This window comes from Lolium rigidum, unplaced genomic scaffold (genome assembly GCF_022539505.1).
Source record: "Lolium rigidum isolate FL_2022 unplaced genomic scaffold, APGP_CSIRO_Lrig_0.1 contig_38842_1, whole genome shotgun sequence".
Classification (NCBI taxonomy): Eukaryota; Viridiplantae; Streptophyta; class Magnoliopsida; order Poales; family Poaceae; genus Lolium; species Lolium rigidum.
In genome coordinates this window covers 61510-133598 of record NW_025900433.1, presented here as the reverse complement: position 1 = coordinate 133598, position 72089 = coordinate 61510, and the positions used below count along the sequence as shown (strand labels likewise).

Sequence of the window (72089 nt, the reverse complement as noted above, 5' to 3'; positions counted from 1 at the left end):
TAGTAACGGAGAGCATGCAAGATCATAAACAACACATAAGCATAACTTTGATAATCAACATAACAAGTATTCTCTATTCATCGGATCCCAACAAACGCAACATATAGAATTACATATAGATGATCTTGATCATGATAGGCAGCTCATAAGATCCGACAATGATAGCACAATGGGGAGAAGACAACCATCTAGCTACTGCTATGGACCCATAGTCCAGGGGTAGACTACTCACTCATCACTCCGGAGGCGACCATGGCGGTGTAGAGTCCTCCGGGAGATGATTCCCCTCTCCGGCAGGGTGCCGGAGGCGATCTCCGGGATCCCCCGAGATGGGATCGGCGGCGACGGCGTCTCGGTAAGGTTTTCCGTATCGTGGCTCTCGGTACCGGAAGTTTCGTCACGGAGGCTTTAAGTAGGCGGAAGGGCAAGTCGAGAGGGGGCACAGGGGCCCCGGATGACGGGCGGCGCGGCCAAGGGGGGGCCGCGCCGCCCTAGGGTTTGGCTCCCCGTGGCCCCACTTCGTTTCGTCTTCGGACTTCGAAAGCTTCGTGAGAAAATAGGCCTCTCGGGCTTTTATTTCGTCCAATTCCGAGAATATTTCTTTACTAGGATTTCGAAACCAAAAACAGCAGAAAACAGAATCGGCACTTCGGCATCTTGTTAATAGGTTAGTTCCAGAAAATGCACGAATATGACATAAAGTGTGCATAAAACATGTAGATAACATCAATAATGTGGCATGGAACACAAGAAATTATCGATACGTTGGAGACGTTTCAGGCACCTGGGAGCACCAGAGGATGACCTGTGGGGCACCACAGGGTGCCACACCATAGGCCGGCGCGACCAGCAAGGGGGGCGCGCCACCCTGTGGTGTGGGCCCCTCCTTGCCCCACTTCTTCATCTCTTCCTCTCAGCATCTTCTCTCTCCCGAAAAAACTCGAACCAACTTTCTGTCACTCGCGTTTTTGCTCAAGAGCTCAGGATTTTTCGATCTCTTTGCTCAGCCCAGATTTCTGTCTGAAATTTGGCACATTTGCTCTCCGGTATGTGACTCCTTCGATTATCCAAATAGAATTTTGTTTGGTTGAGTATATCTTGAATATTTTGCTGTTGTAGGTAACATGTTTAGTGAGCTTGCATGCTTGTTCTAAGTGGTAGAAACTAGTTTTGATGCATGATTAGTACTCTAGCAAGTTCCTATGGTAGTTTCCCTCAATTATATGTCACCAAATCAAGTTTTATATTGTTTGTTGAAAATTTCAGAAAATGAAGAAGTTCAAATTTGGAGAATGGTTCAAGAAAGGAACAACCAGCACCGGGAGGCCTTCTAGGACCGCCACCCAAATTAGGCGGTCGTACAATGAGGACATCATCGCGCCTAGCTTCGCGCCCGAAGAGGACAATGGGGCTCCTAACGCTTCATCCTTCCCATGTTATGATTTTCTGACAAATGCAGGGATATTGGATGATTTCTTCACCCTTGTCAACAGGGCGGGGTTAGCCACCTACGTTGGAGATGAAAGGGAGCAATACTACATGCTCACCAAAATTTTCGTCGAGAGCTTCAAGTTCCAAAACACGCAATATAATCCGACAGTTGCATTCAAGATCTATGGTACTCCTGTTACTATGGAATTGGAAGAATTTTGTCGTGCATTGGATATTGCCCCTGTAGGTACAGCGAGGAGAATTGATGACAACCCTCGGGACTTGTTGGAGCTCTATCGAGGGATCACCAATGATGACTGTCGCACCATTCAGCGGGGCAAGATAAGGAACATTCAACTCCCCGCCATTAAATATTTTGCATATTACATTGCTACTAGCATACTTGGTAGGGAGAACACTAGCAATATTTCTAGTTACCATCTTGCTTTCTTGAATATTGCACTTACTGGACGGACATCTTATCATCTTGGTTCTCTTATTGCTCGCCGCCTGTCTACCAGGGGGCCTATATTTGGAGGGACTATTGCTTCACGCATTTTAGCATATTTAGAGCTTCCTATTGATCCTAATGATGTGCCATTAACCCCTAGGAGGCTTGATATCATTACTATGAAAAGCCATCATTTTGTTACCACCGAGTCCACTTCAGATAATATGGTCTATAGAATGTTGTTTGCTGACGGGGATGAGAAAGAAATCCCTCTTCCCCAGCCAGGTTTGTTCGGTATTGACAGGCAACCATGGTCGCGCACTAAGGAGGAGGTGGATGAACATATGAAGATACAAGATTTCCACCAGCAGCATGACTCCGAGGACGCCGAGCCCTCCTACGACTACACCATCACGTATCCGGGTGCTTCTTCTAGCACATACCCGGAATATGATCCATCTTCGTCGTACCACGGAGATACTACCTCATGGCCTCGATGGGATTGAACTCCACTTAGGACAAAAGCCTAAGCTTGGGGGGAGGTATACCGGCATCACTCATTCTTTGCATATCATGGTTGCTGGATACTTGTATATACTTGTTTAGTTTGTTTGAGTGGTTTTCTAATGAGAGGAAGATGATATTTGGGGAAGTGCTGCCTGAAAACAGATTCTGGACTGTTACCGTAAAAATTCGTGCGCACAGCCAGAACGTTATTTTGCGAAGCCAATTTTTGTGCATGTTCCCCAGGTTGTTATCTAACTTTAATTAGTTGAACACTTTTCGAGCTGAGCAACGTAAGATTTTTGTAAAAATCGATTTCTGTACTGCTGTCAAGTTTTGGCAGATTTCTGCCATCTCGCTTTTCTGTGTTTCTTTTAGTTTGCTATTTCTTGTTTCCACTTTGTTTCTTTCCCAAAACACAAAAAGACCAAAAATATTTCTGTTGTTTCTCTTCACCTTTTGTTTATCTTGGTTTCTTGCATTTGTTTCGCTTTATTTGCTATTGCTAGTTCGCTATAAGAAAACCCAAAAAGATTTTGCTTTGTTTGCTTGTTTCCTTTTGTTCTTGTTCTCAAATTCGAAAACACCAAAAAATATTTTCTGTTCTTCTTTGGTTTGTAAAGTTCATTATGAGTTCAATGGTCTTCGGTGGCTGGAGCGTGGTTTTCATTTCATATTATCCAAGCTACACAAGTGAAAAGGCAATAATGACGATCTACGACAATCCGATTGTGGTGAGAGGCTGGTATGAACTCTATTTGTTTTCATTTTTGTACATATACTCATCCATGTGAGCATGCTTAGTTGGTTCATGTGAGGTATATGTTATTTAAGAAAGTCTAGTAGTTCATGATCTCTCATGATTAGCTCCAATTTATTAATATGAGTAGCATGTCATGGATGTTTGCTTGCATTGTTTTATTCATAAGTAAGTATGGCATTGTGGTATTCTCCTCTCGAATAATTCATTTATATCGACTTGGCACATGCTCACGCATGCATATGACTGAACAAAAGTCAATTAAGCCTCAATGATTTACATTGCTTCGTAGTTCTTGTATCACTTTTATGCCTCGGTTAATTTATTTTGCCGCAAGCATGATTATGACAAGTATCGCTCTCTTGATTTGTCGCTCCCTAGTCTTTTGCTAGCCTTCACTTGTACTGAGCGGGAACGCTGCTCATGCCTCCAAACACATGAAAACCAAGTTATTCCAGAGTGTCCACCATAAATACCTATGCATGGAATTTCAAACCATTCCAAGTAAATTCTCATGCGCTACCTTTAAAACCTTCAAAATGCTTCTTAATTTGTGTTAATGTCTCATAGCTCATGAGGAAGTATGTGGTGTTTAGCTTTCAACCTTGTCATTTACTTTTGACGGACTCTCATATGGACTAGTGGCACATCCGCTTATCCAATAATTTTGCAAAAAGAGCCGGCAATGGGATTCCCGATCCCGAATTAATTAACTTAAATAGACACTCCTCCATGGTTTGTGATTGTTGGACGGCACCCGAAGGATTCGGTTAGCCACGGCTTGTGTAAGCAAAGGTTGGGGGGAGTGTCATCATCATAATAAAACTAAACTAAAAAGGCACTCCTTCATGGTATGGGATTGTTGGACGGCACCCGAAGGATTCGGTTAGCCATGGTTTGTGTAAGAAAGGTTGGAAGGAGTGCCACATAAAAATGCAAATAATTCATGGGAGCCGCTCTTGAAAGTCCGGTTGGCGAGGTAGTTGGTGTACCCATTACCATTCGTTGACAACAACAAACACCTCTCAAAATAATTTTACTCCCGCTTTACAAATGAAAAGCTCTAGCGCATGTTAATCCCTGCTTCCCTCCGCGAAGGGTCAATCTTTTACTTTTATGTTGTGTCTCCATTCTTTCTTTGAGCACTTTCTTGAGAGCACAACTGTCATTCTTAGTATAATATGCTTGTCTCAACATATGATTGATTGTGGTATAACTTTGATGCTTTTATCTTTGACAATCACTACTTCTAGTCTTTCTGTGAACTTCAGAGGTGCCCGGGCATTTATGTTTTGCCGATCAAATACAGTGCAAGCGAGATACCACTTTATCATACTCTCTTATGAACATTGCAATCCTGCCTATATACATGATTCATGATGCTTATTATTAATTGTTGGTACATCTTCATGATTGACATAGTCTGTTAGATGATCTTATTTGCATGTATCTTATTATGAACTGCTCAAGTATTAGCCATATCATGAGAATATATACATCATATGAGCAAATGTGTTCGTGAAAGTTCTTTTATCGCTCAGTTGTTAATCGAATTGCTTGAGGACAAGCAATAAGCTAAGCTTGGGGGAGTTGATACGTCCAAAACGTATCTACTTTCCCGAACACTTTTGCTATTGTTTTGCCTCTAATTTGTGTATTTTGGATGCAACTAACACGGACTAACGCTGTTTTCAGCAGAACCGTTCTGGTGTCTCGTTTTTGTGCAGAAATCCAACTTTCAGGAAAAACCTCGGGATTTTGACGAAAGGCCCTATTTTCCCAGAATACTGACGGAGCCAGAAGGACAATTCAAGTGGAGGCTCGAGGGCCCCACACCATAAGGCGGCGCGGCCTAGGGGGCCCGCGCGACCCTATGGTGTGGCCCCTCGGCCGGCCTCCGACGCCCTCCTTCGGACTACTTATTCGCCTCGACCTAAAAACGCACGGGGAGAGGTCGAAGTCGCCGTAAACCCTCCGTAACGCCGCCACATCGCGAAACTCCGTCTCGGGAGCCGAAGTCTCCGTTCGGCACTCCGCCGGGACGGGGAATTGGAGGAGATCATCACCGCCATCACCGCCAACGCCTCTCCATCAACCAGCCATGTTTCCCCCATCCATGTGTGAGTAATTCCCCCGCTGTAGGCCGAAGAGGATGGTAGGGATTGGATGAGATTGGTCATGTAATAGCATAAGATTGTTAGGGCATAGTGCCTAGTGTCCGTAGATGTTACTTTTATGTTATTGTTGCAACTTGTTATGCTTAATGCTTGTCACTAGGGCCCGAGTGCCATGATCTCAGATCTGAACATGTTATTGATTCATGAAGAAATTCGTTGTTTATGATCTTACCTGCAAGTTGTATACACATGTCGCTGTCCGGAACCAATGGCCCTGAAGTGACAGAAATCGGGACAACCGGAGGGAATGGCAGTGACGTGAGGATCACATGTGTTCACGGAGTGTTAATGCTTTGCTCCGGTACTCTATTAAAAGGAGTACCTTAATATCCAAGTAGTTTCCCTTGAGGCCCGGCTGCCACCGGCTGGTAGGACAAAAGATGTTGTGCAAGTTTCTCATTGCGAGCACGTACGACTATAATTGGAACACATGCCTATTGATTGATTAGTACTTGGACACCGTTTTATTATTATCTCGCAAATGCCCCGCTATGATTGTTACATGAGTTTCTCTCATCCATGCAACGCCCGTCATCCGTCCCCGTGCCTACGATATTTTAATCCTGCTCGTTTACTAAAATCACTACCGCTGTCTTTGTTACTCGTCGTCGTTAATTTACTACCGCTATCGCTATAAAACTGTTACTACTGATAAACTCTTGTGAGAAAGTCCGTTTCCAGGTGCAGCTGAATTGACAACTCCGCTGTTAAGGCTTTCAAGTATTCTTTGTCTCCCCTCGTGTCGAATCAATAAATTGGGTTTTACTTCCCTCGAAGACTGTTGCGATCCCCTATACTTGTGGGTCATCACTCTCCGGCGCGAGTGGTCTTATCTGGGAGGTACCTGGCATCGTGGTGAGTGGGTGTGAGAGAGGAGAGGACGAGAGGAGGTCAGCATCGTCGGGGGAAGGTCGTGCTCTGGCACATCCAGGGACGTCACCATGCGCATCCTGGCGCGTTCTGGGTGTCCTGGGCGCGTCGCGTTCTGGCCAATGCCAGTGTCTCCTGTGCCCAGGGGCCAGGGCGTGCATGGTCGTGCTCTGTGGAGTGAGGGCGAGCTGAAGGACATGCTGAGATCGGCCAGAAGTGAGAGGAGAGGAAGTGGGCATGGTGATGGCATGATGCCACGGCATGGTGATCATTTCGTCAAAATTGTACTTGTCACAGTGGTGGAAAGGTCTTGGCTTGGTCCAGGGGGTTGAGGAGAGTATGTGTGCTGACTTAGGCATGATAGTTTAGGCTAAAACCCAACAGATCATAGCATGTCTCAAATTGTCAGATTTGTGCACCAAAGGTGTTCGACACAATGGCCGCATGAAACATATTTTTGAATTTTTGCCAAACTCTTTTGTGGGTGTTGTTCAAATAATGTTGGGCATCTCCTAGTGGCCTTGGTTTGCAAAGTGGTGGTGGTTTGGTGAAAAATCAAAATGGGAGTGATCTATAGTCTGATTCAATGTTGCCACTTGGCATGCTTATAATAAGCAATTGAAAAAGAATTTGCATGGATGGTCAACACCGAAAGTGATCACCTTTATGTGCTCTTGGATGAGGTGCAAAGAGTTGAGAAAGTTTGGTTTAGAAAATTCTTAATACAGAGGCTCAAAGTGGGTAACATGTTAAAATTGTCACATATGACCATTATCATATGTGACTTGCATTTTCCATTTTCCTTTCTTTTGTTTTGATTCTCTTTGAACAAAATGTATTCTTTTGAGTTTAGAAATGTTTTCAAACCATTTACACAAAGTAATCATGGCCTAGGTTAAGATTTGGAAAAGTGGCCATAAGCTCACATATGCTTTTTCTTCTCTTTTATTTTTCTTTTGCTTTGTTTCTTTTTACTCCAAAGAGCAAGGTTTAGGGTTTAGCACATGTTCAAACTTCAAACAAACGAGCATTGCAAAATTCACCACATACATGCATGAGCACTATGCATCTAAGGTAATGCAATTCAAAAAATTTGTTGGCTCCAAATTTTGGAATAAGGGAATTTGAGTTTTTCTTTGTTTTGAAAATTTGGGGTGTTACAAGATCTCCGGCAGGGCTTCGCCTAAGCGCTGTGGGAGAAGATGGAGGAGGAGAGAGGCTAGGGTTTGGGAGAGAGGGGCTTTGGGGCGCCGACCAGGGGGCCCCTTTGGTGGTGCGGCCAAGAGTGGCTGCCCCCTCCCTCTCCTCCTCTTTATATAGGTGGAATCCCTAGGGTTTGCCCAAAGTGTTCGAATAAGACCCCAATTCAAAAACTTCCATATGGACGAAATCTAGAGGGACAGGGACTCTCCCTTTCCCCCTTGCTTGGTCGGCCAAGGAGGTGGAGTCCACCATGGACTTCACCCTCCCACTTGGTTGACTGCTTAGGGTTGGTGGAGTCCAACCGGGACTCCACCTTCCATGGTGATTTCTTCTAGAAAGTTCTAGAACATTCTAGCGCCTTCCATAAATGCACCAGATCATTTCCAAACTTGGAAAGTGATTTCCTATATATGAATCTTATTCTCCGGACCATTCCGGACCTCCTCGTGATGTCCTGGATCCCATCCGAGACTTCGAACAAACATTCGAACTCCATTCCATATTCCATATCTACTTAAAATGACATCAAACCTTAAGTGTGTCACCCTACGGTTCGTGAACTATGCAGACATGGTCGAGACTCCTCTCCGACCAATAACCAATAGCGGGATCTGGAGATCCATAATGGCTCGCACACATTCAATGATAACTTAGTGATCGATTGAACCATTTACATACGATACCGATTCCCTTTGTCACGCGATACTTTACTTGTCCGAGGTTCGATCATCGGTATCTCCATACCTTGTTCAACCTCGTTACTGACAAGTACTCTTTACTCGTACCGTGATATGATATCCCTTATGAACCAGTCACATGCTTGCAAGCTAATTAGATATCATTCCACCGAGAGGGCCCAGAGTATATCTATCCGTCATCGGGATGGACAAATCCCGCTCTTGATCCGTACGAGCCTGCGCTTGAGGCGAAGCCGGCGGCGAGCAGCGGCCATGACAAAGACCTAGCACCGTGTGCCTCTCTCCGGAATTCTCGACCAGGCCCACTCCACAACGCCCTACCCATCTCAGGTGCGGGATGTCGTCTAGGTGCATCCGCTACAAATTGAGGTGCTCCTCCTGTTGGAGATATGCCCAAGAGGCAATAATAAAGTGGTTATTATAATATATCTTTGTGTTTATGATAAATGTTTACATACCATGCTATAATTGTATTAACCGAAACATTGATACATGTGTGTTATGTAAACAACAAGGAATCCCTAGTAAGCCTCTTGTATAACTAGCTTGTTGATTAATAGATGATCATGGTTTCATGATCATGAACATTGGATGTTATTAATAACAAGGTTATGTCATTAGATGAATGATATAATGGACACACACCCAAATAAGCGTAGCATAAGATCAAGTCATTTAAGTTCAACTTGCTATAAGCTTTCGATATATAGTTACCTAGTCCTTCGACCATGAGATCATGTAAATCACTTATACCGGAAGGGTACTTTGATTACATCAAACGCCACTGCATAAATAAGTGGTTATAAAGATGGGATTAAGTATTCGGAAAGTATGAGTTGAGGCATATGCTTTCCAGGTGCGGTCCTGGAGGGGCTTCATGTGTGGCACGGAACGGAAATCCACGTAAACGTTGGAGGCGGCGGAGCAGCCATTGCGGGGGTGCGCTCGGCCGGCGGGGGGTGGACATCCCATGCAGGCCGTGGCGGCGCGAAGGTGAGCGAGGGTCACACGAGGGTACCGGGTTTATTTGGGCACCGAAACGGTACGATGGCATGTTATGTATTATGTGGATTAGTGGGAGGGTAAAATCGTCTAAAAATTGTTGGACGAAAATATTGGCAGAAACCTTATTTTATTTATTATTAAAAGTATATATAGATATAGATTAAATAACTGTTAAAAAATAAATCGGTGTCTATTAATCCTCAACCGGTCACGAGAGCCATACATCCATACACGCGCTCAGGGCATCTCCAGCGGCGCGACACATTTTAGCGTCCGCGCGCGTCCGTTTGCGTCGGCCCTTTTGGTCGAAAACGACCGCGCGTCCGTTTGCGTCGGGGGTGGCTCCAGCGGCACGACGCATTTTTTGTTAGGACGAATCATTTTTTTGAACTGAAACATAATTTACAAAAACTGAAACATAACTTACATACTTGAAAACATAAAAAAAAACCTAAAACGCCTACTGCTGCGCATCGTCGCCGTGCTGCTCCTCGTCGCTGTCGAGCAAGATGATCTCCGGTACGTCCCACGGCCGGTAGCCATCCGGGGGAGCGTACGCCGGGCGCGCTGGCGGTGCTCGAGGTTGAGGAGGCTGCGGCTGTGGCGGCGGATGAGGAGCCCAGCCATAAGGCCGTGGCGGCGGTGGGGAGGCGCCCAGACATAAGGCTGTGGCGGCGGTGGGGGAGGCGCCCAAGGCTGTGGCGGCGGTGGAGGAGGCGCCGCCGAGTCCAGAAGCGCCTGTCGAAGGGCTTCATCGGCGGACAGGCCAGGCGGCATTACAGCGGTGGCGTAGCGGGGCAACGGCGGCTGCACCGGCGCGTCGTACTCGGAGACGAGGAGGCCGAGCTTGGCCATCTCGTCGTCCATCATGTTGTCTGGGAACTCGAAGTTCTGGCCCTCCGCCATGGCCTGCTGCCATTCGTGGAAGACGAGGCCGACGTAGTCGTCGCTGTCGTCCTTCACCTCCTCGCTATGGTACGCGAGCGCCTCGATGTAGTCGTCGTCGTAGACGGCGTAGGCTTCGTCGTCGTCCTCGTCCTCGCGGTCGTTGTGCTGCGGCTGCTGACGTCGCGTCGGCGCCTGCTGACGACGAGCCGGCGGTGCAGGGCCGAAGGGATAATCCCTATCGCCCATGAAGCCAGCCCGTCGTCTGCTGTCCGTCTCCGTGGACAGGTACGTACGCCAACTCTCCGAGTCGATGGCGTACGCCGGATCGGCGCGGAGGTCCTCCGGTAGATATCGCCTCCTGCGCCGGATCTCCTTGGTCCGCTCAGGCTCGCGCGCAGTGCTCGGAGGGATGGGCACCCGGCGGCAGCTGAGCCGCCAGCCGCCAGGCAGCTGCACGCCGGACCAGGCGTCGCACGGCACCCATCTGCCGTGCATGAGCCTCCCCACCGTGACGGGGAGCGGCACCTTCTTGCTGCCGCTGCCGGAGGCCTCGAAGTCGTTCTTCTTCCCCATGGCGCAGCGGCGGTTGTGGTGCGAGTGGAGCTGTGGGCGAAGGAGCAACGCGGCCGCTGGACTTTTAAGGGCGGCCGCGCACGGGATACGATGCCATTGAAGGCGGCGCAGAAGCCTAGCCGCCGCCCGCCAGTGCACGCGCAGAACAGGAAGCTGCGGCATTCATGGCGGCGCAGACGCGGAAGCGATGGCCGCGGAAGCGATGCCCTCCATGCAGGCTCGCTGCCAGGCGGGCCCGGTGGAGACCGCAGCGGACACTTTGCGCGTCCGCGCAGCGTCCGCCGAGACGCAAACCTGCCGCATATTTGGGCCAGGTTTGCGTCTCTGCGGACGGCCCGGTCACTTTGCGTCGTGCCGCTGGAGAGGGTGCCAGACAGCGACCGTTTGCGTCGCGCCGCTGGAGATGCCCTCACGCGCTCACATAAAAAACCTCTTCGTACACCTAAAGAAACCGGATTGAAGCCTTCCTAGGACTTGGCCTAGGTTCGTACGTCCCGACGCACAGCAGCACCGTTGGGCACATTGAAGCTCGGCACGATCATACTTTCCTACATAGGCTCGATCAAGGCGTGCACCCCCGGTCTATCCCAAGCAGCATCGCGTCCTCATGACTGGTTTACTTTTGTTTGCAACACGGGACAAAGTGGTCTAGCTTTGGTTCCAACTGACTCTGGTTTACTTATTGTTTATATCCTCTGTTTTCCTTTTGTTAGATGATATCAAATAACTATTTATATTACTCCCCCATTTATAAAAGGATGTATGTAATAAATTTGAATGTATCGATACAAAAATAAGTCTGGATACATACAAATTTTAACAAAGTTAAGACATCATTTTACGAACTGAGGGAGTATCTAGTCTAGGATTTAATTGCAACCTGTGGCCGATAGCCCAGGATGCCCTGTCCAGAGGAGGGGGCGCGCCACTGGCCAGCGCCCGGGGAGAAACAGACCCACGGGCCGGTCGGAGCCGGCGTGCGGGCGGGCTGGGTGCCCTGGGTGGCGCCTCCACCCTGGCGTCCGCCAGTGCGGCCCTTCTGCTTGGCCGGCTGCTTGCCTTTCCCGGCGCCGCACCAGGGGCGGGACCTTCACCGCGACAGCCGGGGCCGGGGCATGGAGAGGCGGGACCGCGTGCCTGGGCGACGAGGGCGGTGTTGGCGGAGGTGGCCGCCACGTTGGCCTGCTGCATCTCCTCCATCAGGAGCATGGCCCTGGTGCGGAGGAAGGTGGGCAGCAGGTCAGTCATGGAGATGACCGTGGCAGCGGAGGCGAAGCGAGGGCCGAGGCCGCGCAGGGTGTTGAGGACGAGGGCACGGTCGCTCACGGGAGAGTCGTTGTCGGAGAGCGCATCGGCGAGGTGCTTCTGGCGGCGACAGTACTCGTGGATGGAGAGGGATTGTGCAGGCGAAAGTCATTGTCAAGGTAGATGGCTTTGTTCGCCTTGTTCGCGGTGAAGAGGTCGCGTGCCGCGAGCCACAGCTGACGCGCGGTCTGATTCCCCGCAAGGATCATGTCCGCGACGTCTTCGTCGATGGCGGCGTGTAGGTGGTTGAGGACGGTGTAGTCGGCGGTGGCCCACGCAGCGTCGGTGGGGGCGGCGGCAACGGTGCCGTCGACGTGGCCGAGGTAGCCGGAGCGGCCCAGGGAAGCGCGCATGTAGATGCACCACTTGGAGTAGTTCCCGGCGGCGAAGGAGAGTAGCACGGGGCCGGTGTGACGCGGGGCGCCGGCGGGGACGATCGCGGCGGCCGAAGCGGCCGCGGGGGCAGAGGAGGTCCCGTCGGTGAGGGCGGTGAGCTCCATGGCAGCGGAAGGTGGGGTGGGGCTAGAGGTGGCGGCGGCCCGACCTAGGGCGGCGGCGGCCTAAGAGGCGGCGGCGGCTAGGGTAGGACCGAGATTAGTCTGATACCATGTAGAAGGGTTTTGGGGGAAGCCTCACACGTATAATGACGTGGGGTTCCGGTATTTATATAATAGGCCAAATGCCTAGGGTTAGGTTACAATTACAATACAGTCCTACCATAAATACAATATGTGCAATCTAAGACATAGCCTAGAACTCCTAAACGAGATGCTCACAAAGACTCGTGTAACACGCAATATTATCTAGACTTGCCTGTGCCAGCTAGATTCAGAAGATGATCCATGGCAACGAACATACAATTTTCCTAGTTAAAGACCTAACAAAATTTTATCATCTTTTTCTATGTCTTTTTTCCGTGGCAACGGACCGGCACTTAACTAGTGATACCATAGAAGGACTAAATCGAGCCTACGGTATAGATGTATTTAACTCGAGGAAAAATAAGAAAAAAAGAGAGGAATTGGGATTTGGGAGGAGTGTCCGTGGGCGGTGGCGCGCGCAATGGAGAAAGACACGGCGGCGACGGCGACTGCGGCGGTGGCGGCGAGGGTGTGCCGGAGGTGCAAGGAGAAGTACTCGCCGTCGGACAACACACCGCAGTCCTGCAGGTTCCACCCTTCCTTCTTCGTCTGCCGCCGCCACGACGACCAAAAGAGGTAGGTACCTCCTCCCGTCCTCCCTGCCATCCTCGATGGCGATCAGCTACAAGTTCCATCCATCGGTCTGATTCCTGGAATACGGTGGCGAACCGTTCCAGGTACTACGAGCTCAAGGACGGCGACCCGCCCTACGCCGCCAGGTTCTACGACTGCTGCGGCGCCGAGGACCCCGAAGCCGCCGGCTGCGCCACTGGCTTCCATCTCTCCTACGACGACCCGGAGTAACATACTTGTACGCCCACTTGTTCCTCTTCTGCCAGTGCTCGATCTGCACTTTCATCCTCTGAAAAATACAAGTGGTCGATCTGCACTTTTTAGCTAGTCTTGTCAGTCTGTGCAGTAATCAAATACAGTGGTCATCTGGAAGAAAAAATCCAATCCATGAAATAAGATCCTTTCCTATACTATCACTTGTGTTTGAACCCTTTGCAAAGGTTAATTCTGGCTGTGATGAATCTTAGAACAGACATGGTGGGTGGCAAAAATTACTTTGCTTGAAGTAGTTTGAAGCCTACCAGTGTTCTGTATTGCGTCAGGAAATTACAATCCAATCGACAAAATTAAATCCTATCCTATATTATCACCTGGGTTTCACAATCTTGCACAGACTAAATTCAGCCTGCTATTAATCCTACCCCTGTCTCTGAACTGACCTGATGAGTTGCATTGAGAGCTGAGAACATGCATGAAGTCTGAACCCTATGCATTGTTGCTCTAGTGAAGAAATTGCATTGCACCCAACATAGTGCAGCGAGTGAATGCACCGAACTTCGCTTCGCGTGTGCACGGAAGGCCGAATGCTGCTCTTGTTGCTGTAGCTGTTCACCATGTACATCAGGCATTGAGAAACACACAACAGGAACGGGGCACTCTTTGCAGCCCCTAACATTATTCATTGCATATCAACGTTACATAACCAGAGAAACCTTAGTCTACGACATAATCCTAAAGGTTATATATCTGCAAACAGAACTAGTACTACAATTCTTTAACAACACTAGGAACAGGGTATTATTCCAGGTCCTCACATTATTCATTGCACATAACCTTTACATACCCAAAGCGAAGTTTACAACACAGATATATATGTGTGAACAGTGCTAGTACAACGAGTACTTTAACAACAATGATACATGGTAAAATGCACACACTCAACATGAGACCAGACGGAGAACGAGAATGAGCTATTGTTGTCAGCATCCACGGTTTTTTCTCTTGTCCAGGAAGCCCAGGTAACAGTCAATTGCACATAAACCCGGTCATACAAGCACTCACACACAGAGTACCAATTTTCTCTCCATTTCCTCTTAAACAAGAAGGTGCAGAAGACTACCCAGATACCCATCACATATCCAGAACCCATAGAGTTGAGAACAAAACCACATCTTCATGGTGTTCTTGAGAATCTGGAATTGGCACGGGTTGCCTATATAAATATATTCTAGGTCCTCAAATGTTTGCAATTGATCTCCAGATGGTACCTCCCCTGTCAGGTTGTTATAGGCAAGGTTCAAGCGACTTAATGACGCGAGAGCCGACAAGCTTGCAGGGATTTCACCAGACAGCTCATTGTGTGAAAGGTCGAGTGACTCCACTTGGGCCAAGGCGCGAATATTCTCGGGATTTTTTCCAGTGAAGGTGTTCCATGATAAGTTCAGATTCTTCAGTTCGACAAGAGTGCTGATTTTTTTTTTAAAGCTGCGTTTCCATTCAGATAATACGGAATACAGAGTGCTGATTTCTTCAGGGATATCTCCAATAAGATCATTACATGATAAATCAAGATTCACCATATATATGATCTCTCCTGTATATAATCTCTCTTGACCCTTTGTGACTACTGAGAAATTACCGGGATAGGTGAATATGTCATCAAGACCAATTGACACGCCATAATTGAAAGCGCCATGAAATGCATCATCATCCCTTGTTAGTATCATCACTTTGCACTTAACAATAGACTTTGGTATGCTCCCTGTTATGTTATTGTAAGCAAGGTCCAAATACAGAAGGTTAACTAGCTTGGTAAGCTCTTCTGGTATGTGACCTTTATTCCCAAACAAGTTGGGGTAGGCTCTTCTGGTATTTGACCATGAAACATATTTGACCTTAGTCGCAAGAAAGCTAAACCGGGAAATTTCTCCCCAATCCATGTTGGCAAAGTTCCAAAGAAATGCTTGTGTGATAGATCAAGAAAGACAAGTTGCTGGCAGTCTTTGAGAAATGGAGGAAATTCACGAGAGATGGTTGTTTCTCAAGCTTACATAAACAGTACTATGACTTGTCATGTTTGTTGTGGATGCATGAGCAGAGCAATCGGGAATTGCTCCGGATAGCTTATTATTGGAGATGTCCAATAGAAATAGTGACTGGAGTCTGCACAAAGAAGAGGGAATAGTGCCAGAGTTGGAGTTGTTAAAAGAATAAGTGATCTTAGACTTGGTGCTCCAAAGTCTAAGGGTAGTGGTCCTACAAAATTATTTCTACTAAGATCCAATTCACTTAGATGAATGGGAAGCTTAGGTATTGGGCCATATTGAACCGGTTAGAACTGAGATCAATTGTACTTCCTCTCATGAATTCCATTGTAGATGACAAGGAACCGCTAATTTTGTTATGTTGCATATCCAGAGTATTCACTGTGGAGGCCATTCTTCCAAAACCAATCTGGCACTGTGTCAAATATGCTTGTGTATGAGATACCAAGATTGTCCAGACGTGTTAGCCATCTAAGCCACAATGGAAACTTTGGCCTGATAAGGCATGAATTAAGTTCAATATCTGTTAGATTTGAAGGAGGAATACATGTCGAATTTACTGCGAGGTCTACGAAATTATTAGACAACTGCCACTTCTCCAACCTTTCTAGTCCTGATAAATGACCTTCACATATGAAACCATCTAGATTATTAAAGCTCAAGTCCAGTTCAGTTAGCTTTGTGAGCTCTCCTATCCATAGTGGAACCGGACCAGTGAGCTTGTTATCACGGAGGTTAAGGTTGGTCAGATTGCTTAAGGATTCTAGTTTGGCTGGTAGGCTTCCTTTCAAGTTGCTTGGAAGGTGCATACAGGTAGGACAATTTATTCCAAGAACTATTAGGCAAGCGCAGGATGAACTGTTATGCTTCCATTGATGCTGTTTTCTTGTACAGAGAATTCTTCCAAACTACATAAGTTCTTCAGGTTTGATGGTATCATGCCCACAAGGTTATTCCATGTGAATTCAATCTTCAGTATGGAGGTCATATTACCCATCTCGTCTGGAAATTGGCCATATAAATCATTAAATGAGATATCTAGATACTTAAGGCTAGTCAAACTCTAAAACCAGTTTGGTGTGATAGGGCTATTGAAGTTATTGAGGGAATGGTCAAGTGTTTCAAGGGAAGTCAGATTTGAAAGGAGAAGTGAATCAGAGCCTATTTCTAAGATTGTAAAAACTGAGACGAAGAAATTTCAGAGACGGAAGCATGTTCACCACCGGAAGCCAGTGAAGAATTGTACTGAGGTCCACACCATTCAGGTTGAGGTGCACAAGGGAAGTGTAACACCCCAAAATTTAAAACAAAGAGAAAATGAATTTCCTTTTTCCAAAAATGAGAACCAACAAAAACTTTTTCTTACATAGAGTGCTATGCATAGTGCTCATACTTAATACTTGTGTTTTGCCATGATGAGTGTTCTTATGCTTATGTGATAAACCCTAGAACCCTAAAGTGATCAAGTGAAGATCACCAACCAAATAAAATAAAAGAGAAAGAAATCAAATAAGAAAAACCCTAAACCCTAACATTCTCAAAAATCATTTGGATCTATTTTGAGAAACCCAAAATAAGGAAAAAAGACATATGTGGGCATGTAGCTCTAATGTGTAAATTTTGAACCCTATCTTTCTTACTTTGTTAAATGGTGGTGAACCATTGCAAAACTTACCAAACCCTAAACCTCATCCCTCTTGTCACCAACCTTTGAAAAACAAAATAAAAAGAAATGATCTTAATTAAGAAAAGGCATATGCAAGCCTATGGCTATTTTTGCAAATGCTAAACTTTTCCTTATCTACCTTGTGTAGATGTTTTGAAATACATCAACACACTCAACAAGTACTTACCAACCAATTCAAGTGAGAAGCAAAATAAAATCAAACATATGCATAGAGGCATATGTGGCAAAATATCAAATCTTGACCTAGGCTCTCCCATTGCCTCAAATTGGTTTGAACCTTTTACCCAACTCAATCTAACACCAAATAAACCTCACTCTTGTCAAAATAAAGCAAAGAAAAATAAAAGAATAAAAATTAGAAAATCACAAAACCCTCACATATGGTTTATGCCATTTTTCTAAATCTTTGACCTAGACCATTTTGGTCTTCACCATTAGTTGTAATATGATACTAAACACTTATTACAATTTTTGGAATCAAAGAAACACAATTCAAATAAATTTCAAACTCAAATTGTGATCACATGTGATATTGGTCAAATCTGCCAATTATAATCTGATCACTACTTTGAGCCCTTGCAATTCAAAATTTTCAAACTAAACTTTGTCAACTCTTTGCACCTCATCCAAGAGCACATCAAGGTGAACACTTTTTGTAAAGACCACCATGCCAAATTCTTTTTTAGATCAACTACTATGCTCATCCAAAGTTGGAACTTTTTATTAAGTGGAACATTCTCACACTTAGCCAATTTTGCATTTCTTTGAAATTGACCACTCCACCACCACCTCTCATCTTCTCTGGTCATTTACAACTCAACTAAACACACACATTCCAAATTGGGCAACCATTTGAACTCACTCAAAAATTGGACAAAAATGCAAAGTGCAATTATGGAATAAATTGAAACACTATTTGGAATAGTGATCTACCAAGTGCTACTACCTCAAATCACTCCACATTGCTCCATGGTCCCCTCTCACCCTATCCCATTCACAGTAACCCTAAGAGGGGGGCCAAAACCCACCATGGACATGGCCATGCCGGCCATGCCACACATGGCAAGCTCCCCTCTCTTCTCCTCCTCCCTGGCCATGGCCACCATGTCAAAGCATGCCACAGCACCCCTCTACACCACCTAGCTTCATCACCTGTCGAGGAGAACGAAGAACATCGCCGGAATTCACGCGCCCTGGTCGATGCCGAGGACGTCGTGGACGCGCCCACCGGCAGACCCTGGCCACGTGCAACGCCGCCGAAGCAAGCCTCCCCTGGACCCCCATGCCCCACGTTGAGCATCACCGTCGCCGCGCCAATCCGCCAGACATGCTCCCCTGCTCGCGCGAGCCTTGTCGCCGACGACCACCTCGCCAGAATCCCGCAACCCTGCCGCCAGAACCTCGCCCTCTCGCGCGCGTATCAGGCCGTCCCCACCTCGCCGTCTAGCTTCGTAGCATCGCCTAGACACCCTCTACCTCGCGCATACCTCGCCAGCCCCCTTCCCTCGACGGAGCAGCCGCTATGCTGTCGACCTGCCAGCTCCGCCACGGCCACCCTTCACCCTATAAAAGGAGGACCTCCCGCACCCAACTCCTCACAACAACCTCGCTTTCCTCTCTCTTCTGATCCTCCTCGACCACCTCTCGCACCCAATTACTCACCGGAGCCGCCCAATTGATCGCCGGAGCTTGCGGCGGAGCTGAGATCCCCGCCGACGAATTCGAGCACCATCGGCGACGCCACCGGTACCAGGCGACTCCCCTTCGTCGACAACCTCATCTCGCACCGTCGCCACCCCTCGCCGGAGCTCCAGCACGCCGCCGACCCCCTACCTCCGCCGCTCCAACAAGCTTCTCCTCCCGACGACGACGACGACGCTCCTCCGCACGATCTGCTTCTAATCCAACGGCGCGCGTTGAACGGTACCGCTTCGGGTGAGTACCCTCACTGACGGGTGGGTCCTGCTGTCAGCAGGCCCGCAGCGCTAGCTGGGCTGGCCCACTTCTCTCTCTCCCTCACTGGCCTGTTAAATTTCCCTCGCAGCCCAAATCATTTGAATTTTGATTTTCTGTTTAAACCAAATTGAATACTGACCCTGTTTTCAAAATTCAATAGAATCTGTTTGGCTTATCCAAATTTTATGAATTTGATATTGTTGGAAAGCTATGGAAAAGTTCTACAATATGCCACTGGTCCCACCTCAAGATCTGTTGTATAATTAATCTGATAAAAAGATGAAGGCAGGGACTTTTCGATATTCAAATAATTATTAAAAATCAACCAAAATAGATATTAAGTTAATTCCAACTCCAATAGCTCATAGTTGATTTACACTAATTGTTTCTGCAAGAAAATGGTATGGTCACTTTGCATGATCATGCCCTAGTTTAATTAATGGACAATATGGCTAGTTTATTTAGGAGATATTGTCCAAAACTAGTATGCAAATTATATGAAGTGCTTCACTTCATTTAAATCTTGTCCCAAATACTTTCATATGAAGTATTGACCCCTGGTCAGATACTCTCAAATGAAATGCTTGGTGAGTTTAAATCATAATAGGATTTATTAAATGGTATGAGGTATTCTACCTCATTTAAATCAATTCCTCAAATGATGATGATGAATGGTTGACTTAGGTCAACATGATTTCATGTATGATTGTTTGAGAAGTTAAACCTTAAGAAGATTCAATGAGAGGAAATTATTCCTCAAGAACTATATGGAAACTATCATTTACATATGTAATGAGAGGAAATTATTTTTCCTCAAGCAACACAACCAATGCACCCTAATTGTATTAATTGTGTGAATAGAATAGTTGGTGTGAATACATGTGATGTTTAGAATAGCCAATGAATTGCTTGGTGATTGTATCCTCGTATTCGTGTATAGACGCTAGTACCGGAGAATACTAGGAAGAGGAAAGATTCTACCCAGAAGAAGAAGAGCACTTTGATCACCTCAACTATCAAGGCAAGCTAGACTATTGCAAGTTATAATGTTGCAGGCTAATATTCTTGCAAAGTGCAAAGCCCCTTGGGGCAAGGCACCATGATTCTTACCTTTCTTACCACAAGCCTATCCCAAGTTTTTACCTTACAAGTTGTTACTTGTTTATTTAAAGAGTTGCTTTTATAGTTAACTTTGGTCTAAGTTAAAGAAGGTTACTAGAGTAGTAAAGTTAGTCTCAAGCTAGCCAAGCAAGATTAGCACCCCTCATGATTAGTGCTATTGCTAAATACTAAAACTTGACTACTCTAGATGGGAACATGTGACTTTGAAATGAATTTGAAACCTTGGAATGATGAGTCGTTCCATTGAATGATTTTTGAAGGTGAATATGACCAAGAGAAGAGGGTGATTTTTGATATAAAACTGATATTGGTTTGAATGCGATACCTTTCCAATATTGAGTACCCCCACAATACCTGATTATGGGTAGGGCTTAACTGGAAATTTATGCATCTTAGTATGGGTTCTCTCTGAACACACATCATAGGGGTTATGCCGAGGCTGCCTCCGTTGTTGAGAAATGATGTGAATTGAGGTAAATTGTACGGCCAAGCCCTGTGCAGTTCCTAGGTTAACAGTTGGTCTTCACTGGGAGGCCAAGCTCATGGGGAGAGGTGCTCATACTAGGATTTGTAAGTGAAAGGTTATGGTTGATGATCCGCGTACTTTGTTACGATGATTCGGGGTAATCCCGACGGATGAAATCAAATGTTGTGCCACAAGTGTGCAACCTCTGCAGAGTGTAAACCTATTCGAATAGCCGCGTCCACGGTTACGAACGGTTGGAAAGGCCATACAGTGTCCGATGTCAAATTTTTGAAAATGATGGTGAAGTGAATGGTGAATTTGTGACTTGACTTTGAATCACAACATTGTTGTGGGAATGACACTAATGTTCCCACTTGAGTTAGTCTAGTACATGAATAAGTCTTTTCTCAAATACTTGTGAACTCAAATTGGCTTTATGCAAATAAACTAGAGCTTAGCACCCCTTACTAGAATTGTTAGTACTTACATTAGTATTAGTTTGCGACTACTTTAAAGTACTCACGGCTGTGTCCCTGGCTATTCAAATGGCCAGACTATGAAGAGGAGCAGAACTATCAAGATGACGGCAACCAAGATGTCTACGACAACTAGGGAATCTTCTGACGTCAGACCTTGGCCTGTGGATTAGATAGTCCACTACTACTACTACGCTTCCGCTATGTATTTGTGATGTGTGTTGAAACAATAGTTCAACTATTATTGTAATATTGGATCATGTGATCTATTTGTAAGACGACTATGATATGTAATGAATGATGACTTATGATATTCAACTGTTATGTCTCGCAACAACAATATTCCTGGGATTGCGATGTATGGCATAACAGACATCTGGACTTAAAAATCCGGGTGTTGACAGAAAGTTAACAGTGACAACCAGGTGATATCTTTTTTTGACAAAAGGCAGCATGGCTGTTTTCATTGCGATTAGATAGGAGAAAGTACAGGAGGAAGAAGATCTTCCTGGGTACAACAAAACTGAAAAAAGAAAGAAAGAAACCTAAGAGAAACACATGAAAAATGTTACAGGCAGAAGCTTTGCAAACCACCGCGTAAAACCTTCACATCCACTCAATCTGGTTCACGGGGTCTGTCTAGCAGGGCGCTCGCCCTCCCCTGGCCAGCGTCGGCCAAAGCCCTGGCCTCCATCAAGATTGATTGGAATAAGGTTGTAGCCGGCGCAGCAGCTTGTCTGAATATTCTGTTGTTCCTTTCATTCCATAGACACCACCAGACCAAACGCACCATGGCTCGCCAATCTTTCCTGGTATTGGCCCCGACAAGATGATCGTAGTTGCACAGCCATTCCTTGATGTTGTCGTGGGCGTTCGGGGCGATCGTCAAAGGAAGCCTGGCCCTGGCGATGACCAGCCTGCACACTGTCTGTGCATAGTGACAGTTAACCAGTAGGTGTGTGGCTGTCTCAGGTGAGATGTTACAAAGGGAGCACAGGGGGTCATGCGGGCATCCTCTTGTAGCTAGCACATCTGCAGTGAGGCACTTTCCTTGAACTGCAAGCCAAGCGACGGTGCTTGTGAGCTCCAGATAATCTTTGTGAAAGCAGCTCTTATGGAGCCGATGAATTCTTGCGCATACGCCGAACCTGGCGAGTAGGCTCCATCCGCAGTCCATCGCCAAGTGAGCCTGTCAGGAACATCCGTGAGCAACTGCACCTGGCGGCACAGGTTCCACAAACTGGTGAACTGTTGGATGGCGGCCATTGTCAAATCCTCCTTGAAATGTTTGATCCATTTGTCGCGCTCTAGGGCCTTATGGAGGGAGATATGGTGCAGCGTGCAGAACTTGTATGGATCAGGGAAACGAATGCAAAGTTTCCCTGCTGCATGCCACTTATCTATACCTAATAATAAAGGGAATAGTGTTTACTTGGTTTCGTCCGTCTTGTCCGGCTTGATTTCCATCGTTCGTCGTTGTATCCGTCCGCCCGTCGTGCGTCCCTATGTTTCCTACGATTTCAGATTTAATCTTCCAACTGATAGCAATCATTGCTTGAGATAGAAGGATAAGAACGGCTATGGCAAAACTAAGCGGTTCCGTCTGCGCTTGCGTGCGATTTGGGAGCCCGCGAACCGTACGTTCAGCAGGGAGCCCGCGAACGGTACAACTAGCCTCGGCCGTGCTCTTCCTTCCCGGCCCACCTATAAAAAGGCTCCTGACTTTCTCCCAGAAGCGCCCGTCCCCTGTCCGCTGATTCGTAGGGGGACGCAGATCATGCAGCCACGGTTCTCGGCATCAGATTGAATTAGAGCTAGACGGGTCGTCCCCCGATCAATGTCAGATTTGTTTGGAGGTCGACAGGCGGCTTACCTTTCAACCTCATGGCCAACTCGATGCCAGAGAAAATGAAAGAGATTGCCAATCAATCCAGCGACAAACACATAGCGAGATGTCGCCGTGCGGCTGCTTTGACCGGCTCGAGGTCGGAGCAGAGAGGGTCACGTGCGCGGAGGCCGGACACGATCGAGAGGGTGGCGTCCGTGCCTGCTGCCTGCCTACACGCGCCCACGCAGCGCTACGAGCAGATACCGCGCTCGAGGCACCATGCGAGATGGAGCGCGGCGCTGCCGCTTGCGATGCATGCTCGGGAGACATGGCATAGGTGGTGTGCGCGGACGGGGCAGATGCTTGGCGTCGCTTCCAAGGCGGGCTGGTGCGATATGGATTGGCACTGCTGGTCGAGGCAGCCGGCCGGTTTCGCGTTTCAGTCTGCAAGATGGATTGCCACATCAGTTATGCACCTTGTGAAGTATATAGCCAGACGTGAGTGCCTTTGCTGGAAGATTTTGTCAATTCACTGATGGGTTAAGCTGATTTTCTACCATTGATTCATGGATAGTTGGAACTAACAATTCTAGCTCATTTATGTGAACAATTGGAACGAGTGTCCATGGACCAGGGGGGTTACCGGTCAATTGTGCATCGTGATTAGTAGTATATCAAGTATAAAATTATCAAGTATACAATCCAGTCAGAAAATCGCAGGCGAGTTATCATCTCCCGCTTCCGGCATCAAGTGGACATCGAGCACGCCACACACCCCAGATGAACCAATGGAGAGCCGCCACCCTCTTCTAGCCCTACGCCACATGAAGGCAGCGCACTGCGGTCCATCGGGGTTGGGATTTGATGCACTCATGGTGGTGCGAGCCTGCGAGACAGCTGAATAAAAGTAGACAGGCTTTTGAGTTCTCCTGTGTGAGTTATTTTTTTTTACTGAATCACATTTAAATTAAAATAAAGTAGAATATTATGTTTACATGTGGCTTAAGATAAAATAGAGGAAGCCTTATGCACCTCTGGTGAAGACCACCAAAACCTCATAGAGCCTACACGAAGGGCGTGCGAAGCCGGCCGGCAATGTCAGGAATCACATTCTACACTACTCTTCCATGACGACATACATTGGCAAGCTATAAGTTGTTGCCCAACTGCGCTATATATTATCTATTCTCTAGAATTTCAAGGCAAAAGCCATTACGAAACATGACGAAAAGAGTGGACGATGGACAACAAGTGCTTAGTCGACCGCGGTGAGATCGACCATCATATATATCATCTAATGGTATATGATAGTTCAACAGGAAGTAAGGGATATATTTAGTTTGGTCCATATGGGATGTCTATGTTTTTCTCCCGTTGCAACGCACGGGCAAATTTCCTAGTCCGTCCAAAACTGCGTTGTCTTGCCGTCGCCAACCGTGATGGTGATAGATGCCTCGAACAGCGACTTAACCCTCTCATCAATTGGCAGTGGGAGCCCTGACCAGGGTTTTTGCTTGTCCATCCACGCCTGCCACAGCCACCGGCAGCGAAGCGCGATGCTGCGGGCGGCGATGTCAGGTATTCCAAGGCCACCGTATACATAAGGGGAGCACGCTTGCCTCCAATTCACAAGGCCCTTTCCGCCGGTCGCCACGTCCTTGTTGGCCCACAGGAACCCTCTGGCAGCCTTACCAATCCTTTTAATGAACCAGACCGGGGGTGCACAGCCATGATCTGGAATACTGGCATGGCAAAGATGATTGACACCAACAACGCTAACTGACCAGCCATCAAGGAAATTCTGTTCCATGAGGCCATCTTGTTTAGGATCTTGTTGATGACGGGCTGTGCATAGGCTAGGTTTGGAGACTTTTGAGGGCCATTTTAATTTTTCTTGTGTTTTTCCTTTTATTTAACATATACATATTATGTTGTTTTATCAATGGAAAGAAAAAAAATGTGTTGGACCGCTGGGACTACCCGATCCGACCCAAACGGATAAACGAGACTGTGCTGCTACTTTTGTATCTGCGGTCTGTCTCAAATAGACGAAAAACGGCCACTTTGGATGACTGAAATCCGATTGGCCGTTGGAAATGCCCTTGCTCTCCTGTATGTTTCATCTAGTCTGATTACCCTCCCGATGATACAACCCATCTTTTGACGCATAGCCTGATCCTGAGCCCTTTAGTGTGTAGGCTGGGATACTTGCCTTGTTGCTGGACGCAAAGCATGCATTTAGGCACGCCATCCATCGAGTGGATCTCTTTTAGCTTTTGCAGCGCGTTGATCCCTGATCACAATGTTCTCTCCTTTTGAGAAAGCATCATTGTACATTATCTATCCACATCTAACATGGGGATGAGTCATCTGATAAATACTGCTTTTTTATCCAAAAAAGGGGAAATCGATAAAAAAGAAAGATTTGTATGGAGGATTGGAGGTTGAAGGTGATGATAAATGCTTCTTATGCTGTTGTGTTATAAAAGTGACAAGCAAATAACGAAAAACGATAAAGGTAAACGCAGCGGAGACACAAGATTTAACGTGGAAAACCCCTTCCAACACAGAAGGGGAAAAAACCACGGACGTCAGCCAACAAAATTTCACTATATCGGGGAGTGTTTACAAACACCGTGGGATATCTTATAATCTGATCAACCCTAGCCGGCGGCTTACAAGATGTATATATAGGCGATGCCAACGATCCGTACCATACCCTACGCTTCGGCCCAAGCCTACCGACGACGGGCCTCGCTCCGCTCGCCAGAAGTTAGCCTCTCTTTAGTATATGAATTTGGATCACAATATAACAAACTCCACCTTGAGACAAATTCCATCTTGTAGCATGAACTTCAACAATCTCCTGAACAACAAAGAAAAACACTTGCTGGCGCCAACAACCACTTGGGTTAAATAGTTATACCAACCAAGCTCGAGCAAAGCTCAAACTTGGAAACAGGAACTGGCTTTGTCATAATATCAGCAGGATTATCATGAGTACTTATCTTGCATACCTTCAGTTTACCTTGAGCAACAATGTCGCGCACATAATGGTACTTGATATCAATGTGCTTTATCCTCTCATGAAATATTTGATCTTTAGTAAGGTATATTGCACTTTGACTGTCAGAAAACAAGTTAATGCAAGAATCATCTCCACAAAGTTCAGCATACGAACCTTTCAACCAAACAGACTCTTTGCCAGCTTTATTAATTGCTATATATTCTGCTTCGGAGATTGGGCAACAACAGGTTGTAACGTTGCCTTCCAACTCACAGCACATCCACCAACAGTAAACACATAACCTGTGAGGGATCTTCTCTTATCCAAATCGGCAGCAAAATCTGAATCCACATAGCCTACGGTTTCTCACCGGTCTTGCCAAACTTCAAGCAAGCTTTGGATGTGCCACGAAGGTACCTGAAAATCCACTGAACAACTTTCCAATGTTCTTTACCATGATTAGCCATGTATCGACTGACCAAACTCATAGCATATGACAAATCAGGGCGAGAACAGATCATGGCATACATCAAGGAACCAATAGCACTAGAATATGGAACTCGTAACATGTACTCAATATCTTCATCAGTACTAGGACATTGCAATGCTAACAATTTGAAGTGAGAACCAATTGGTGTACTAACAGACTTTGGATCATGCATATTAAAATGATGAAGAACTTTTTGAATTTAATTTTGCTGACTAAGAAGTAACACACTAGATTTTCTGTCTCTTGTAATTTTCATACCTAGTATTTTCTTAGCAGCACCAAGATCCTTCATCTCAAACTCACTACTTAATTGTGAGTTTAAAGTAGTGATCTCTTTCTTTCTCTTGGCAGCAATCAACATATCATCAACATATAACAACAAGCATATAGGTGATCCATTAACAAACTTGATATAAACACAACTATCATACTGAGATCTCTTAAACTCATGTGCAAGCATAAATGAATCAAATCTTTTGTACCACTGTCTTGGAGACTGTTTCAGACCATAAAGGGACGTCTTCAACTTGCAAATAAGATCCTCCTTACCAGGCACAACAAAACCTTCAGGCTGATCCATGTATATCTCCTCCTCAAGCTCACCATGCAGAAAAGCAGTCTTTACATCTAGCTGCTCAAGCCCAAGATCATGCATAGCCACAATACCAAAGAATGCATGGAACTATGCTTCACAACCGGAGAGAATACATCATTATAATCAATACCTGGAATTTGGCGAAACCTTTTGATATTAACCTTGTCTTAAACCTCGGAGGCTCATTAGGAGACAAACCTTCCTTTCTTTTAAATATCCACTTACAGCGGATAGCCTTCTTTTGTTTAGGCAAGGGCACAACATCCCATGTGCCATTCTTGTCAAGCGATTGCATATCCTCTTGCATAGCAGAAATCCACTTCACGCGGTCAACGGATGCAACGGCCTCAGTATATGTAGCAGGTTCAGTATCATGCTCCACATGTTCAGCACAACTCAAAGCATGATGAACAAGATTACATTCTTCAATTAAACGAGGACGTGAACCTTTGTTACGCCTCGGTCTATCAGCAGCAATAGAACTATTGTTTGCTGCAAAATAGGTGGTGAGTGCTGAACAACAATGTTATCATTTTCAGCAACATCATTTTCTTTCTCGTCCACGTGCTCCACCTGCACGCTAATCCTCTGTTGTTCATCATCAGAATTATCAGAAAAATCAACAGCATCAGTAACATCTGTAGATGAACTCTTATAAAACATGATGGCCTCATTAAAGACTACATTCCTGCTATGCAAAACTTTCTTAGTTTCAGGATTGCATAACTTGTATGCCTTAACTCCTGAACCATAACCAAGAAACACACACTTAACAGCTCTAGGCTCTAGCTTTCCATTATCAACATGATCATAAGCAGTGCAACCGAAAACTCTCAACTGTGAATAATCAGCAGATGAACCAGACCATACCTTAATAGGAGTTTTCTTATCAAGCGGAATGCAAGGTGACCTGTTTATCAAGTAACAAGCGATGGAGGTTGCTTCAGGCCAAAAACGTCTATGCATACCAGCATTGGACAACATGCAGCGAGCCTTGCATAGGGTATCATGCCTTGGGGAATTTGCGCACCAAACTTGGAGGCTGAGACGAAGAATGGCTCCAAGTCGTTCAAGCATAGGCACGTAGGCGAGGAGTAAGCGAAGCCCAGCACTGGGGGAGCGATCATGGAAATCGTGGTACCGACATTGAAATCTTGTGCCGGAGAGGGGGGAGAGACAGGGCTTGTTGACTAGAGAAGCTCGCACGAGGCACGCTTCCGGCGGGAGGCGGAGCAAAATCTCCTCTAGAATGTTGTGTGGCAGCGCTCGTAACTGCGCCATGGGCAGCGACAGGGTGTGTGCTGGATCGGCCCCTGCTGTCGAGCTGCGACGACGAGCTCTACCGCACGTACCGACCAATCTGCCTCTGTGCAAAGCTAGCACTACTGCATCTTGATCAACACTTCTGCCGAAGCGCTCTAGCTTAATTGATCTGCTAGTAGTAGCCCACAACGCAGACAAACAGATTGGATTGCAACAGGTAGCAATCACGATGAAGCTTAGAGCACCTCCAGCCGTCTCCCCGACTAGGCCCCCGGCATACGTTTTTTTTTCATCTGGACGGCGTTATTCGGCCCAGCCGCGCCCCCGATTCCTCGTTTTCTCCCGGAATAGGCCCTTAATCCCTCCGGAGAGCCCAGGCCATGCCCGCCCCCCGGGGTGCGCTCGGGGACTGCGAACGAGAGAAAAGCGGGGACGGGCCCGTTTTATCGGCGAGAGAACACACGAACCCCACCACTTTCTCGTTGCAAATCCCCCCTCCCCCCTCGTTGCTCTGTCGCTGCCGGCACCACCCCTCGCCAATCCGCTGGCCGGTTGCTTGAACTCCGCCGTCCCTCCACCCAGCAACCTATATTCCGCCGTCCGTCGTGTTGTATGCCTATATTCTGCCGTCGGGCAACTCCCTCGCGTCACGCCTCATCCACACGCCCGATAGGTGTTCGTCCATTTGCCTGGCCGGACAGCGACTCCGACGGTGAGGAGGAGCAGATGTTCGCCGAGCTTTTTGAAGAAGAGATGGTAGCCGCCGCCCAAGAGGAGGAGCACATGTTGATCCTAGATTGCATGTTCGGCTTTTACGCAAAGAAGGACATTGGTCGCCGTGGTGGGTTGGCACCAGGTCACCGGAAGTGCAAGCCGAGACAGCGAATGGAGGGCTACTGCATGCTCTACGCTGACTACTTCGCCGACAGTCCATTGCACGGTGAGGCTGTTTTTAGGCGTCGTTTCAGGATGAGCCGGAAGCTCTTCCTGAGAATTGTGTATGCCCTTCGAGAGTACGACTCCTGTTTCAGATGCAAGGATTCCACCGCCCTTGATTGTTTCTACTGGTTCTGCAGGGCGGTGATAGCAGTGTTCGGGGACATCTACTTGAGATCACCCACCATCGAAGACACTGCTCAGATCCTCGCTTTCAATGAAGCTCGAGGATTTTCGGGATGCTTGGAAGCATTGACTCCATGCATTGAAAATGAAAGAAATGTCCGTTTGCGTGGCAGGGAATATACAAGGGTCACAAAAAAGGCTGCACTATGATACTTGAGGCAGTGGCTACCCATGATCTCTGGATTTGGCACTCCTTCTTTGGTATGCCGGGATCCAACAACGACATCAACGTCTTGCAGTTCTCGCCGATCTTCTCCAAGCTTGTTGAGGGTCATGCTCCCCCGATTGACTTTGTGATCAATGGACGGTACTACAACAAGGGATACTATCTTGCAGATGGTATCTATCCAAAGTGGGCAACAATTGTGAAGACTATCTCAAGCCTCGTCCTCCCGAAGGAGGTGGAGTTTGTCAAGGAACAAGAAGGTTGCCGAAAGGACGTCGAGCGTGCATTTGGTGTCCTCCAGCAGAGATTTGCTGTAGTCCTGTTCCCCGCTTTGACTTGGTCCAAAAATCAGATGTGGGAGGTGATGAACTGGTGTGTGTGCTTACACAACACGATTATCGAGAATGAGCGAAAGTATCCGATTCCTATGAGCGAACAAGCTGCACCATATGCCAGAGAGGGTCCTCTCTCACACCCTAATCACTAGGTGCCAGCATCGTGGACTGCGTTCATCGCTATGCGTCAGGAGATTCGAGACTCCACAATGCATCAATAGCTGCAGGCTAGTGGAGCACATATGGAGGCTTCGACGCAACACCAAGTAGTTTCCATTAGATTTGTTTGAAAACTTATCAAATTATTTGCTTGTTTTGTTGAACTGTAACGTTATTTATAAAAATAAGCCAAATATTAGCAAAAATTTTCAAATCCACCGAACTGTGAATTTATTTGTGGAACTAAGACAAAACTGCCAATCTTCGGGCGTCTATCTAGGGAGACGGCTCCACGCCTAAGTTTTATCCAATCTCTCTAGTCCTACCTCGTACTCGGAATCCTCAGGACCGGCAACATCCACGTGCAAACCACCGCTGGTAAAGAGGTGACATCATACATAGTTAACTACATTATTAATTGAGGCAATCTCCAATATATTTCGCCATTAATCTCCATATATATGCAAGTTTATTTTTTTGGATTTTCGACTGGAGATCCGCTTACTCGGTTCAAAATGGGAGGCCGCAGGTCCCCGTTTTGACCACCTCATGTGCTCATTTTTATTCATCTTTGGAGCACCTGTGTTTATCTTCCATTTTCAGATTCTAACACATCAACATATTGTAACATATGTATTCAACACATAAATACTGAAATATGTATAAATTGTAAAAGAACTCAATTGATTTGAACCGAACATTGGATTTTTATGTTAACGTTGGTGCAAATCTCAACGGACCTCTCGTTCCTCATTTTGGTGTCATTTTAGCTAAAGCTCAGTGGAATCCTAGCACCCAATAATAATATCATGTTGAATTCCTTAGACTGTCAACATCTTAGCTAGATTGTAGTGGTACTAGGAAGACAACACTAGACAGGTGGACCGCGCGCCCATGGAGGTAGAGCAAGATAAACCACGGAAACATGAGAGGTGCTAGTGGCCGTGGAGGAAGCCCTCCGAAGTGGCGCGCGCGCGCGGGATCTCCCTCCACACAAACTCCCCACCATATCCCCGCCAGCTTCTCCTTCGCCACCACTCGCCCACCACCGCAGCGCTCCACCGTTCCGGCCGGCGAAATGGCCTCCGAAGTGGCGCTCTCGCCGGCGTCCCGCCTGCCGTCCCTCTCATCCAGGCCCGCCTCCTCCTCCTCCTCCTCCCGCGCTCCACGGGGCGTCCGTGCCCCGCGGTTTCTGCCGGCGCTCACCATCTCCACGGCGCACACCCGCCGCGGGCTCCTCCTGCTGCGGCCCCGCGCCACCGACCAGCAAGGTCCTCACGCGCGCACGCCACCTTGTGCTCGACCTAACTCTGCCCCGTTTCTTTCTTTCCGCTGATCCTTCCGTCGCGCGCGCGCGTGCAGGCCAGGTTCAGCAGCAGGACGGCGGCGACGACGTGGTGGACGGCAACGTGCTCCAGTACTGCAGCATCGACAAGAAGCAGAAGAAGACCATCGGCGAGATGGAGCAGGAGTTCCTCAGGGCCCTGCAGTCATTCTACTACGACCAGAAGGCCATCATGTCCAACGAGGAGTTCGACAACCTCAAGGAGGAGCTCATGTGGGAGGGGAGCAGCGTCGTCATGCTCAGTAACTAACTACGCGCGCGTGCACGCCAAATTAATCAAGCACTCCCGACCAAGCTAAATCGCCAAATGCAGTTATTTGACTCCAAACTCTCCTTGCTGGGGGTACGTTTTCAGGCGCTGACGAGCAGAGGCTCCTGGAGGCTTCCATGGCTTACATCGCCGGCAACCCCATCATGTCCGATGCCGAGTTCGACGAGCTGAAGCTCAGACTAAAGGTACCCCCCGTCCATGCTCTGCTTCCGTCGTGATATTCTGGTATCTGAATAGCACCCCGGCATGCCAAAGCTTTTCAGTTAGATGTTCAAGCACACTTGCGGACGAGGATACTCTGGTCCGATTAGTAATACGTACAACATTTCTATTGGCGTTGTTCGTAATTCAGTGTATCTTCTTGCTACGACCTTTTGGCAGCAAGACGGAAGCGACATCGTCACGGAGGGCCCCAGGTGCAGTCTACGGAGTCGAAAGGTCAGTACCGATGCAACAAAGTTACTCCATCGTTGTGTCTATTTGTACAATATAAGTCGTTTCAGTTTGTCCGGATGGATACTGCAGCCTGCTGACATGTCCAATTTATACTCATTCTCGTTTTCATAATGCTATATTTTCACTGTTATGGTACTTTAACTAGTCAATGATAATTCTTCATTTTTTTTCTCGAAAAGTGAGCAGCGCTCCAGCCTCTGCATCCAAATGATGCACACAACTTTTTTATTAGATTATTCACGAAATCTTACAAAAAAATACAAAGATCTAATTGAAGCCACCTTCCTAGCGACAACTCGCTAAACCTAAAGAAAGATGAAGGGGGTGTCCAAGAACAGAGCCATTACCCTGACCTGATATGAACGCACATCATCTAAAAACTGAGTGCCTGCCCAAGACGCCTATCGGGTGAGAAGCACTAACAGTCTAGCAGACCCTCAGCGCACACCATTGCATACGTCAAAGAATCACCACCGCCTTCTTCCGCGAACCCATCTCTAAGAAAGATCAGTGCATTGATTTTGCCAGGCCTGCCATCAACGTCACCACGACGCCAGACGACACCACAATCCTGCGTACACGCTACGTCCGTCTCCGAGGCTCCACTGCACCATGTCGCCGAGACCCGCATACATTGGCGCAGTAGATCGAACACCGCTCCGCCAGATGACTTCCTCCAGGTATCACGTGTTCCAGAACGATGCCCTCAAGAGGGAAAACGACACCAGAGGTGCCGCCATCATCTGATCCGTATATCCAGATCTGCGATTTCCCCCGGAACAAAAATGCTAAGGTCGGATCTTGTAGCAACGATGCCTTCAACAAGGTGATGACGCCCGAAGACGCCACCATCGTCGGCTCGGACCGAATCGGAGCCTGGTTCTCACCGGCCAGACCCCACCTCAACGATGCAGATCCGCCTGAAGAAGAGTCGATGCCGTCCGCCGCACCACCGATGCGGCGCCATGGTATCCGGCAGCACCATGCCCAAGCCCTCCTTGCTGGTCAGCCGCCGCCAACGCCGGCCGCCAAAGCAGTTCAAAGGAGACAAGGGGACGAGGAGGGGCCCGCCGCCATCTGCGTCCACCAGACTTTGCCCGGGAGCGCCCCTTGGCGGCGGCGGAGGAGGAAGGAGGCAGGTGGAGGGGGCGGGTGGCGCGGCTGCTAGGGTTTCCTCCCCTGCCGCCCACGTGGGGGTGAGAGGGAGCTGAAAATGGTGCTAACACAACAGGAGATGCTAATTTTTTTTTGATATTAGTACTACTACTATCTTCCCTAATTCTTCACTGCCGGTTGAAAACTGAAATCCATAATTCTAGTACTATCTTTGAAACTTAATGCACAAACCCACCTTCCGTGTGACAAGTTCTGGGAAACAACAAAAACGGTGCTGCACCTTTTCTTTTTAATTCTAAATTCGTATTTGTTAAAATTAAGTGCCTCTTTGAGGCAGTACATTGACCATATATGCAACATGGCACAGGTTTACAGCGACCTTACTGTCGACTACTTGAAGATGTTCCTGCTAAATGCTCCAGCAACTGTTGTTGCTCTAGGACTGTGAGTTTATTCTCATCTTGGATAGACTTGAGGGCTACTACTTCAAATATTATTCATTTTTTATTAAACCTGGTAGCAATAAAAGTCTCATTTGTTAAGTCAAAGAACTAAAAGTTTAGTCATGTCAGTCAATTTGTATTATGATATCTAACATTGCTTTTCTATGCCATTAAGGTTCTTTTTCATAGATGAACTGACTGGCTTTGAGGTCAACATATTCCAGGTTACTACTTACTAATTCAAATACCCTATTCAATGTCCAGTACTACACTCACTTAGTCACCTGCAACCAGAGATGGACCTGTAGTCCGGAGATCATATTTTAAATTAATCTAATGTTGGAGTTTTTCTAATTGTCTTTGCGGTTCTTCGTGAACCATGCAGTTTCCAGAGCCTTTCGGCTTCATTTTCACATGGTTTGCTGCTTTGCCACTGATATTGGTCACGGCACAAGTGGTAACAAGGGCCATTATCAGGGATGTTTTAATCGTGAAGGTATTTTAGTTTTATTTACCTTAATGTATATCTTCAGGTTGAGAGTAAACTGATGAATTTTCTTATCATCTAGGGACCGTGTCCGAATTGCGGTACTGAAAACCTTTCCTTCTTTGGGACGATACTGTCAATCGCTAGTGGCGGTGCAACAAACACCGTCAAGTGTGCAAAGTATGTCCCTTTTAATTATGACTTCTGATGTTGTCTAGATTCGAGCTCTGAACTACTGAACATACATATTTCTACCAAGTATTTATAATTTTATATTTATGAGTGTTTTTGCTGTCTCCAGTTGCAAAACCGTTATGGTATACGACTCGAAAACTCGGCTGATCACACTTCCAGACTCATGAGAATGATAACTGAAGGTATGTGTCGCCACAACATTCTGGATAGGCATTGCTGCAATCTGTTATGATGAAATATTCAGTAGAATGAACATGTATTACTTTATATTTAACTTTGATGTAGACACTGACACTTTTTTATTGATAGGGTGGGACGAAGGAGATGCAGTCGTGCAGAGTTGGCCATTTCCGTTTGGTAAGTGAGCAAATGGGGTTGCAATGTCTGCGAGAAAACTGGCTGTTTCTGTGTAGTAATATCATTTATATGTAGATATATTTTTGGCCGCACCTGGTTGGGACGGATGAAACTGTGGAGTGTATAGAAAACCTAGATGTACCCGGGCCTGTGACATTATAGTGAAGCTTATATATACTCCTTGTCAATTGTCATGCGCTAAGATAAAAAAAAAAAGGACCCAAGGTTTGCCACTGCATTCGTGACTGGTCCATAGACCAACAGCCTGTTCTGATATTTATCAAACTTCTTGGGCAGAAATATTTTGTGGCCCAATGTGTAAGTACCAGCTTTTTGATCCATTACGCAAGTGGCACGGTGGCACCGTGGCAGATTTGTTTTTTGCTACTCTGGCCCATTTTGCAAGTTATAGTTCTTTTTGTTACTGTTGCCATTATGCAAATGTTGCTTTTCATATGCATTTTGTTTACAATTTTATGAACTATATAATCTACCAACAAACTAGATAGTCGCCCGTCACTGTGTAATAAGAAATTATTATATTTCACGAACACCATCACCGAATGTCAGTGTAGTTTCAAATTGTACTTGATGAATGTTGGTGTCTTCCTCTATTGCGTCTTTTATAACAGCCATTCTTTAACCCTCCAACATACTTTCCTCGCCGTGCCACGCCAAGTATCAATTAAGTGGCTTGTCTTCTCCACCTCACAACCAAAGCTGCTCTAATGTGAATAATAAAGAGGAAGCATGTGCCTATGTGTAATTATCCTGCATCTACACTGTGTGTTAGCTGTCCCATTGTGCCCAAACGAACTACTCTTTTCTACTTCAGTGTAACAAACGAATATTCTCATCTTTATTAGAACTTCTTAAAAACACAAATTTTATGGGATTTTCCTTTATGTTCATAAATTAAGCAAGATTAATTTGATATTTTCACGTGTTGGGCAAGTTCATCTTGGTGCGCCTGCAGCGCCGCAGGCCTCCACTTCGCGGGTACTCTACCGTGCTGGATGCCAGCCAAATCCGATCAAATACTCCTCAGCTTCGCGTATGCTATGAACAAAATAGTTTAAAAAATTACTAGAAGTACACGGTACATCCGATTGATGTCAGGTGTACACCTTCGTGAAATCCGACTACAGTTACCGAAAAGGTTCTAACCAGCCTAAGTACAAGTAACTAGGTGAAACTTCGAATACAATTACCTACAACACATAAGTACAGTTACGTACAAATCTGAGTACACCGAAATACAAGTATAATTAATACAACATACAAGTACAATTACGTGCAACACAAGAGTAAGTTACATACAAATCATACTACACCGAACTACTAGTGCAATTACATACAACATTCGGCTACAGTTTCGTATGAAGCACGAGTACAATTAGATAGAAAGCACAGGAAGACGGTGCGTGTGACGGCAACGCCCTTGGGTGCCGCTCTCCTTGTAGTGACCTCACCCGGTAGGGTGCCGATCCCTGTGCAATAGTGCTAGTCCCGGATCGAACTGCTAGCACACACAGTTTAAGATGTAATATCAAATAGCAAGGGTCAATATTACATCGCATGATCCAGAATATAAAATAGTTCATTACAACTTGCATAGCTCTCAGCTAGCACTTATTCAGAGTTCACAGCGGAATGTAAAACATAAAGCATGAAGCCATCTTTCTTCATGATGCCACAGGCAGACATGTTGAGCGAAGACTCGTAACCCTAACCCAACGTTCTTCAGTCGGAGTTGTAACCTGCAACATGAAAGGTTGCAGCCACGAATGGTCAATACATTTGGAATTGTATTGGCAAGATGATAATATAGTGGACTCGAATGCCAACCTAACACTTATGTGTACATTTGGCTGGTAGAGCTCAGGCAATTTTGCGTAAAGCAAGTTTTCACCTATCATTTCTCAAAACATTTTCTCTTCTATTAAGCGGTACCATTGATAGAAACCAATGAACCTAGAATACCACTGATGGAAACCAGTGAATTCCTCCTACCCTTGTTCACCATTCAAATTTTTAATTTAAGAAGTTGGGATGAGGAGACTTTCGAACAGGATCCTTGTCAGTTCGCTCAAATTGTCCGTAACCGGGGACACGGCTAAGTACTTAGTTTTAACACTCTGCAGAGGTTGTACAATTTACCCACATGACCAAGTCTGTTCTTCTTCCATGATGCACATTTTGCTCAAATGGACAGATGTCGACTAGGACAAGACTTTTCCGAAGTGATCACCCAAACCATCCTCTACGGACCCGCTCCAACCTACATTCCCCTACATCATCATGTCGCGTAGGGCCCAGGTTCACACAACATACTCCGTCAAGCCAGAGCCCATTAGCATGTGGCTGTATGGTAAGCTAATGAGCAAGGTTGTCTATTATCTCTTTGTTCCTGGGTGGCCGTCCACAAGTGCGATGCACACGGCGGTTCATGGACATGACCCCGTTGCAACCACTCAACATAAACCAAGCAATACCAATTCCACTCAGGTATTTCATTAAACTTAGTTGTTTTTCCATAACTTGCTAACAAAATCTCTTTTATAGCATAGCTGAGCTACAACTAAATTTAATGGCGACAAAGAAAGTCAAGTAGGGGTAGCTAGACTACTGGGATTACAAAAGCAAAGCATATCCCTAGACTTACTACAAAAATCACTACGGTGCATGAATAAAATCTAGGACATTTGTGAGGGTGTGTCACTTGCCTTGGTGAGAGGAGGAGTTGGTACACTCTTCGCAGAAACACTCGTTGCAATCAGCACAACCACAATCTACAAACAAAATTTTCACTCCATAAACACATAGCAACATATAGACAATCACAAATGGAATATGGATGCAATATGTGGCTTAAACTTGAACAACACACTTAATATGTTCTCTGGTTTTCAACTATATGCATGATGTCATGGCAAAATTTTAGTGTTGAATTAATAATTAAAAACATTTCCTATCATTAGAAAAGATGTACAACACTAAATAAATACTACAAGGAAAATGTATAGGTCACATTTTTCTTTTCAATGCTACTGTACAGAGGGTTCAATTCTCTGTTAATAGCAAAAGGAATTACTTCCAAAATAATTGTCGATATAATGTACCACAATATATCTGGCATATATATAAAAATATATGATATGGTGATTAATAATGTGCAACGGAAAACCTCTATGACGAAATTCTCACGCATCAGTGTGCATAGTGTACTGCTTTTGTACTGCCCAAATGGAAACATTTGGCATCTGCGTACGTGAGCTGCAACATGCCTAGATCTTGTACTTGCAGATTTCAAAATCTGCAAAGTTATATCCGACAGCCACGGCCCATGAGCCTTGGCTTGCTCGGATACACGTTAGGGTTTGCTCTCGGATGAAATTTGTTGTGGGCCGGAGGTCCTACATTTTCCGGCCCATGTATCAACTGATTAGGCCCATGTATGGACGTATATTATGGGTACAAGGATCTTGCTCTCTCGTAAAAAAGAGAGAAATTGATAGACAAGATAAATACTCGTGATTATCACGAATAAGAGGCAGTGCCAAGTTGGTGTACTTTCAAGATCGATGCAAACAAAATACGGTCGAGGTATAGATGAGCATACACTTGTGCGCTATCATTATCATCTCGCTTTTCTCTGCACACGTGATGATACTTACATGTGTTGACGCATCCATGCATGCACGCATGCATGATTTGGTCAGTTTAACAAATTCTCTTTCACTTGCATGCATGCTACGCTGAGTAATTGAATTGTCTTTCTCGGAATATGTTCCTACTGTCTCCCCTACCCGGAACAGAGTTCCTGGCATACGATCCAAAAGTAGCACGCACCATCTATACATACATGCATTGAGAGCTGATAGCATAAAACCGCCACTTTACAACTTAGATTTAGGAAGTACCACCAATTTACATTTTCTCTAAGATTTTACCAAATAACACTGAACACAAATTGAATGTGAATCGACATGAAATCTGATAGGTGCGACCCATTTGTCAGCACCAAATTGTTGACGTCGAGTGGGGTCCATTTATCTGCCCACGTACAAAATAAAAATAACTGAATAATAATTTAAAAATAATATAAATCCCACCTCTCTGTTCCATCTACTTCCCCATGACAAGTTCCCTAGCACCGACACGGCTCGTTCGCCACTGTCGTACTCGCGGCCAGCACGGGTCCCTGCCGATGACCACCCATGGGAGCCGCTGCGCCGCCCATCGGAGCCTCAGGTCGCGTGCGAAGCCGCCGTTCCGCTGATACTCGTTGATGACACGGATGGAACCTCCCTGTCACGCCATGCCCGATGAAGGAGGCGACCGATGGATGGACACACGGGAGTCACCACCTCGAGAAAGAGCTCCGCGAGTGCTCGACTATGGTGGCTAGCCGAGCTCCAGTAGCCGTCTCCTATGTTAGACATGTATAGTAGCTGTATATGTACGTCATACCGTATGTGGTATAGACACTTGTATTTGTATCTTGTATACCTATATATATATATATATATATATATATATATATATATATATATATATATATATATATGAGATTTGGAGTAGTGCCGGTTCCCCCAAACTCATTATTCACCACATGGTATCAGACTAGGTCGGCGCCGTCCCAACCCTAGGTCACGCAAAACCCTAGGCCGCCGCCGCCGTGTCTTCGATCTCACGCTTCCGCCTCGCCATGTCGACTACTTCCTCGACCACCGGCCTCACCTCCGCCGGCTACCTGCCGGCCTCTCTCGCTGCGCTACTGAACAGGCCGCTCGATCCCGCCGCCATGACCGGCCCGTCGATCGGCACCGTTGCCGTCGGCTCGATGTTTTCTCATCCGCCGTCGGCCTCGTCGTCCGCGGCCCCGTCCTCGCTGCAGCTTCAGGTCCTCGGCGCGTCCACGGATCCTCCGCAGTCGGCTTCTCAGCCGGCTGCCTCCGTGGTGGCCGCGCCGCCAGCTGCGCCGTCACCGGCGCCAGACTCGTCTGGCCTGCTCCGGGCGCCCTACCACTTCAGTAATCATATTACCATTAAACTATCGCCGGAGAATTACATCTTCTGGCGTGCGCAGGTCCTTCCTCTCCTTCGGAGCCACTACCTCATGGGCTACGTAGACGGCACCCTACCTTGTCCTCCCGCAATGGTTGACGGCGTGCACGGCCCGGTTATCAATCCGGCTCACCGTGTCTGGACTGGGCAGGACCAGGCCAACCTCTCTTCGATCCAGGGCTCCCTCATGTCGGGGGTCGCTGGGCTCGTCGTCTTCGCCAAAACCTCGCATGAGGCATGGAGCATCCTGGAGAAGACCTTCTCGGCGCAGTCTCAGGCCCGCGCTAACGCTCTCCGTCGTCAACTCGGCGAATGCGAGAAGCTCGATCTCAGCGTCACGGACTACTACAACAAAGTCCGTGAGCTGGCGGACATGCTGGCTTCTATTGGCCAGCCCCTTCGCGACTCCGAGTTCACCTCCTACGTCGTCAATGGCCTCGAGGAAGAGTATGATGGTCTCGTCGAGGTGGTCAATGAGCGCGCCGCCACCTCTCCAATGCCTCCCCACGAGTTGTACCAGCGCCTCCTCAACACTGAACAACGTGTGGAGGCTCGTCCTGGGCGACGGGAGCGTGGTGGCCACGGGGACGTGTCCGCCCTTGCCGCCAAAAAGGGGGGCGCACGCCCTTCTCCTTACACGGCGCCTACCTCGGGGAAGTCCTACATCCCCAAGAACCCTGCGCCTTCACTGGATCACTCGGGCGGTGGCCGTCATGTCAGCTGTGTGGTCGTGACGGTCACCTCGCTTCCAAGTGTCATCACCGGTTTCAGCGTAGCTTCCTCGGCATCGGCAATGACGGCAAGGATACCCGCAACAATGCCCGTCAGGCTGCCATAGCCGATCGCCCCGCTCCTCAGGGTCAGCAGGGGAGCACTCAGACCTATGTTGATCCTCACTGGTACATGGACACCGGTGCTATGGATCATCTGACGAGCGAGTTGGGTAAGCTCCATACACGCGATGCCTACCATGGTTCCGACAAGGTTCACACCGCCAATGGGGCAGGTATGCACATCTCTCATATTGGTCAAGCATCTCTTCTTACTAGACATGCCAATAGGAATCTCTGTCTTCGTAATGTCCTTAGAGTTCCCTCTGTGACACGTAGTCTCCTTTCAGTTCCGAAACTCACTTATGATAATAATGTGTTTTCTGAATTTCACCATTTTGATCTCTTTGTTAAGGACCGAGCCACGAGGGACATTCTTCTTAGTGGGCGCCTATGTCAAGGTCTCTATCGGTTGGAGTCACCCCGCGCATCTCAGGTATTCAGTGGAGTTCGCACTTCATTGTCACAGTGGCATGCTCGCCCTGGTCATCCAGCCACACCCATTGTTCGCCATATTCTCCATCGCCATGAGCTTCCTAGTTTGTCTAGTAATAAAGATCCTGCAATGTGTGATGCATGTCAGTAGGGCAAGAGTCATCAACTTTCTTTTTCATCCTCTAGTAGAGAAGTTAAGAATCCTCTAGAAATTGTGTTTTCAGATGTGTGGGTTCCTGCTAATACTTCTGTCAGTGGTCATAAATATTATGCCAGTTTTATCGATGCTTATAGTCGCTTTACTTGGTTATATCTTATTAAGCGCAAATCTGAAGTGTGCAATGTTTTCATTCAGTTTCAAACTCATGTTGAACGGCTTCTCAAGCACAAAGTTATTCATGTTCAGTCTGATTGGGGTGGCGAGTATCGCAATCTCAACACTTTCTTTCAGAAGCTTGGGATTTCTCACCGTTTAGCATGTCCTCATACACATCAGCAGAATGGCACTATTGAACGTAAGCATCGTCACATTGTTGAAACTGGCCTCACTTTGCTAGCTCATGCATATGTCCCTTTTCTGTTCTGGAGTGATGCCTTCTCCACTGCTTGTTTTCTCATCAATCGCACTCCCACTAGAGTTCTTAATATGAAGACACCCATTGAATTGCTTTTGCATGAAGTTCCTGACTATACCTTTCTCAAGGTGTTTGGGTGTGCTTGTTGGCCTCACTTACGCCCCTATAATAAACGAAAGTTGGAATTTTGCTCTAAAAAATGTGTCTTTCTTGGGTATAGCTCTCTTCACAAGGGCTACAAATGTCTTCATGTTCCTACCAATCGTGTCTATATCTCTAGGGATGTCGTGTTTGATGAAAAACTGTTTCCTTTTGCCAACCTACCGTCCTCCACTGCCGAGTCATCTCCATCTCCCTCCACTACTGTTCCTGCTGACCAATTTGTAGATGCTGCATACTCTCCTCTGTTGTTGTCTAATCATGGTGCAGGCATTGGTCGTGGTGCTCGGTTGGAGTTGCTTGAGGACAATGCGCCGTCGTCTCCACTGACTTCCGCGACGCCCCCTACCGCGGCTGCGGATCACGTCGATCACGGCGCCTCTTTGCATGGCCTCGATGGCCGCGCCCATGCCGACGCCCACGTCGATCGGCCTCCGTCGCCTCCCACCGCGATGCCTACGTCGCCTTCCATCGCGACGTCCACACCGTCCCGGCATGGTCCTGCTGACCGTGCCCATGCAACTGCCGACCCGCCCGTCGGTCGGTCCTCGCCGCTCGTGCATGGCCCCGGGGATCGTGCCCATGCACGTTCCACTGCCCCGGGTTCTTCTCCGTCGCCCGAGACCCTGTCGCCTGAGCCCGCCTTGCCCCAACGCTCCTCTCCAGCTCCAGTGCACCCCTCGCCCGCACCGTCTGCGGCTGGGTCGCCTGCCTTTGCGGACAGTTCATCGTCTGCACCCCGGCACCTCCGACAGCTGCTGCTCCTGTGGCTCTTCGCCCGCATACACGCAGTCGCACTGGCATTGTTCGACCTCTTCAGCGCACTGATGGTACTGTTGTGTGGTACGCTGCTTGCCTTGCTGCTGCACTTGCTGATCCTGATACGTCTCCAACGTATCTATAATTTCTGATGTTCCATGCTAGTTTTATGACAATACCTACATGTTTTGCGCACACTTTATGATGATTTCATGCATTTTCCTGAACTAACCTATTAACAAGATGCCGAAGTGCCAGTTCCTGTTTTCTGTTGTTTTTGGTTCAAGAAAGGCTGTTCGGGCAATATTCTCGGAATTCGACGAAACGAAGACCAAACATCATAATTCACCGAGACGGACCAGGACACCGAAAGAGAGTCGAAGGGGAGGCCTGGGGCCCCCAGACCACAAGGCGGCGCAGCCAGGAAGGGGGCGCGCCAGCCTATGGTGTGGGCCCCCCAGGCGCCCCCTTGCGCCGCCTCTTCGCCTATAAGATCCCACGCGACCTAAAACCTCGATACCAATTGACGAAACTCCAGAAAGACTCCAGGGGCGCCGCCGCCATCACGAAACTCCGTTTTGGGGGACAGAAGTCTCTGTTCCGGCACCCTACCGGGACGGGGAAGTGCCCCCGGAAGCCATCTCCATCGACGCCACCGCCTCCATCATGCTCCGTGAGTAGTTCCCCCATGGACTACGGGTTCTAGCTGTAGCTAGTTGGTACTCTCTCTCCCATGTACTTCAATACAATGATCTCATGAGCTGCCTTACATGATTGAGATTCATCCGATGTAATCGGTGTTGTGTTTGTTGGGATCCGATGGATTGTTACATTATGATTAGTCTATCTATAAAGTTTGTGAAGTTATTGTTGCTGCAATCTTGTTGTGTTTAATGCTTGTCACTAGGGCCCGAGTGGCATGATCTTAGATTTAAGCTCTATACTTATTGCTTAGATTGTATCTACAAGTTGTTTGCACATGTCTATGTCCGGAACCCGAGGCCCCGCAGTGACACCAACCGGGATAACTGGAGGGGAAGGCTTAGGTATGAGGATCACATGTTTTCACCAAGTGTTAATGCTTTGCTCCGGTGCTCTATTAAAAGGAGTACCTTAATTTCCAGTAGATTCCCTTGAGGCCCGGCTGCCACCGGCTGGTAGGACAAAAGATGTTATACAAGTTTCTTATTGCGAGCACGTATGACTATATATGGAAAACATGCCTACATGATTAATAATCTTGATGTTCTGTCTTAATGCTATTTCAATCATATCAATTGCCCAACTGTAATTTGTTCACCCAACACTTGTTATTGGAGAGTTACCACTAGTGTAGATATCTGGGAACGCCGGTCCATCTTTCATCATCATATACTCGTTTCTACATGTCATTGGAAGTAGTATCAACTATTTTCTCGGTGCCATTGCCTCCGTGTTACTCATGTATCGCTGCTGTGTTATCTGTTACTACTCGCTCTCATATTATCGTTGCTTTCACATCACCCCTGTTACTAGTGCTTTTCCAGGTGCAGCTGAATTGACAACTCAGTTGTTAAGGCTTATAAGTATTCTTTACCTCCCCTTGTGTCGAATCAATAAATTTGGGTTTTACTTCCCTCGAAGACGGTTGCGATCCCCTATACTTGTGGGTTATCAAGACTATTTTCTGGCGCCGTCGCCGGGGAGGCATAGCTCTACTCATAAGTTCACCTGGGGAGTACACTCTACCTCTCTCTCTGTTTTTGTTTTATTTTATTTTGTTTTGCTTAGTTTACTTTTGTCTAGTTTATTTGTGCTTAGTTTATTTCTGTCTAGTATTATTTTGCTTAGTTTATTTTCGTCTAGTTTCTTTTTGTCTTATTTTATTTTCCCTATATACCCGAAAATCCATAAAAATTTGAAAAACCTAAAAATTAAAAACTGCTATTATGGGAGATCCTACAACCTATTTGGAGCTTATAGTATTATATAATAGTTATAGAGAATCAAGAACGGGTAAAGTTATGAGTGCTGTGATAGAAAAATTGAATGCAATTGCTAAAATCTTGCTTAAACGCCATGATATAAACTGTTGCTCTAAACAGGATACTAAACATCTTAAATTTCAATGTGGCTTTAGTGAGGAAGTTTTAATTAAGAACTATAATTGGGATAGCTATATTCATTTTGGGTTCGAAGAAGTAGAACAATTTTTTTTGTTTATGGGAGCTTCTGAGATAGAATCCTTCATGTCTAAAAATTATGAAACTTGTGCTGTTTGTAAGGACCTTAAAGATTATGTCTCTTCTATCCTTAATTTTTGCATACAAAGTTACAGCAATAATCCTTATATCATTGATTACAAAGAGAAACTCATTAATGCACAAGAATGCACTCACAATTTGCAGGAACCAGTGGAAGAAGAAATTGATGAACCTGAAAGCTCATTGGATGAAAAAGAGGAGGAAATTGATGAACCTGAAAGCTCATTGGATGAAAAAGAAGAGGAGAGTGATGAACAAAAGGAGGAAGAATGGATTAGCTACCCATGCCAACCTTCTAATGAGAGTAACTCTTCATTTCTTACACTATTTGATTGTCCTCCATGCTTACCAAAGGAGGATGAATGTTATGTTCCTGTGGATTCTCTTGAAATATTCCCTTTGAGTAAAACTTGTGAGAATAATTATGCTACTGTTATTCATGATAATCCATGCTATTTTGATAAATCTTATGATAATGCTTTGTTTGTGCCTGATGTCGAAATGCATGGTACTAAATAGTTTTGCTTGGCAAATGTTTATGATAAATCTCTAGATGATGGACCTATGTTACTTGATAATATTAATTGTTCTACTAATGAAAATGGGATTGGAGAGATCTTGAATTTATCTAGGAGTCCCATATCTTTTGAGATTGATCAATCATCTTGTTATATTACTGATAAAAGTGTGTTTGAAAGTTTTAATCCTATTATTTATGAGCTTGATAAAAATTATGTGTTTGTAAATCATGAAAAACATGCTTTATGTGATAGTTATATTGTTGAGTTTGTTCATGAAGCTACTGAAAATTATTATGAGAGAGGAAAATATGGTTGTAGAAATTTGCATGGTACTAAAACACCTCTCTACATGCTGAAAATTTTGAAGTTACTCTTGTTTTATCTTCCTATGCTTGTCACTTTGTTCTTCATGAATTTATTTGTGTACAAGATTCCTATGAATAGGAATTGGGTTAGACTTAAATGTGTTTTGAACTTGCCTTTTGATGCTCTCTTTTGCTTCAACTCTCATTCTTATGTGAGCATCATTAAAACTGCTGAGCCCATCTTAATGGCTATGAAGAAAGCACTTCTTGGGAGATAACCCATGTTTTTATTTTGCTACTATTTTGTTGTGTGTTGGAAGTTGTTACTACTGTAGCAATCTCTCCTTATCTTTATTTTGTTGCAATGTTGTGCCAAGTAAAGTCTCTAATAGAAGGTTGATGCTAGATTTGGATTTCTATGCATAAACAGATTTCTATCTGTCACGAATTTGAGTAGGTCTCTCTGTAGGAAACTCAGACAAATCTGCCAATTTACATGCGTGTTCCTCAGATATGTACGCAACTTTCATTAGTTTTAAGTTTTCTGATTTGAGCAACGGAAGTACCTCTTAAAAATTCGTCTTTACTGGCTGTTCTGTTTTGAAAGATTCTGTCTCTGTTTTTTTGCATTGTCTCTTGTGGACTTTAAGTGAGGCTTTCTAGACGTGGAGAGCTGTAGCTAATATTTTATTGAGTTCTTGCAATGTGTCACTACAGGACTAAAGTGGATTAAAGTTTTTTGAGTACTAACCCCTCTAATGAAGTTTATGAGAAGTTTGGTGTGAAGGAAGTTTTCAAGGGTCAAGAGAGGAGGATGATATATGATCAAGAAGAGTGAAAAGTCTAAGCTTGGGGATGCCCCCGTGGTTCATCCCTGCATATTTCAAGAAGACTCAAGCGTCTAAGCTTGGGGATGCCCAATGCATCCCCTTCTTCATCAACAACTTATCAGGTCACTTCTATTGAAACTATATTTTTATTCGGTCACATCTTTTGTGCTTTACTTGGAGCGTTTGTGTGTTTTTATTTTTGTTTTTGTTTAAATAAGATCGGATCCTAGAAATCCTTGTGTGGGAGAGAGACACGCTCCGCTTTTTCATATGAACACTGGTGTTCTTCGTTTTACTTTTAATGTTCAATGACAGAAGTTGGAAGCTATTGCACTTATTGTTAATTGGTTGGAAACAGAAAATGCTTCATATTGTCTTGAATAATTTGATACTTGGCAATTGTTTTGAGCTCTCAAGTAGATCAAGTTTAAGCTCTTGCATCATGTAGTTTGAACCTATTAGTGGAGAACTACCGTAGAGCTTGTTGAAATTGGTTTGCATGATTGGTCTCTCTAAGGTCTAGATATTTTCTGGTAAAAGTGTTTGAGCAACAAGGAAGACAGTGTAGAGTCTTATAATGCTTGTAATATGTTCTTATGTAAGTTTTGCTGTACCGGTTCATACTTGTGTTTGCTTCAAATAACCTTGCTAGCCAAAGCCTTGTACTGAGAGGAAATGCTTCTCGTGCATCCAAAACCTTGAGCCAAAACCTATGCCATTTGCGTCCACCATAACTACCTACTATGTGGTATTTTTCTGCCATTCCAAGTAAATACTTCATGTGCTACCTTTAAACAATTCAAAACTTTATTATCTCTTATTTGTGTCAATGTTTTATAGCTCATGAGGAAGTATGTGGTGTTTTATCTTTCAATCTTGTTGGGCAGCTTTCACCAATGGATTAGTGGCTTCATCCGCTTATCCAATAATTTTGCAAAAAGAGCTGGCAGCGGGGTTCCCAGCCCCAATTAATTAACTTTCATTAATAATTCTCTTCACATGTTTTGCCCTGATTCATCAGTAAGCAACTTAATTTTGCAAATAGACATTCCTTCATGGTATGTGAATGTTGGAAGGCACCCGAGGATTCAGTTAGCCATGGCTTGTGTAAGCAAAAGGTTGGGAGGAGTGTCACATAAATAAAACTAAAATACATGTGTAAACAAAAGAGAAGAGGGATGATTTACCTTGCTGGTAGAGATAACTCCTTCATGGGAGCCGCTCTTTGAAGGTCTGTTTGATGAGGGGGTTAGAGTGCCCACTACCATTCGTTGACAACAACAAACACCTCTCAAAACTTTACTTTTATGCTCTCTATATGATTTCAAAACTTAAAAAGCTCTAGCACATGATTTAATCCCTGCTTCCCTCTGCGAAGGGCCTTTCTTTTACTTTATGTTGAGTCAGTTTACCTAATTCCTTCCATCTTAGAAGCAAACACTTGTGTCAACTGTGCATTGATTCTTACATACTTGCTTATTGCACTTATTATTCTACTTTGTGTTGACAATTATCCATGAGATATGCATGTTGAAAGTTGAAAGCAACTGCTGAAACTTATATCTTCCTTTGTGTTGCTTCGATGCTTTTACTTTGAATCTATTGCTTTGTGAGTTAACTTGTATGCAAGACTTTTGATGCTTGTCTTGAAAGTACTATTCATGAAAAGTTTTGCTATATGTTATCTATTTGTTAGCAACTATAGATCATTGCCTTGAGTCACTGCATTCATCTCATATGCTTTGCAATAGTATGATCAAGATTATGTAAGTAGCATGTCACTACGAAATTATTCTTTTTATTGTTTACCTACTCGAGGGCGAGTAGGAACTAAGCTTGGGGATGCTTGATACGTCTCCAACGTATCTATAATTTCTGATGTTCCATGCTAGTTTTATGACAATACCTACATGTTTTGCTCACACTTTATGATGATTTCATGCATTTTCCGGAACTAACCTATTAAAAAGATGCCGAAGTGCCAGTTCCTGTTTTCTGTTGTTTTTGGTTCCAGAAAGGCTGTTCGGGCAATATTCTCGGAATTCGACGAAACAAAGACCAAACATCATAATTCACCGAGACGGACTAGGACACCGAAGGAGAGTCGGAGGGGAGGCCTGGGGCCCCCAGACCACAAGGCGGCGCGGCCTGGAAGGGGGGCGCGCCAGCCTATGGTGTGGGCCCCCCAGGCGCCCCCTTGCGCCGCCTCTTCGCCTATAAGACCCCACGCGACCTAAAACCTCGATACCAATTGACGAAACTCCAGAAAGACTCCAGGGGCGCCGACGCCATCGCGAAACTCCGTTTCGGGGGACAGAAGTCTGTTCTGGCACCCTGCCAGGACGGGGAAGTGCCCCCGGAAGCCATCTCCATCGACGCCACCGCCTCCATCATGCTCCGTGAGTAGTTCCCCCATGGACTACGGGTTCTAGCTGTAGCTAGTTGGTACTCTCTCTCCCATGTACTTCAATACAATGATCTCATGAGCTGCCTTACATGATTGAGATTCATCTGATGTAATCGGTGTTGTGTTTGTTGGGATCCGATGGATTGTTACATTATGATTAGTCTATCTATAAAGTTTGTGAAGTTATTGTTGCTGCAATCTTGTTGTGTTTAATGCTTGTCACTAGGGCCCTAGTGGCATGCTCTTAGATTTAAGCTCTATACTTATTGCTTAGATTGTATCTACAAGTTGTTTGCACATGTCTATGTCCGGAACCCGAGGCCCCAGAGTGACATCAACTGGGATAACTGGAGGGGAAGGCTTAGGTATGAGGATCACATGTTTTCACCAAGTGTTAATGCTTTGCTCCGGTGCTCTATTAAAAGGAGTACCTTAATTTCCGATAGATTCCCTTGAGGCCCGGCTGCCACCGGCTGGTAGGACAAAAGATGTTATACAAGTTTCTCATTGCGAGCACGTATGACTATATATGGAAAACATGCCTACATGATTAATAATCTTGATGTTCTGTCTTAATGCTATTTCAATCCTATCAATTGCCCAACTGTAATTTGTTCACCCAACACTTGTTATTCGAGAGTTACCACTAGTGTAGATAGCTGGGAACTCCGGCCCATCTTTCATCATCATATACTCGTTTCTACATGTCATTGGAAGTAGTATCAACTATTTTCTGGTGCCATTGCCTCTGTGTTATTGTTACTGCTGCTGTGTTACTGTTACTACTGCTCTCATATTACTGCTGCTTTCACATCACCCCTGTTACTAGTGCTTTTCCAGGTGCAGCTGAATTGACAACTCAGTTGTTAAGGCTTTTTAAGTATTCTTTACCTCCCCTTGTGTCGAATCAATAAATTTGGGTTTTACTTCCCTCGAAGACTGTTGCGATCCCCTATACTTGTGGGTTATCAATCCCTCTGCTTAACCTCGCAATTATCAAGCTGCTATGAGTGTGCCTCATTGGAGGGAAGCTATGGAATTGGAGTATCGAGCTTTGCTTCGTAATGAGACTAGGACACTTGTTCCTCCACCACCTCAGGTTAATGTCATTGATTCTAAATGGGTCTTCAAAGTGAAGAAACATGCTGATGGGTCCATTGAGCGCTACAAAGCGCGTCTTGTTGCTAGAGGTTTTCGGCAACGCTATGGTCTTGATTATGAAGATACCTTCAGTCCAGTGATCAAGCCTACCACCATCAGGTTACTTCTCTCCATTGTAGTTACTCGAGGTTGGTCTATGCGTCAGTTAGATGTGCAGAATGACTTTCTTCATGGTTTATTGGAGGAGGAGGTGTATATGCGTCATCCCCCTGGTTTTGTTGATTCGGCTCGTCCAGATTATCTATGTCGACTCACTAAAGCTCTCTATGGTCTGAAGCAGGCACCTCGTGCTTGGCATGCGCGTCTCGCCACTGTGCTTCGTGCTCGTGGCTTTGTGCCTTCTACAGCTGATTCATCATTGTTCCTTCTGCAGAAGCCCGAGGTTACTATGTACTTCTTGGTCTATGTGGATGACATTATTCTTGCCAGTTCGTCTCCTATGGCTGCAGATACTCTTATTAAATCCTTGGGTGCTGATTTTGCTGTCAAAGATCTTGGTCAGCTTCACTTCTTTCTTGGCTTGGAGGTGACTCATCGAGACCGTGGATTGATTTTGACACAGAGAAAGTATTCCTTGGATCTACTGCAGCGAGCTGGCATGCTGAAGTGTAAGACAGTTGCGACCCCCATGTCTTCCACAGAGAAGATCACTGCTGTAGATGGTGAGCTTCTTTCCTCTGCTGATGCCACTGAGTATAGGAGCATTGTTGGTGGTCTCCAGTACCTGATGATTACTCGTTCGGATATCTCTTTTGCTGTCAATCGAGTTTGCCAGTATCTTCGTGAGCCTCGTGACACTCATTGGTCTGCTGTTAAGCGCATTTTGCGCTATGTGCGTCTTACAGTGTCCCACGGTCTCCATATTCGGCCAAGTTCCTCTGTTGTACTCTCGGCCTATTCTGATGCTGATTGGGCAGGTAATCCTGATGACAGGCGATCCACGGGGGGTTATGCAGTATTCTTTGGCTCTACCTTCATTGCATGGAGTGCTCGCAAACAGGCGACAGTTTCTCGCGATGAGTACGCGAAGCAGAATACAAGGCTGTTGGTAATGCTACTGCTAAGCTCATTTGGGTATAGTCGCTGATTAAGGAGTTGGGCATTCCCCAACCTAGACCTCCTATACTTTGGTGTGATAACATCGGTGCTACATACCTCTCTGCGAATCCGGTATTCCATGCCCGTACAAAGCACATCGAAGTTGACTTTCATTTTGTGAGGGAACGTGTTGCAAAAAGGCTACTACAAATCAAGTCCATCTCCTCTAAGGATCAACTTGCTGACATCTTCACGAAGCCATTACCTCTACCACAGTTTGAGGCTTGCAGGCGCAATCTTACCCTTCTTGATTCTTCACGAAGTGGCTAAGATTGAGGGAGGGTGTTAGACATGTATAGTAGCTGTATATGTACGTCATACCGTATGTGGTATAGACACTTGTATTTGTATCTTGTATACCTATATATATATATATATATGAGATAGGCCTCTCCCTGGAGTAGTGCCGGTTCCCCCATACTCATTATTCACCACATCCTGCATCCGCTTCCCTATATGCGCCGCCAAGATCTCCCACCGCCACATCGCCTGAAAAGTGGATGAGGACGGCGGTCTTACTGGAACCATGCCAACATTTCGAAGGATTCGATTGAGAGCTCATAGGGGTGGAACGGTAGGATGTGGGGTGCCGGTAGGGAAATGACACTCTCTTGCAACCCTCAGGGGTGAACGGAGCTTAGTCCACGAGGAGGAACTTCGGTGGCCGAAGGAAATCGACGAAGAACTCGGAGACTTCCAAGGTTGAGTTTCGGACAGAGCCGTGAAGGAGGGAGATTGGAGACGGCCACGATAGAATTTCAAAGAGATTACTAGTAGAAAACGAACCTTCCGTCCTGGCCTTTTGTACCGGCCTAGTCTGGAGCTGGGAGAAATGGTCTAACCACGTCGCTCCGAAACCAGCGAGACGGTACGTGGCCTTTTGTCCTGGTTCTTTAAAGACCTTTTGTCCCGGTTGGAGCCTCAAACCGGGACAAAAGGGTATGAGGCCTTTTGCGGCCTGCTGGAAGCCCTTTTGTCCCGATTGGTGACACGAGCCAGACATAAAGTCAAACGGTTTGGTCCCGCATGGAAGCCGATCGTCGTCGCCATTACTAGCGCTGAAATCGATCATCACGCGCCGCGTCCACGGGAATTTGAGTTGCCGACGCTGGCGGCCGGCCACAGGAATTGATCACCCGGTTGGCAGCTTGTTCATATTCACCTTCCTCACCTTTATATGATTCACATCTCATCCACCATTGCCACATATCTCTTCTCACATCTCCATCATCTCTCCCAAAAAGCTCTCTCCCTGTCGACGTCCTGGCCCCAATGGAGCACCTCGCGCGCTCCCTGGCTCCTCGACCTCGGATATACTACCTCATGGCCGAAGGGATATCTTTCAAGATCACGGTCACTCTCCATGCATCAAGGATGGAGAAGTGGATCCGTGCCGTCAAGAGGTACTTTATTGATGCCGCACCAATCAAGTGTGTCGGCTTGGATTGCGAGTTCACCAACCCTCGCGAGGGTGATCAGCGCACCGCCGTCTTTCAACTCTCGGTGGCGACCGAGAATTTGGTCTTCTAGATTTGTTAGGCTGATGAAGTGCCACAAGTTCTCAAGAGGTTTTTGCAGGACAAGTCCATCAGATTCTGCTGCGCGGCTATCGGCAAATATATGGAAATGTTGAGTCCCTACGATATTGATATTACTTCTGCATTCGACCTCCAAAATATACTCCTGAACCCCACCGAAAATCCCATTCCAAGTCTGTATGATCTGGCAAATTCTATCATTGGGACAAATCTTGAGAAGAAGAAGAGGAAGAAGAACAAGAAGAAGGACGCCGCAGAAGAAAAAGAAGATGAACTAATTTTTGGATGGGCCAATGTTCCATTGAGCTACGAGCAAGTGCACTATGCCGCTCTAGACGCTCGTCTGAGCTTCGAGATGGCTAGAAGGTATTGGAGACTAGTTGGCTACAATATCCATGTTGACCACATATTTAAAGATGATGAGTAGATGGTGGTGTGGTGTGTGTCTTCTATATTTTTATGAACTATGAATCGTCTCAATATATAAAATTTTTCTATTGTTATTCAAATTCGTCATATTTGTCTACTTGCGGTTTACATATTCCTCACATATTAATTATGTTGTATCCAAATTCCTCACATATTAATTTTTCTAGTTACGGTTTTCTAATTGCGGTTTACAAATTCCTCACATATGAATAATGCATATATTATTTGTCCAATTGCGGTTTACAGATTTAAAGATATTAATTATTTGGCCATATTATATGAATAATGCATATAATATTTGATAGTAAAAATAAAAAATGAATGAAAAAATTATTTCATATTAAAATTCCTCACACTTTTCTAATAATAATGCATATATTATTTGTCCAATTGCGGTTTACAGATTTAAAGATATTAATTATTTGGCCATATTATATAAATAATGCATATATTATTTGATAGTAATAATAAAAAATTAATAAAAAAAATTTATTTCATATTCAAATTCCTCACATCTTCTGATGCATATAGTATTTGTCCAATTGCGGTTTACAGATTTAAAGATATTAATTATTTGGCCAGATTATATGAATAATGCATATATTATTTTATAATAAAACTAAAAAATTATTTCATATTAAAATTCCTCATGTTTTTCTAATAATAATGCATATATTATTTATCCAATTACGGTTTACAAATTTAAATATATTAATTATTTGGCCATATTATATGAATAATGCATATATTATTTGATAGTAAAAATAAAAAATGAATAAAAAAAAATTATTTCATATTCAAATTCCTTACATTTTTCTAATAATAATGCATATATTATTTGTCCAATTGCGGTTTGCAGATTTAAAGATATTAATTATTTGGCCATATTATATGAATAATGAATATATTATTTGATAATAAAAATAAAAAATGAATAAATACAAAATTATTTCATATTCCAATTCCTTACATTTTCTAATAATAATGCATATATTATTTGTCCAATTGCGGTTTACAGATTTAAAGATATTAATTATTTGGCCATATTATATGAATAATGAATATATTATTTGATAATAAAAGTAGTTTTATTACTGATTTTATTTTCATTGGAATTCAATATTATTATATTATTCTACTTAAATAATTGTGTTTGGTTTCAAAAAATACACAAATATGACACAATGGTATAAGAGTTGATAGGACTGATATGGTAGTATTTACAAGGCATAATCATATTTGCGGGAGCACAACATGAAAGAACCGAGGAGTTAAGCGTGCTGAGAGTGAAGTAGTGTGAGGATGGGTGACAACCGGGATGTGATAAAGTCTAGAATTTGATGAAGTGTAATTAGTATTAAAATTGACCCAAGTGAAAGAGTAACGAGTCAAACAATTAGAAAAAAGAAAAAAGAAAAAAAGAAAAAAGAAATATGAAATTTGAAAAATGAAAAACAAAAGGTTGGGCATGTTGTCCCGGTTGGGCTTACGAGATGGGACTAAATGTCCTCCAGCCTAAACCCTTTATCGCAGCCACGTGGAGGGCCTTTTGTCCCGGCTGGTAACCGAGCCCGAACAAAAGGTTGGGCCTTTTGTCCTGCTTCCGCTGTCCGGTTGCCCAGCCGGGACAAAAGCCTCTTAGGGATCGGGACAATTAGCCTGTTCTCCACTAGTGGATGCTTCATTCCCAACACCCTCGGCGAAGATTGGAGCCACATGGCCGGACAGGAGGCACAGCGACCTCGCCGGAAAGCGGGCAGTGACAAGTAGGTCAACCAGGAGGGAGATAGGAGATAAAGGGCCATTTTTACTTAACTAGGCCGATAATTGGCCCAATAGAGGTCAGCAAATATAACACAAGTGTATGTTCTAAGATAGAAAGAAGTCAATACTATGTTAACACAAGTGTTCATAAGAGGTATCAATGCACAGTTACCGTCTCCCAAGGTTTATCGAACTCAGGGAGGAAGAGGTCAAAGATATCCCTCTCATGCAACCCTGCAACCACAAAGCAAGAAGTCTCTTGTGTCCCCAACACACCTAATAGGTGCACTAGTTCGGCGAAGAGATAGTGAAATACAGGTGGTATGAATAAATGCGAGCAGTAGCAACGGCATCAGAAAAGTGCTTTGCTGTCCAGGACTGGTGTGTGGTTGATGGTGGTAATATTGCAGGAAGTATAGATGCAGTAAAATAGTAAACAAACAGCGATAGCAGTATTTAGGAACAAGGCCTAGGGATCATACTTTCACTAGTAGACACTCTCAACATTGATCACATAACAAAATAAATAGATAGATGCTAGACTCTACACCCTCTTGTTGGATGATGAACACCACTAAGCGTGTAGGATTACACGAACCCTCAATGCCGGAGTTAACAAGCTCCACAATATTTAATGTTCATATTTAAATAACCTTAGAGTGCATAACAGATCAACATAACCAAACCAAGTACTAACATAGCATGCACACTCGTCACCATCACACTATGAAGGAGGCATAGATCACATCAATACTATCATAGCAATAGTTAACTTCATAATCTACAAGAGATCACAATCATAGCCTACGCCAAGTACTACACGATGCACACACTTGTCACCATTACACCGTGCAGGAGGAATAAACTACTTTAATAACATCACTAGAGTAGCACACAGATATATTGTGATACAAAACACATTGCAATCATAAAGAGATATAAATAAGCACTTCACTAAGCCATTCATAACAGTGAACAAGTATTCTGTGCAATATAGCCTAAGAGACCTACACGGTGCACACACTGTCACCTTTACACACGTGGGACAAGGAGTCTCCGGAGATCACATAAGTAAAATCCACTTGACTAGCATAATGACATCTAGATTACAAGCATCATCATATGAATCTCAATCATGTAAGGCAGCTCATGAGATTATTGTATTGAAGTACATAGGAGAGAGATTAACCACATAGCTACCGGTACAGCCCCGAGCCTCGATGGAGAACTACTCCCTCCTCATGGGATACAGCAGCGTTGATGAAGATGGCGGTGGTGTCGATGGAGGAGCCTTCCGGGGGCACTTCCCCGTCCCGGCGGCGTGCCGGAACAGAGACTCCTGTCCCCCAGATCTTGGCTTCGCGATGGCGACGGCTCTGGAAGGTTTCTCGTACCGTGGCTTTTCCGTATCGAAGTTTTAGGTCGAGGAGGCTTAAATAGGCGAAGAGGCGGAGTCGGAGGGTCGACGAGGCGGTGTCACAGTAGGGCGGCGCGGCCAAGGCCTGGGCCGCGCCAGCCTATCATCTGGTGGGCCTGTGGCCCCCCTCTGGCGACTCTCGGGTGTTCTGGAAGCTTCGTCCAATTCTAAGACTCTGGGCGTTGATTTCGTCCAATTCCGAGAATATTTCCTTACTAGGATTTCTGAAACCAAAAACAGCAGAAAACAGGAACTGTCAATAGGTTAGTTCCGAAAAACGCATAAATATGACATATAATGTGTATAAAACATGTAGGTATCATCAATAAAGTAGCATGGAACATAAGAAATTATAGATACGTTTGAGACGTATCAAGCCACATGGCCGGACAGGAGGCACAGCGTCCTCGCCGGAAAGCGAGCAGTGACAAGTAGGTCAACCAGGAGGGAGATAGGAGATAAAGGGCCATTTTTACTTAACTAGGCCGATAATTGGCCCAATAGAGGTCAGCAAATAGGTGGGTCCTTATGTCAATTCATGTTCAATTCAATTCAAGCTCTGTTTGGATGCAGTGAATTGGATCTGGAATTGAATTAGACTAGGAATTCCAAATCCAGGATGAAAATGAATTGGCTTCCAATTCAAATTTTGTCGTTTGGGTGCGTTTGGAATTCTTTGTTGGAATCAAAGGGTGTACCCAATTCCAATTCTTGTTTGGATGTACAACCCATGGAATTTTATGTTTTTTTGAGTTTGGACGATATAAACTTGATGTATATGTAAAATAATAGCATGTGTATATTATGATGTATATATTATTTTGCACCCATATTAACATAGTAAAATAAATGGAATAAGGTGGATATAAAAAACGACATGACACAAAATTGGCGTGTAGTAGTACCGAAACAAGTAAACGTGGATAAAATAGTTGTTTCTCTAACAAGTACCACAAAGCTGGTACTTCATGTCTCTCACACATAGAACACAAGTAGCACAAACGTAGCATAAACCGGGTAGTTCATAGACAAAAAAGTAGATAATCGTTTATAACATCCACCACTCGTCTTTGCAACAATCAAGGTAAGCTCAGGAGCCATGGCTTCTTAATTTCCTCGGGTAGCGCCTTCAGTGCTTCAAACAAGCGTTCATTGATGATCAACTTCCCATAAGCTTTGAGCAGATCCGAATCTTCGAAATTTAACTTCTTCAGTGCATCATAGATTTCAGTTGCAGGAGTCACCTTTGGCATAGGAAGTGGCTCGGTTGCTTTCAAAGCTTCATCAAATGATGTCCTCATTTCTCCCATCATGCACAAGATAGCTTCCCTGATGCGTTGCCTTTTTTGGAGACACTTCTAGAGATTCTTCAGGAGCGGGTGTGACTTGTTCTTGAACAGACTCAGCTGGAGTGGCAGCACCTACACCAGTTGCATGGTCTCTTGAATATATAGTCTGGATAGCTTGCCAATTCATCACGACTTTGTTCATGTAGCAATAACTTGCTTCCTTGTTGGCCTACATAATACGCAAACATGTTACAAATGATAATGAAGTTGCATAAAAAATCATAGACAAAGTTAGTGTTAAGCACCTCAACATAACGAGACCACACTTCATCACTATCAACCTCCACCATGTTTTTTTCTGAATGCCATCCAAAGCCACTCTGAGTAAGCATCTTGCTAATGATCTCATAATGCTTTTCAAATGTTTTAATTCTTCCTTGGATTTTGTCCTTTGTGATATCAACATCACACGTCTCCTTCACATGCTTAATGCACACATTGTACATATGTGGCTTCCAACCATTTTGAGCACGGTCAACATTATTGTGATGCTCAACAAGGGTATCCAACAATGCCGTGTCCATCTCAGGAGTCCATTGAAGATAAGCTCTAGTACCACCTTTCTTTGGTTTTGGGTCGGCCATGCTGCATGTATAAATCAAAATAGATGTGCATACAAGTAATTACACAAGTTATATGTTCGTTCAGGCATAGATGTGCATATATATAGTCCTTCATACATGATGCAAGTATTAAAAAATATCCACAATAGCATGTATCACACAATATTGGTCCCTACGAGCATGAATCACTACTTTTCTACTCTATCTCTGCTTGTGCATGCGCCACGAGGTACTCAGCATACATATTCTCGGCAAATTGCTCCCAAAAAGCGGTCCATGCCGCAGTAAGTTGGACACTTCTAATTAAATTAGCATCATCTACAGGTTCAGGAGCCATGTTTGCTAGTTCAACGTCGACTTCCTGTAGCAACAAATTATCCCTCACGTGTTGCATGTCCCTTGCAAAGTTGTGTAACACGCAACACGCAATCTGCAAATATTTTCATAGTTAGCATTGGTTGTTTAGTATGGATTATTAGTACAACATGTTAACATGTGTTACCTGGTCCTCTATGGAAAAGAAACTACACGACAGGAGGATAGCCCATTTTTTTTCAACAAGCCAAAGGTTCTCTCACAACATTTCTCGCACGAGCATGTCGCAAGTTATATAACTCTTTGTAGTTCTGGGGCTGTTGTTGACTTGCAACCCATTCTAGTGCCACCCAACATTCTCATTTTAATTCCATGTCCAACAACTTGTAGGAACATAGCAACATTTTCTTCTACGGTGACAAGCGCGCTATCTTTGAGTCCACACTTCTCACGTAATATAGCACAAAGATCATGAAAGTTTCTTTTAGTTAAGCGTAGCTTATCATAGCAATTACTCTCGGACCCATCGTATGCTGTTTTCAGTATGTACTTCCTATATGCAACCTTTTCCTCATCATCATTGAAGCAACCAAGGTTTCTAGGTGTCCTCTGAGTACTGAGATAAGCTAGAGCAAGACATGACAACTCAAAGTACTTCTTTTCAACAATATCCTTTTTCTTTTTCTTCTTTTATTCTCGTCGGTAATGTAAGCAACAATTCTTGTTGTGACATGATAAAACTACAATACAAACACCATTCTTACATGCATGAAAAAATAAAAATGCATAGTACGGTAACATAAAGTTGAGACATGAGTTGATGTTTATACCTTATCCTCAGCTGCTACTTCATACGGAAGCAAACCTGCAATTGCGAAAGAAAAGAAAAAATATTTAAACCAACCCATGAACTAGTGAACTAGACAGCCAGAAGCCATGAAATAGTCAGCTAGTAGATGCCATGAAATACTCGGCCAGATGCCTTTTTTCCTGTACTACTCCATGACTGACCCGACCAGATACTTGCGTCAAATTGGCCGGAAAACACCGCTTCCTATTCCCTACCGCCGCCACTACACCCGACCGCCATGGTTTCATCCACAACAAGCGTCTCCAACTCTCTGTATACACTAGGGTTTCGAGCTGCAGTCATGGAGGGTCGGACTAGCGAGAGGAAGAGGACGGCCAGAATAGGTTGAGGACGGCCGGGCGTGGAGGGGAAGAAGGAAACAAGGTTGGGTACGATGCGTACCGTCGCCAGCGTCACCTCGCCGCGATCCAGGAAGAGGCCGGGCAGAGTCGAGCGCGAGGGATCGCGTCTCTGGCGGCGCGGCGCTGTGTGTGCAAAGGGGTACGCGCGGAGATCGAATTCCAGATGAATACGGAGGCTGAACCCTCCGAAACGTTCCATGCACAAAATCTTATCGGGGCGGGGTGGGCTGGAATTTGCTTCCGTTTCCGCGCAACAATTCAATGGGCATCCAAACGGAAGAATTACGGGGCCTTATTCCAATTCTGAATTTCTGGGTCCAATTCACTGCATCAACACTACGTATTTTGCTAAAAACTTAAAAAATGTGGTTAATTTTTTTTTGTCGATCCCGCGAGCGGGAATTTATGCTATTGATGCATTGAGTGGTTGCTGAACAGTCTAAAGCCAGTGCCCCATTCCGTCGTGTACTTACATGCAGGATGCATGGTGTGCGTCTGCATATATTGTACCACGCAACAAAATATTTGACTTGTTTGTGAACCAAGGATATCATTTGGTACCAGCCAGCTTCATACAGCTACAATACATGATAAAAAAATGAAAAGGAGACGGTAGGTCCAACTGGATCGAGCAGATCGAACATAGCACATCACGGCCAGATTTTGTGCCTTCCATCCAACTGCTGCTTGAATTCGACGGATGCTCGTTTTGTTTTTTCTCAATCTTGTACGTGCTACTACTTCATGCATGCATCATTTTATATTCGCTACATAGATCATTTAATTTTAACACGCAAACTGCACGATCGGGTGAGTCTGCTTCGCCATACCAATTAAGCGCTGGCGGTAAACCAATCTGAATATCACCGAGACAGGCAGTTTAGACCCGTCACACACATACCTGTATCTCTTCGTTTAAGTTGGAATTAAGCTATAGTTCCCCATCCGTGCTTATTGTGTAGTGGAATATATATTTGTATGGCAAAGGGATCAAATGCCAAGTGGAGAGAAACATTGTTCTTGCGAAAGGGCAACATGCCAATTAGGCATATAGCTTTTGTTCTTCCAAAGGGCACCTTGCCAAGTAGCCACTTGGCTAGGAAGAGACAAACTTGTCCTACAGTACAAACAAGCTAGGCTCCTTTGCATGTGGTTGCTTCATACATAAGATCGCCCAACGTTTTAGTCCCTTTGTCCTATTCCTCCTTCTCCTGCAATTATTAGAAGGGGAAGATCCAACAGAATCCTTTCTAATATTTTAGATAGAAGAATATGTCTACATATGTGGAACTACCAGATCGATCCTTCTAGCCTGCCTTGTCTTGTTGCTTGTTGTTTCCCCTCAACAGATCTGTAATAGAATGTACATACTAAGAAAATTACAGAGTACATATAACTGATTCTCGATGACCAATTGCCGTGTAGCTAGGTCTGTAGGCCCATATCGTGGGCAACCTGTTGCTAATTAGACAGTGTAGTACTTGCTAGATAGTTGGTTAATTACGATTCTAGTTATTAATTAACAAGTATGAAATTTGCTAAATACATAATTATTTTCGGGTAGTTTATTCATACATTGTACGAATGGCCAACTAATTGTATTCTAATATTCTAAATGTGGTAAGCTGGATTGCGAACTCTTATGTCATCAACCTATTTGATACCTACCACGGGTTTACCAAATTTAGCAAATAGCAAGCTTAGTTTTGCAGCTTAATCGGTATGCCTTCTACTTAGGGTCCAGCCTCCAACTGGGTCTTTAAAAAATTGGGAGCATGGTTTGTTGGTTGGTGTGTGCTTGTGGTTGTGCACTAGCTCTAATGATGCATGCTTAATCCACTAATGATTTCTGCCAGTACAACACTAAGTACTAACTAGTGCATACAACTGCATGTCATCCTGATGTCCGGCAAGGAATCCAAAATAGAAAATAAAAAGGAAAAGGAAAATGGAACAAAAGAGAAAATATGAGGCGGACCGAATTGCATGATCTTTACTTTCGAAGTCGTTGTTTGTCACAATGTACTTTGCAATTCCATGTGGAGCTATGGCTACTAGCATGTCTACTAATTAAACCCGTATACATTGTTTCGCAACTTAACCAGGCCTTACGTTGAGAGCAGGGCCGGCCCTGCCATGTCAGGGGCCCGGTGCAAGACAAAAAAAAAGGGCCCCTCAATGGAGATGGTTTCTAAACTTTAATTTAATAGAAATTTAATTATTTAATATTTTCATGCCCACTCACAGCATTATCGCCTTTGCCTAAATTTTCATGACCACTAGCATTCACTGGTAGAAAAACGGCCATTGGTCGCGGTTCGCAACTGCCATTAGTCGCGGTTGCGCAACCGCGACCAATTATGCGCGACTAAAGGCACCCCCCTTTAGTCGCGGTTCCTTACGAACCGCGACTAAAGACCCGTCCACGTGGGCGGCAGGCGAGCGCCAGGGCGGAGGACCTTTAGTCGCGGTCTTCTGGCCGGCCGCGACTAAAGGCCTCCGCAGGTTTAGGGTTTTAGCCCCCCCCCCCAAAAAAAACCTGGTTTCTTTTTAATTTGTATTGTTTTATTTCTTTTGGGTTTTAATTTTGAAGGAGTTTCACATATTCTACGGTACTACATATATACATGCATATGAATGTACAATTTCAAACAAATTTGAAATTAGAACCAAAAAGAATTCAAGAGAAATATACAATATATATTCAATGTCGGATGACCATATACAATTTTGAACAAGTTTCCATACATAATTTAGTGCATATGAAGTTCTACGTCCTCTACATAGTGTTTTCCTCTAGGATCGATGACTTCCCTCGCGTACCATCCAGCTAGTTCCTCTTGAAGTGGTCGGAAGCGAGCTTCTGGACTAAGCGTCTTCCGGAGGTTATTCCTCTTGATGTTGATCTTAGACGACTGGTCCCGCTCATTGGTGTATCTCCGGATCCTCTCACAAACATAGTATCCACATAGATTGGTCCCCGGTGGCTGAATATCCCCAGTCCAGGCACTGCCCTTCTAAATTGTAGCTCTTTTTTGAATTCACCGACCTTTTCATCTACGAACCGTCTCCAAACCCTACGAGGCAAAGAAAATTAAATGAACAAGAGAGTTATTAATTAGTTACTTGATATTAGGAAATGATGAACGAAATAGGCCGATCGATATAGAGCGCAAATGAATGAAAACAATTACTTTTGCATCATTTTTCTCATGTCGGCCCAAAGCGCCACATCCATACTCAGAGAGTCGTGGACGAGAACTGTGGAGGTGTGAAATTGAATTACCATCAGAATCCAGTGGAACCTGCGGACACGATACATGCACAGTCATGCATAACTCATCGATTAGCCACATACCATGCATGGAGTAAACAAAAGAGAATGTGCTCAAGATAGAAACACTCACCGAAAATGGTAAGGAGATAGAATATCACTTTTGAGTTCCTGTTTTCTAAAAAACCGCCACAGGTCTTCCTCCACGTCGGCGGGGTGGTGTTCTAGCACATATGAATTAACGATGTGTGGGTCAATGAACCAAACATCATGGATGTTCCTTATTCGCATTTCCCGCTTCTTCATTCTGCATAATAGCGTACACAACAAGATAGTTAGGAAAATATATATATATATATATATATATAAATATATATATATATATATATATATATATAGTGCAGGCAATGAAAGAGATGGGGTAGAAATTAATAAATCACTTACAGAACGTAGCAACTGATGATAGATTTGTCGAGCTCGCGCAGATTGAACAGCTGGAACAATTCACTCCGATGAATTGTTATATAGTAATGTTTGAAGTGATGCTCATATCTAACTTCCGCATAAATATAGTCTTTGGCATTTTTAAGTTTTATGTAACCCTTGTACCAATTTAGCGAGACCTTTCATTTGTCGAGGTAGATCCTCTTCCTGCGCAGGCTCGACGAGAGGGCCATTCTCCACATATGTAAATACTACGTCCTTCATTGGCGCCTCATCAAGGCCTAACAGTGCACGAAGAGTGATACCTAAGTTGGCCGCTTGTTCTCTGGCACTCGTTACAGTCAATCCATGTGCTGCCGCAGCTGCTATGATATCGGGGGCATCCGGACCGGCGGCTTGCACTATGAGCGGGGCGATCGATTGTTTACTTTGTTCCCCGAGCTGGGCAACTTCTTTCCCCCTTTCTAATTTTTTCTCGGCCTCCTCCAAGGCTTTCTTCTCCTTCTTCTCCGCCAACTCTTGGTTCCTCTTAAACGCGAGTGCTTGTCTACGAAGTTCACGTGCATAGTCGTCAGGCAGATTCTTCGCGGCTTGGGACGGTGTGCTCAAAAATGACTTAGCCCAGTTCTTTTGCTCATCAGAAAATACTGGCTTGGGCTTGGGCTCTCTTTTCTTCTTGCATTCCGCCTTCCATTTCTCATAATCGCGAGTCGCGGCCACGTCGACTTCCTCAGAAGTACGTTCCCAAGGCCTCGTGGGGAGAGGCTTCAGTGATGGCTCCGGTACATTTGTCGTCTTAGGTACATAAGGGTCCGGGTTGATAGTCCAGGACTGCTTCTGCTTCTTCGCCGGAGGTGGATTGGGGGGCGGCGTCGCTTACCCGCCCGGGGCGGACTGGGGGGCGGCGGCTGCTTACCCGCCGGAGGTGAATTGGGGGGCGGCGTTGGCCCTCGTGAAGGAGGTGTAGGTGAAGCACCACCACCACCACCAACACCGCCACCGCCACCACCACCGTAGGGGGGTGGACTTGTTGGCACCTCGCCTGGAAACTTGATAAACTTCTTTTGCCATAGAATGAACTGGCGCTTGACATCTCCAAGTCTTCTCGCCCTTCAGGTGTAGCAATGTCAATGTCCAGGTCCTCAAACCCTTGGACTATGTCCTCCACCGTGACACGAGCATAGCCATCTTGAATGGGGTTGTTGTGGTGGAGTGCTCCGTGTAAACATGGTAAAGCACTCGCCGATGGCTACCTTCATGGACATGTTCCCGATAGGATAATACGGATGACATTCTTTCATCTCCTTTATATCGTCCACGGGGTAGCGAGGAGGCTCCGGTGCAGTAATTTCCACCACCAGAGGCTCCGGTGCAGTAATTTCGATCGTCGGTGCACCAGCCGGTGGGGCCTCCGTGGAAGCCACGCTGCTTTCTCGCTGCTGGCTTCCGAGATCCAATGGATGATCTTCATGCTGCGCCCGAGCTGCATCTCTTTCGGCTACTAGTACACTCACGGTTTTCTTCATCACATCCATTTCCGATGCCAACCGCGCGACAACATCCGCTTCCCGATCCATCTTTCTCTTACGGCTTCGTAACCGTACGGGTCATCGTTACGGGGAACCCTATTTTCCACGGAATGTGCCCCATGCCTCGTACACGTCCTCCGTGTTCAGGATTCCCGAGGGCTTTTGTCAGCGCGTCGTTCTCTCTGTTGAACTTGATCTTCCCCTCTTGAGCATCCCTCATTGCCTCAATAAGCTTTTGGGTGGGTTTAATTATTTTGCCCCGGTAAACACACTCCCCTGTCTCCGGGTTCAGCGATCCCCCATGCCCGTACCACCAGCTTTTGGCCCTTGGGTCCCATCCCTCCGTACCGGACGGATTCCTCGCGCCCTCAGCTCGTTCTCCATCTTCTCCCACCTAGGCTCCCAAAGGCGATACCCTCCCGGCCCCATAATATGATTGTACTCCTTCTTAGCCGCATTTTCCTTATTTTTTTTCGATATTTCAAGGAACTGCTCCGATTTCTTTTGCTTCACAAATTCTGGCCAATCATGTTTCAGTTTCTCATATTGTCCTTTGAAATCCGGAGTCTTGTTCTCCTTGACAAAGTCATGGGCTAGATTTTGCTTGAATTTCCGGAATGCCGCGGACATCTTATGAAGAGCGAACTGTTTGACTAGCCTCCTCCTCTCCTTGTTTTCCTCAATCTTGTTACCCTCCTCATCGAATTTGTTGTATTCCGGAGGTAGAACGAAATGTTCCATAAGCTTCTTGAAGCAATCTTTTTTTGTTCTCTCATCGACAAAAGTGAAACCAACTCGTGCCTTCTTTGGCTCATTCCACTCCTGGACGGTGATCGAGACGTTGTCTCTAACAATGGCTCCGCATTGGTTGACAAACTTGGTGGAGTTCTTGCGGGGCTCCAGCGGCCTGCCGGTTGCACTATCGACAACCTCGATGGTGCATGTTTCTCCTTGTTTCATCGTCTTGGTTGCGCCACGCTTTGACGACGTACTCGATTGTTTCGACGATCCGGCCGAGGGCTAAAATAAGAAAGAGAGTCGCGCGCGTTAGTACACACATATTTATTCAAATCGGTTAGTTTGTATCACCGGAGGCTCAATGTATATATATACCTCGGCGCCGGAGGTGGTTGGTACTTCCAATTGAAGATCGTCGTTTATCGACGTTTCTTCGGCATCATCTTGCCGACGGCGCCCTTCATCTTCACCGTCAAGGTTCAGATAAGAAGAGATATCATCTTCTTCTTGTCCGGTCGGCACATATACAATATCGCCGTTTATGATGCCGAACATATGGTCTTCAGCGTCCGGATCATAGTTGTCCATAATCGGGTCAGCTCTATCGTCCGCCATATGTCAGTCCTGAAAACATGTAGTAAAAACAAATTAATTGTGTATATGCCAGCATTATCACATCTCTTCTACATATAAAGAGAGAGGGCGACGAGGGAGGCGAGAGGGGGGACGCGTGTATTAGATGTGTATATGCGGTCGACCGACCTCGCCTCGCAGTGACCGCGTGACCGAGAGACCGGTGGCGGTGGCGAAAGGGCGGTGGCGGTGGCGGTGCCGGTCCTCTCTCTCGTAAAAAAACAAAAAAAAACCGCGCGTATACGGAGGGGGAGGCGAGGGCCTCGCAGCCCCCTCCGTATACACGCGGGGTCGGTGGCGAAAGGGCGGCGGTGGCGAAAGGGCAGTGGCGGTGCCGTGTGTTCTCCTGTCCCCATACTATGTGTTAAATCGATTCATTGCCTTATACTCCCTCCGATTGAAAATGTAAGATGTCGATGTATTTTATTTGGTTCACCCACTTTAGTCAAATTTTAGTTTTTTAGTCAAATTTTAGTTTACAATTTTAATTAACAACAAGTTAATTCATTTAAGTCAATTTTTCGTTTTTTTACATAATCTTTTTAAGTCAAATTTTAGTTTACAATTTTAATTAACAAAAACAAAAAAAACAAAAAAAAATGAGAGAGAGATCGGGGCGCCGGCCGTGTGTACTGGCGCGCCCCGCCCTCTCTCTCCCGCGGCGGTGGGCGCTGGCGGTTCGAGGCGGCCGGCGCACGCGCGTGGTGGCCGTGTACTGCGGCGGCGTGTGTGCAGCGGCGTGTGTGCGGCGGCGCGGAGATTGAGGCGGCGCCGGAGAGTTCGCGGCGCGCGGAGAGACGACGACGTACGGGCCGAGGGGCGCCGGGGGGCAGCGAGGTCGTTTCGAGGGCGGCGGCGGCGGTCGTTGATGGCGGCGGGCGAGGGCGGCGACGTGCAGAGGGCGCGGGGGCAGCCTGACGGCGTCGGCGAGCAGGCGAGCAGGGGCGCGAAGCTCCACAGATCGACGGAGAAGACGAGACTGAACCGCCGTCCGCGGCGCGCGGTATTTATACCGTCGGGGCTTTAGTCGCGGTTGGGGTCACCAACCGCGACTAAAGGGTACCCTTTAGTCGCGGTTGGTGACCCCAACCGCGACTAAAGCCTTTTTCGCCCCTTTTGCGGTTCCCGCGGAAAATGACCTTTAGTCGCGGTTGGTGACCCCAACCGCGACTAAAGCCCTTTTTCAAAATTGAACTAATTATTCATTTAATACAAATAAAACTAATTCATTTCAAAATCTAAAAATACAAATAATATATAAAAAAAATCAGAAAAATAAAACTAATTCAATTCAAAACCTTAAAAATACAAATAATATATCAAAAAAATCAGAAAAATAAAACTAATTCATTTAATAATCTTAAAAATACAAATAATATATCAAAAAATTCAGAAAAATAAACTAATTCAATTCAAAATGTTAAAAATACAAATAGTATATCAAAAAATTAAGAAAAGTAAAACTAATTTAATTCAAAATGTTAAAAATACAAATAATATATCAAAAAAATCAGAAAAGTAAAACTAATTCAATTCAAAATGTTAAAAATACAAATAGTATATCAAAAAATTAAGAAAAGTAAAACTAAATCAATTCAAAATGTTAAAAATACAAATAATATATCAAAAAAATCAGAAAAATAAAACTAATTCAATTCAAAATGTTAAAAATACAAATAATATATCAAAAAATTGTATCCGCGCCAGTTCTTCCCGCTAGCTTTAGTCACGGTTGCACCCTCCAGCCGGGACTAAAGCTTACCCAAACATCCTTATCCCACCCGCCACTTTCTTCCCGCCTCCTGTCTTTTTCCCGTGCGACGTGTAGCCACCGCTTCCACGTGCCTCGCCCCGCCGACGCCGGCGTGCGACGTGTGTAGCCGTTGCTTACACATGCCATGCCCCGCGTGCGCTATATAGAGCGACGAGTGCGGGCGCAACCACACGTCGCCACCGCCTCCGCTCATTCATCTCCGGGATGCCTCCACGTCGTCGAGGGGCGTCCGGTTTCCGTGGCGTTCGAGTGCGTCCGAGCGGTAGGTTCACCGCCGAGATACGCGCCGGTGGCTTCCGCCTCACCCTCGGCATGTACAACACGCCGGAGCTGGCGGCGCCGCCTCACCCTCCACTCCCACGATGTTTCTTTTCCCTGAAAGAACAATGTGGCGCTTTGGATCATCACATGATGTACTGATCGTTTTCTTATCTTTCCGTTTCCTCGGTTTGCTACTCATATCCTTCACATAGAAAACCTGAGCGACATCTTTCGCTAGGACGAATGGTTCGTCAAGGTAACCAAGATTGTTGAAATCCACCATTGTCATTCCGTATTGCTGGTCCACCTTTACCCCACCTCCTGTTAGCTTGAACCATTTGCACCGGAACAAAGGGACCTTAAAGGAGGGTCCATAGTCAAGTTCCCATATCTCCTCTATGTAACCATAATATGTGACCTTTTGCCCATTCTCGGTTGCTGCATCAAAGCGGACACCACTGTTTTGGTTGGTGCTCTTTTTATCTTGGGCGATCGTGTAAAATGTATTCCCATTTATCTCGTACCCTTGGAAAGTCGTTATAGTCGAAGATGGTGTCTTGGCCAACATGTACAGCTGATCTACAACCTTATTGTCATTCATTAAATGTTTTCTCAACCAACCGCCGAAAGTCTCCATGTGGGCCTTCCTAATCCAGGATTCGAGGCTTCCCGGGTTGTCCGAGCGTAAAATATTCTTGTGTTTCTCAAAGTACGGAGCCACCAAGCTGGAATTGGTCGAACCGTGTGGTGTGCTTCGGTCGAGAGAATGGCCGTCCATACATATCGTTGATTTCCTTCCGATCGTGCCTTTTCCACTTAGTCTCCCCTCGTGCCGCGATCGAGGAAGACCAATCGGCTTAAGGTCAGGAACAAAGTCAACACAAAACTCAATTACCTCCTCATTTCCATAGCCCTTGGCGATGCTTCCTTCTGGCCTAGCACGGTTACGAACATATTTCTTTAATACTCCCATGAACCTCTTGAAGGGGAACATATTGTGTAGAAATACAGGACCGAGAATGGAAATCTCTTCGACTAGGTGAACCAGGAGGTGCGTCATAATGTTGAAGAAGGATGGCGGGAACACCAACTCGAAACTGATAAGACATTGGACCACATCGTTCTATAACCGTGGTAGAACTTCTGGATTGATTACCTTCTGAGAGATTGCATTGAGGAATGCACATAGCTTCACAATGGCTACTCGAACATTTTCCGGCGAGAGCCCCTCAAAGCAATCGGAAGCAATTGCGTCATAATCACGTGGCGGTCGTGAGACTTCGGGTTTTGGAACTTTTTCTCCGCCATGTTTATTATTCCCTTTATATTGGACGAGAATCCAGACGGGACCTTCATACTTCTCGGGCATTCAAAAAAGATGACCTTCTCTTCTTTGGTCGGAGCGTAGCTGGCACGACCTTGAAACCATTCCGGATGCCGGTTATCAGGGTCTTTCAAACGTTGCTGGTCCTGCCGTGCTTCCTTTGTATCATTTGTCTTCCCATACACGCCCAAGAAGCTTAGGAGGTTTACACAAATATTCTTTGTAACGTGCATCACGTCGATTGCAGAGCGGACTTCTAGGACTTTCCAATATTCTAGCTCCCAGAATATAGATTTCTTCTTCCACATGGCTGCGTGCCCGTCAGCTCCCTTCGGAACTGATTGTCCGCCAGGACCCTTTCCAAAGATGACTTTCAAATCCTTGACCATATTAAATACCTCAGCACCAGTACGTTCCGCAGGCTTCGGCCGGTGATCTGCCTTGGCGTTGTAATGCTTGCCTTTCTTTCTTACTGGATGAATTTTCGGAAGAAATCGACGATGCCCTACACGTTCTTCTTACAATTTGGCAAATGTACACTTTCAGTCTCATGTAAGCAGTGCGTGCATGCATTGTATCCCTTATTTGACAGTCCGGAAAGGTTACTAAGAGCAGGCCAATCATTGATGGTTACGAAAAGCAACGCTCGTAGGTCAAATTCCTCTTCTTTGTGCTCATCCCACACACGGACACCAGGTCTGCCCCACAGCTGTAAAAGTTCATCAACTAATGGCCTTAGGTACACATCGATGTCGTTGCCGGGTTGCTTCGGACCTTGGATGAGCACTGGCATCATAATGAACTTCCGCTTCATGCACAACCAAGGAGGAAGGTTGTAGATGCATAGAGTCACGGGCCAGGTGCTATGGCTGGAGCTCTGCTTGCCAAAAGGATTCATGCCATCCGTACTTAGACCAAATCTTATGTTCCTTGCGTCAGCTGCAAAATCTTTGAACTCTCTGTCGATCTTTCTCCATTGCGTTCCATCTGCGGGGTGTCTCAACTCCCCGTCGGACTTACTGGTCCTCTTTGTGCCATCGCAACAACTTGGCATGCTCTTTGTTCCCGAACGGACGTTTCAACCGTGGTATTATAGGAGCATACCACATCACCTTGGCGGGAACCCTCTTCCCGGGTTTCGGCCCTCAACATCGCCACCGGGGTCATCGCCTCCGATCTTATAACGCAATGCGGTGCATACCGGGCATTCATTCAAATTCTCGTATTCACCGCGGTAGAGGATGCGATCGTTGATGCATGCATGTATCTTCGAGAACCTCTAAACCTAGAGGGCGAGACAACCTTCTTTGCTCCGTACGTATCGGCGGGCAACTCGTTATTCTTTGGAAACATATTCTTCAACATTTTCAGCAAGTTTTCAAATGCCGAGTCAACTACACCTGCCTGTGCCTTCCATTTCAGCAAATCCAGTGTGCAGCCCAGCTTTTTCAGACCATCATCTCATCCGGGGTACATCGCCTTTCTGTGATCCTCTCACATGCGATCCAAATTCTCCCTCTCCTTTTCAGTTTCGCAGCGTCTCCGTGCATCAGCAATGGTCCGACCAAGATCATCAATGGGCTCATCACGTGCCTCTTCGTCACCTTCCCCTTCACCTTCCCCTTCACCTTCAGCATCCTCCATGAAAGTATACCGAAATGAGCAAGATAGCTTTCATCGATGAAATCATCCCCTTCTTCATCTTCTTCCATTATAACCCCTCTTTCTCCATGCTTGGTCCAACAATTATAGCTTGGCATGAAACCGTGCCGAAGCAGGTGCATGTGAACATCTCTTGAGGAAGAGTAACCCTTCCGATTCTTACGGTTAACACATGGACGAGATAACAAAACCCCCTGCTTGTTCGCATTAGCCACTACGAGGAAATCTTTCAAACCCGTAGTGAACTCGCCGGAGAGTCGGTTACCGTACATCCATTGCCGATTCATCTGCATTATTATAATATAAAATATATAATTAACCATCATGCATTTGTTAAACTAACTAGCTACAAACAATATAAATTAAACAATGAACTACACACATGCATATTTTATCAATGACACATGAAAAGGTTCAAGTTGCTAACCGCGACCGAGGAGGAAAAAATAAATAAGGAAGCTCAAGTGTGGCTCCAACACTTCATATCATGTTTGTTTCATGCTCTTGGGGCATTTTTATCAAACACCTTGTGTGCATAAGAGGAACCAAAAGCAAACCTACACCCCCTTGTGAAGCTTATGAAGAGAAGTGGCACCAAATGGCTAAGTGCTGTGAGCTGAGGCCCTTTTATAGGGATGGGCCTTTAGTCCCGGTTGGCCTGGCCAACCGTGACTAAAGGCCTTCGGGGACCTTTAGTCGCGGTTGGCCTGGCCAACCGCGACTAAAGCCCCTCCCGTCCACCAGCTGGCCAGCGAGCGCGCTGGGCCCAGCTCTTTAGTCGCGGT

General features: G+C 45.5%; 2 protein-coding genes across 3 annotated transcripts; both read left to right on the top strand.

Moving 5' to 3' along the window:
• The first annotated feature begins 12901 nt into the window (after window positions 1–12901).
• On the top strand, window positions 12902–21169 carry LOC124681293. Of its 2 annotated transcripts, XM_047216226.1 has the most exons (3): window positions 12902–13082; window positions 13184–13317; window positions 21128–21169. In XM_047216226.1, exons 1-2 carry the CDS (start codon window positions 12928–12930, stop codon window positions 13308–13310), a joined length of 282 nt encoding a protein of 93 aa, XP_047072182.1. In that variant the 5' UTR covers window positions 12902–12927; the 3' UTR covers window positions 13311–13317; window positions 21128–21169. The 2 variants fall into 2 exon arrangements, with proteins under 2 accessions (XP_047072182.1, XP_047072180.1); XM_047216224.1 differs by lacking the exon at window positions 21128–21169 and having other exon boundaries at window positions 13184–13489.
• Window positions 21170–31027: 9858 nt separating this feature from the next.
• On the top strand, window positions 31028–34873 carry LOC124681291 (PGR5-like protein 1A, chloroplastic). The gene is made up of 10 exons (XM_047216222.1): window positions 31028–31286; window positions 31378–31602; window positions 31716–31816; window positions 32013–32069; window positions 33571–33647; window positions 33822–33870; window positions 34032–34142; window positions 34216–34313; window positions 34435–34510; window positions 34638–34873. Exons 1-9 carry the CDS (start codon window positions 31094–31096, stop codon window positions 34493–34495), a joined length of 972 nt encoding a protein of 323 aa, XP_047072178.1. The 5' UTR covers window positions 31028–31093; the 3' UTR covers window positions 34496–34510; window positions 34638–34873.
• Window positions 34874–72089: the final 37216 nt, after the last annotated feature.

Coding starts and splice junctions, on each gene's coding strand:
- LOC124681293 (XM_047216226.1), top strand. CDS start 12,928: ATGGAGAAAGACACGGCGGCGACGGCGACTGCGGCGGTGGCGGCGAGG. Junction 13,083..13,183: donor CGCCACGACGACCAAAAGAG/GTAGGTACCTCC, acceptor GAACCGTTCCAG/GTACTACGAGCTCAAGGACG.
- LOC124681291 (XM_047216222.1), top strand. CDS start 31,094: ATGGCCTCCGAAGTGGCGCTCTCGCCGGCGTCCCGCCTGCCGTCCCTC. Junction 32,070..33,570: donor GCAGTCTACGGAGTCGAAAG/GTCAGTACCGAT, acceptor AACATGGCACAG/GTTTACAGCGACCTTACTGT. Junction 33,648..33,821: donor ACTGTTGTTGCTCTAGGACT/GTGAGTTTATTC, acceptor TATGCCATTAAG/GTTCTTTTTCATAGATGAAC.